Raw genomic sequence first — 72,089 nt, 5'->3', positions numbered from 1 at the left:
GTAGCATAGGATTTGGATTTTAAAAATCTATAATCTGTGATTTTGACTGTATGATTTTGGTTCACAGACATCTCTGTCAGAAATAATTGGTTAGAAGGAGATGAACTTGAAATTGTAGTAATAATATTTCAACATGAATTGAGAGGGAATTTATTAATATGTATAAATAACTGAAACAGAGTTTGCATTAAATAAAATTCTCTCCACATGCCAGGTTAACTAAATTCAATTATCAACAGGACTGTGGAAATAATTCAAAAAGGAGCAAGAATGCAAATTATAAAGCTAAGTAAGTACTGGCAAAACAGACAGAAAAAAAAGAGAAGGATTATCACTAATGAAAAAAACCTCTGTAAAGCTTTAACAGAAGAAATACAGCTGAAATAAAAAACACCTAGAGGAGCCAAAGTCTATGTGCACATTTAAATATTTTTGCTTTATGTACAATGGTTCTGCATTGATTCACTATTATGAATCTGATTAAAAACTTTGATATGCAGAAAGTATTGCACTCAACATGAGATAACTCTGGAGATAAATAAATCATCTGGATTTTCGTGATTGCCTAGAGACTAAATTTTATGACCTGATTTCTTACAGTGCTAATGAGCAGGGGAAAGAGCCAATCAGTGTACATATGTATATGAATAAATATATATGTCTAAATAGCAAATTGATTCAAAATCAGAAGAGCGTGACAGATTATTACTGGCAAAAAAAGGAGACAGAATGGGAATTAAAAGGGGAAACTCTTTTCAAAAAATTCATATATCTGAACATTTATACAACTACAGCGAAAAAGAGGACAGCTTTTGTTAAATGTCTGTCATGGTTTGAACAGCCTCAAAATTCGATTCTTGATTCCTAGCCCTCCTCCCACATCTCAACCCCATGTGAGATGGGTTTTCCAGACAAAAACACAAGACTCAATATGGGGGGAAAGGACTATATTACAATGACTGTACACACAAATAAATAGTATAATACATTGCATACAATCTTAACTCTATTTCTACCATGACAATAATATTTACAATGGGCCAAATCTCTTCTCCCTCCAAATAAAAGTCCAGGAGAGAAGAAGAAGAAAAGACCCCTTCCAGTCTCTAAGCAGCAGGTCTCTCTAGGCAGCAGGCTCTCTGTGTCTTTCATGAAGCAGCAGTTGCAGCTGGATCCTAGCCAATGCACACGAGGAGGCCTCCAAGCCTCTCTCGGCCCCTTGTCTCCAAACGAAAGGGTCTTTCCGTGGGCTGCATTACCCCAGACAAGGTTGCTCCACCACGGTCATATCACGAAGCACAGGGGTCTTCGTGATGGTCTGGTATCTTCAGGGAAGTCAAGCCCCTTCACAGAGCTTCTGTGCTCTGACTCAAGATGGCTGCCAGCTTCTCTGAAGCTGCAGCAAGGGGCCCACGGTCACCCCCTCCACACACATTCCTTTGGCCATCCTGGCGTAGCTCTCAGGACAGTCTGAGCTTCATAGCTCCTCTCTGCAGTGCTTATTGCACTCCAGTACTCCTCTCAGGTGGGAGTCCACCACTCCCTCCTCTTTCTCGGAGGGGTCTCTAAGGAGTTTGGGGGGAAGTTTGGTTTTTCAGTTCTTACCCCCCGAAACTCTGTCTCTGCAGTGGCTCGGTTCTCTTGTCCTGCTTTCTGCTGCTGGCTCTTTTCTCTCTTTCCTTGCAGGAGTTCTCTCTGTGTTGCTGCATGCCGGCTTCTGCTGTTTCTTATCTCTTGGCTCACTGCCACCGTTTCTCCGTCCACTGCTGCTCCGTCGCCGCTCCCAGCGTCTCCCACTGCTGCCTACAGGGGAGAAACTCCCCCAGCTCCTAGCCACAGGCACTCAGCCCAGTTTAACACTGTTCCGAGTCCCTGCAGCCCCCCAACCGGGCGCTGGGGGGGGGGGGGCGGGCAGAGCCCCAAGGGGCTCCGAACCCCTTCCTCGTGGCCTCACCACAACATGGCCACCACTGCTTCTACCAAGTACCACTTATTTTCCGGTCCAGAGAGATATGTTTATATTTTGCAGGAGCACTGATTGGGTCAAACCCCAAGGGTCACCACCCCCTGGGGGTTACCACTTTCTTAGTTTCAGGGAGAAAACCTGGTTCAAACCACTACAACACTCCACCCCCTGCTCCTGCAAAATCTAAACATATCACAACAATTCTAATACTCTGCAATCAACAAATACTCTTCTATAAATCCAAATATAATCAAAATCTCTCCACTACACATTAACACAATTTTACTATGAACTTTACTCCATATCAAGCACTTACATTACTATAGCCTTACTTACTCTACAATGGTACAGTCTGTGTTTTTGTCTGGAAACTTTCCTGTTATCACAAGCATCTCTTATCTTGATGGCAACCATCCTCTACTACCAGGGAAGAGACTCCTCCGAGAAAAGAGAAGGGGGTGGTGGACTCCCACCTGAGAGGAGTCCTGGAGTGCAGTAAGCACTGCAGAGAGGAGCTAAGAAGCTCATGGCCTCCTGAGAGCTATGCCAGGACGGCCAAAGGAATGTGTGTGTGGGGTGACCTTGGCCCCCCTTGTGTCTATGCTTGTTTCAGGGACTAATAATGGCAGCAATTAGAAATAAAGAAAACACTAAAAGGTTTTAAGGTAAAATGAAATAAGGTAATGACTGTTACAAATTGAAAGATTCAAAAGAAAAAACCTCCAAACCTAAAGATAGCAGGATAAAATCCATATCTGGTATTTCTGAGATTAATATGAATCAGGTTTTATAGTATATTAGATAAAAAGTTAATCTTAGGCTTGATATAAGCAATGTAATATGTGAAGATAGAAAAATTGTTAGCAGTGATATAGAAAATACAGAAATGCTGAATAAATATTCCTTTATTTACTTCGAAGAATGGGGATAATACACTCATATAAAGTGCTTTCTGGTCCATTAGTAACTGGAAAAAATAAAATGAACAACAGGCCAACCATTTACAATATCCAGATCCCTATAACACACTCTCAAGAGTCCTAAAATACTGTGGCAGATACACAGTAAACTTGTGGCCTACTGGTGATAATTAATAACACAAATTGAATACTGGCTACAGTGTATGATGCAAAGGATTGAGAGTACCGTGCTACTGTTCAAATAAGGCAAGTGAAAAACTGGGCTGCCTAGTCTACACAGGCAACATATGCAAAAAGTGATCCAAGATTTGATTTTTAAAAGTATGAATTGAAGAATGTTTATACAGTCAGCAAGAAGGGACATGGTTTTGTGGAATTCAGGGCCTATCAAACACATCTGATTCTAAATTTTACAGATTTGTGTGTTTTATTGATAAAATTAGCTGTAAAAACTGAGATTTCTATTGCACACGAAAAGCTCCAAGAGAAAGCAAAGAAACACATAGCAAAACCAAGTCTGAAAGATGAGTAAAAATAAAGATAAAATGAGAAGAAATATTTATAGTGGTGATAACAGTTCAGATCTTGAACATGATCAATTGATTTTGGTATGGAGCAGAACCAGATGGTATGTGTTTCCTGAAAAGATACCTTACCCAAGCAAGACTCAGACTGAATAGTGATTTAACTAGATGGATTGAATGGCTTCCAACTCTAAGAATTCAGAGTACTGCTTTATTTTAGTTGCCAGCTGTTGAATGTGTCAATAGGTTACTTATTTTTCTGTTTTCCAGCATTACTGTGCAAAAATGATCCTCAGCTTCAAAATGTTGAACCTCAACTCCAAAACTTTTGTGAAATAATTAAACAGAAAAGATATTGGAAAAGATATTTGGAAGAGAATTCAAAATAGTAAAGGAACAAAAATCACAGAAAATACACTAAAAAGGTGGTACAAAATCACAGTTATTTGAAGTACAAAAAAAAGGGATGTGCTGGAAGAATAAAATCATAGAGTGTGATAGGCCTGAAGCCTACTTTATTGCTAAGAACATCCCTGCAAGAAACTAATGTGCTGTATAATGACCATAACTGTATTAAGAGCTAGAAGGAGAGCTAAAAATACCTCTTATCTTTAAATAGCTCTGTAGCATGGGAGATGTCACCTTGAAGGTAGTAAGAAAACAGCTATTTACTTTCTAGAAGATCAGGAAATAAGTCTTTGCTGCAGCTGTGCAAAGTGGACATTTCCCAATTAAACACAATGTAGTTAAGGTATAAGGGTTTTGAATAGTTTTGCTGACAAGAATTCCTAACAATCTTGTTCACTTTTATTTTTAATGGTTTGCCAAACTGAATATCTATTCTCAAGTGGTTGGTGTGTGTAACTAATGCTGATTATAGTACAGGGTGAAGTTCAGGAGAGGCAGTGGAAAAGCAATATAATACTATACATACCAACCTTTTCTTTCCCTACAACATGTACCAACAGCCCTCAGAATGATTTTTCTCCCTTCAAATGTATATATTCACATATCTTAGAGAATCACTGCTGGGTACCAGTTTTGCACCACTAGGATTCAAATTGGGATAAATGATAGGGAATGGCCATTGCTATCTGAATATGGCACTGGAAATGGTTAGACAGACATACCAAAATAATCCCTATGAGAGTTTCATCATCATTGGAACACAGAACTGTCTAAGTATTACAGAAAGTTAAAAAAAAGTGTCACTCAGATAATTGACAATTCACTTTGATCTCGGTTAGTTAATTTCTTTTTTAGAGTCTCAGTATTTTGTGTTTGTCTATTTTCTGGTATTTTAGAATAACAGGACCGTCTCCTATTGAAACAACATTAAGGAATCTGACAATGACAATGAAGCTAAAATATATTTACAGTATATGTAAGTTTGGCTAGCTGTGCTTGAATTAAGTTTTAATAAAAAGTAAATTTAGAAATAGTTTCCGTTTGGATATTATCACCAGTTGGAATAAGATAATTAAATTAAATGACCATGGACTCCCTTAAGGAAACTGCAGTTTCCCTTTCAATCAGTCTCAGATACCATGACTTTACTTTATAACAAAGCAATTATTACAGCATCTAAAAATTGATTCATTTCTAGATATCATTTTAAATAAAACATTTCAAGTCACATTTAAACTAATAGCAAGGACTTGAATTTGAGAAAGCATATTTCTGTTGTGCTTGCATCCACTTTGGCAACCTGAGGTTTTACTTAGAGAAGTCTTTATGTAAGAAGTAATTTGCTCAAGGTGACGTTTTCTTGCTTAGATACATAGGGGCTTTATTCATTTCCTGAAGGCTTATATTACTTACTGCAATAGTCTAATAAGCTAATGACCTTGCCATAAGCTTCCTCACTGAAAACTGACATTTATATTTGTATGATTAAATAAAACATGTAATGAGGGAAAACTCAAAAAAGAACTGATTATAATTCAAAGAAACATCTCATAGATTTTATCATCTTTACTGACAATCAGAACCCATGTGTAATGATGATGTCAACTACAATCTCAGTTAATTTGATCTCCTTTTATATAGGGCTTGGTGATTCAGAACTATTGTAACAAAATGAAATAACAGTGCTACATATTTCAGAGTGGTAGATCAGAAATGTAACTGCACTTGGTTATGTTATCAAACCATCATGTTGACTGTTATAACCATCAGGGAATTCCTCAGTAGTATATAAGTGTCTGAAGTAGATTGTAGGCAATAATAACATAATACTGAAGTAGCATGGCACCCTTGGGCACCAATGTAAACATCTGCTCTTTCAGTTGACTTGACTTTTTAAGATGCTATATTTTGTACTAAAACGTGTTTCTAAAAAGAGTATTGATAGGTTTCCAATCAGGGCATATAAAAAATACTGTCTTTGAAGCATTTTCCATTCCTCTGTTTATTTTTAAATTAGTGTATTCTGTGCAAACAGCTGGTGAGAGGGTACATGGCACAAAGAGAGGGAAATATGTAAGCGGAGGGTACTCAACCTGAGATCAATCTCCACAACACAACAGTCAGATAACAAGATAGAATGTTTTGGTTTTGTCTATCACTCTGGATCATGATCAACATATTTTGAAAGGTTCTGTCAACTTTCCAAGAAGTTTGTTCTTTCTCTTGGGATTTTACTGCACAGGTGTAAGACCTCAGGCTCTCGCTAGGAGCTCATTGAAGGGGTTTTACATTAAAAAAATACAAGGTTCCAAAAATCCTCCTTGATTTATTAAGAGGGTTTTCAGTTCTTTTTATACCTTGACAGAGCATGCAGGCAAATACATTATGTATGTTTCTGAGGAGGTCAAATAACACACTTTTACTGGCAAACTTTAGGAAATAAGGGAACTTGGCAAAAGTTTAAAAGGCAACATTAAACCAAAATAAAACATTTCACAAAGCAACAACTTAGCACATGCTAACCCATACAACTTAGCAAAATCCACCCCATCCAGCTTTAAGTTACCCAAATATCAAGAAAGGAGATTAGGAGAAGAAGAAGTAAAGAAAGAGAGAGAAAAAGAGAGAATTATAGCTACCACCTTGAGTCCTGTGCAATTCCAGCTTCCATGTGTCCAGATGGTCGCGTCCCAACCATGTGGAGGCTTCATATTGTCAGCTATATCTGCTCTGGCACCCTGTGACCACCCCCCCGAGGCAGGAATTATGGCTCGCTGGTCTCTCTGGGGCTGGACTGGGGCTCCAGGGCAGGATGTGGGGCAGTGCTTTGGTGTGCCAGCGACTGACAGCTGCTCTGGGGCTGGCCAAGGAGGCTTCAAGGGGCTGGGGTATGGAGTAGGGCACTATTTCACCTTCATGAAATTTGACCTGTCCTTCCCCCTGCCACACACAGAGCTGAGTTGATCCAAGCCAATAATTAATATAATAATCCAGTGTCTCACAACAGGGTACTGTATTGTGTAATTATAATCTTGTTATTACTGTCAATAGGTCTCAGTCTTTGTACTGACTTTGCAAACCTTCACAGATGGTTTTGTCAGATTTACTCTGTCAAAATTTGGGGTTGAGTTGATTTAACTGGAACTGCATAATGTCTATGCTTGGTTTGTTTTACTTTTGATTTTTTTTTTAAATTATATTGGTAGCAGTCATAACTACTTATGATATGCAGAACTAATTATTTAGGAATCCAACCTAATAATAGGTAGGGTAACAGGGGGATGGGATACCAGCAGAGGTTGTGAAAGTGGAGTGCATTATAGGGTGCAGTGTACAGGAATGAGATGATAAGAGAGTAAAATGGACACAAGCTAAAAACAGAATATTCTGAGTTGGAAGGGACCCACAAGGATCATCAAGTCCAACTCTTAAGTGAATGGCCCATATAGGGATCAAATCCACACCCTTGTTAGTATGAGCACCATGCTCTAAGCAACTGAGCTAATCTCAGGGTTTATACTGCCAGGGATCTGCAAACATCTCACCAGGAGACAGTTTAAGAAATTTGGATGTGGGAACTGAGGAAAATTGGTTTTAGAGTAACAAAGATAAAAACCCACTAATGCCTAAAGTTGTGGAGTTTTCCTCACTGAAGATATCAAGAACTGTCTGGACATAATCCCATGCAATATGCTTTTGCTGATTTCAGATGGGGTACAGTTAATTTCCTTCACAGTGGGTAGTATGGGGCTGTGTTTTGGATTGATAATGTGGAAGATGTTTTTCTTATTGATGAGCAGTGCTTACACAGAGCCAAGGCTTTTTCTGCTTTCTGTACTGCCACACTGGCGATGAGACTGTGTGCGCATGCATGGGAAGCTGGGAGGAGACACAGATAGAACAGGTGGCCCAAAGTGACCAAAGGCATATTCTACATCATATGACATCACACTCAGTATATAGAGCTAGGGGGAGGAAGGAGGGATATTTGGAGTGATGGCGTTTGTCTTCTCAAGTAACCATTACATGTGATGGGGCCCTGCTCTCCCGGAGATGGCTGAACACCTGCCTACCCATGGGAAGCAGTGAATTAATTCCTTGTTTTACTTTGCTTGTGTATGTGGCTTCTGCTTTTCCTATTAAACTGTCTTTGTCTCAGCCCACAAGTTTTCCAGCTTTTACCCTCCCTATTCTCTGCCTGATCCTGTTGGCGGGGAGTGAGTGAGTGACTGGGTGGTACTCGGCTGCTGGCTGGGGTTAAACTGTGATGGTCCTCTAGGATGACCCTGCTTGACCAGGGTGGTTGGACCAGATGACCCACTGTGGTCCCTTCCAAACTTCCCCGTTCTTTGATTCTGTGATTCTGTGAATGATATATAGCAACTGTGGAAGTAGTCAGAGAAGACTCTAATAGTTACTACAGATAGAGTAACTACAGTTCTGGAGAGCATGTATTATTGATTATTAAGACATTTTCTGTAACAGTGATTTTTTTTTTCTGTGATTTGATCTGAACTAATTATTTTTTTATTAGTAAAGGTTTCTATAATTTTTGCCATTATGTTTAAGGTGTGTTTCCTTTTTTGCTCATTACAAGATTTTGCTCATAACTGTATGTGTGCATGGCACAATGTAGAGATCTTTGAGTAGCAATAGGAATTTGATATATATTTACATAAAAGTCTAATACTTTTAGGTACACCAATGGTGCTAGAGTTAAGTTCTGGAATGGACTTTTGCCCGTTCCAGCATGTACTCTAATGTGTGGGATAGCTAAGTCTATTATCTTTTTACTCCAAATGAAAACATAAAAGTACTTTTAAAATGTGATTATGTTTATTTTTTAAATCTCCTGGCACTCGTACACTGTTTCTAACATCTTATGTCAAGAAACACAGGAGTTTAAATGAGTGGTAAGTGGCAGTGTAGGAGGGCTGAGACTAAGAATCCTACAACTGTCTGGAGGTTTTCTTTTGAAAGGAATCTAGTGATAAACAAGATCCTGGGTAAGGAATAACACAGACTTTTGCCACAAAAGGCACTTATTTTTGACAAGTTTAACAAATTTTGTTATATATCACTTAATGATCATACATTCCTCTCCCCTTCTCATGCTTGCCTGAAATCAGTCAGGGGACTAAAAAGTTGCTGCAATGTAAATAAAGACACATGTACATATAGTTCCACATACATGTGGAAGTAATATTTTCACACAAGCCTTGTTTCTTTAAGAAACTCTTTCTTCCTAAGGACTAAAACTAGTCTGAGCTTGCCATAAGATATACTAGTATAAAAGCTTTAATTAGTCTCTGCTATTTGGTTTATCAATGAAAAGTTTTTTTGTGCAACCAAATATGGCATACATTTAGGGAAGAATGCAGCTCGAAGATCAGTCACATCCCATGTGTATCAAGTGTTAGGAGCAATTTATATTTTCAAGCAGTGGCATTCAGTCTCTCATTTGCAGTAGGACACGTAAGTCAGTAAGTAACGTAGGACTTTCACGTGATTGGTCATGCAAGTACTAACAGTGTATGAGTGCATGCAGATATCCACATCAAAAAGGTAACACAGAGAAAACGGCATGATTTTCTGTGCTGAACTGTAGTTTGGCCACTCTTTTCTACGTTTTTCCTTTTATTGATGCCTGATTTAAACCTTCTGTATCTTTACTAAGATTTTCTCTCAAGGTTTCACATCTTAACCATTATCCTTCTTACTTTATTTTTATTGGTGTATATCATTCTGTCAAGTATCAGTATCTAGTATCTAGTACACAGATTCTTTACTTGCAAGTGACAAGTCTTTTATTTGTATTGTTTCCATCAGGAGAGGAATAACTTGACTCTTTTATTGCTGTTTCTCTGACCATAATATTTTCCTTTTTCCACAAATTTGCTCAAAGTCAGAAGCCTCCTACAGCTTAGCATACACTGATAGATGTCCAGAACTTAAATGTTCCTGTGCATATTGGAGCAATATGCAATTTATAATTACTGTTCTGTTTAGTGATTAAAGTTTTCATTCACAAGAAAAGCTTTTAGCTCTCATGGTTGTGTGGATAACCTTCATGGGTGGACTGAACTGAACCTGTGCCTAAACCTGAGAAGATACTGTAGAAGAGACATATACATGTGCACAGATGTATTTCCATTGCCATTACTTTACGTGGATTGAGAAACAGGGAAAATTGTGACCACCAGGAATCTCCTAAATTCTGGTGACCTGAATCTTCTAAATCCTCATAGATTTATAAAGTTCTGAAAGGAGACTGAAATCTATCTCTCTATTCAGTCTGTTCTAAGTGTGAGGTGATAAAAAAACACCTCCTTATCTTAAAAAGCCTGTTGAACCCTGTGTGTAGGAAGATATGCAAACTAATGCGGTTAAGCTCCAGTAGAAGAGGAGCAGACAGCCACAGCTGCTTGCTCAAAGCATACCACAGAGGGAAAATGGGTGAGGTGCCACCCCAGGGGTTGTTAAAGGCTAGAAACTCCAAATGAAGCCTTCTGTTTGGCTTAATCAAATACAGATCTCTATTCCACCCTCCTCTCAAAGCAATGTAAAGGCTAAGCTCTTCTGAAGAGTTAGTCAGAAGAGGAAGGATATTCTTAGAGAGCCTTCATCATTTCTCCCGACTCTGAGGAGATTTCTTTTATCTGTTGAAGCTGTGGAAGGAAAGCATGACTTTTTAAAACTATGCATCTAAGTTCCTGATTATTACACGGGTTTCTAAAAACTGTGATAAATCTAGATGTCTATCACCAACAGTTCTGCTACAAGTTCTTTTTAACTGGAGTATAAGCAGTTAACTCTTGAAGAAATGCCTTCAGCTGTAGCTAATTTTTAAAAGCTGCCTATATGTAAAGATATATTTATTGCATAAATTGGTCTGTCCACCAGTGGCTTGTCATTTATGCCTAGCTCTGTCCTGTCCTATATATCTAGATAAACTAAACAAAAGTGTGTAATATTACAAAGGGACTTTCAGTCTTTTAAAGTATTTCCCACAATGACCTTAAATCTTTTCGTTGGTCTGTGTTCTGCTTTTAGCTGAGTCTCTGTGATAATATTCTGTTTCCAATCTCATCATTATCATATACTTTGTGTAATAAACTGAGATAATTTATCAGTCCGTAAACTAAAACTATTAAAAATTAATTAATTTTTTCTGCTTCTCAGTATTTTCTCAGCACTATTGGCATTAACTTTACACAGCTTTTAAATCACACAAGAACCCACTCTTAAATTTGCAATGTATACAAAAGCAATGAGTGGTTGTCACATTTCTTCAATCTCTGTTACGTAGTATAATCAAACCAGGAAGTGGTTTCGTGTCAAGGTCCTGGTCTTTCTCCTTCCAAACAAATTGTACTTTCTGGAAGCAACATTTGGTTTCAGTGCCCTGAATTCAGTTTCCCCTGGTGTCTAAGCTGATGTCCTTCAGTCTCTGGTTGCGCAAAGTTATATGAACATTCTGTAAAGTTTAGAACATCCTGCCCCCATTTTAGTAGATTAAACAGGCTCTGAATTAGATGAGGGGCCCATGATCCAGGTGCACCTAATGGCTGTTTCTAGAAAATTGCAATCCAAGTTCTTGGCCCATAGGCTTGCCCACTGTTGCAGACAGAAACAGTAAGGAAAAAATGGAAATATTGTTTCTGTTTATAGTGACAGAACTTAAGCACAGATAATTTCACTTTGTTTCAACAGAGTGCTAAGTTAGGTAGACATTTAAGTAAACACCTGATATAATTCCTGTTCAGTAACTTGTATAAATATAGACATCTAAACGAATGAAGTAATTCACAAGCTCTAATGCTTTTCAGAATTCTGTTCTTTTCAGTAGTAAACCTTATTTATAAAAAAAAAAATAAAATATTGGTGAGCTTAACATATGCTTACAACTGCACAGCTAAGCTTGGCCCCAACTAGTTTAGTATCCATATTTGAGACACGAACTCCCCAATGATGAATTTACATATGTGAAAACTCATAACTGAAAGAAATTCATGTGTGAAAATTCTAAGGTTTTTGTATTGAAAAGTAATATTGCAAGAAGAAAGGGTCCTATAGAGACTGAAATCACAGTGTAAAGTATGTCGGTAATTTAAGCTCTTCTGAGGCACAAAAACATATGTAATATTTTAATATGAAGCTTCATATTTAATATATTGCTTTTGTTTATGAATCCAGCTAGGAACTTTGGTATATGAAACCATTTTGACTGCTACTGACTAGCTTGCACATTTCTGGTTTTACAAGTGTAGCTTTTTCAGGTTTTCAGGCGTCTTCAAATCTCTGATACCACTCCTGTGGGAATTGAGATTTTTGCATATCTTTTTCATTCCGTTCCTCAACACTGGTGTGGCATTATGTGCTCTCCAGTCCTCCAGTACTCCTTGCCCTTAGTGTGCTATTGAATTTGGCCAATAGTTTTTCCATTTTTCTGCCTGTCTTCTGCAGAACTCTAAAACATAATTCCTTTGAGCCTGGAGCTCTCACTGCATTGTATAGTTCTAATTGTCTATTATCTGTTCAGTGTAAAATGGGGAAGGATTTTAACATTTTCCTTCCTCAATTTGCTTTCTGTCCCCTTTTCACCTTTTTTTTCTTTTTTTTTTTTTTCCAGTCACATTAACTTTCTCAGTCTCCAGCTCCAGAATATCCTATTACTTCCCTTTTCCTGTTTGCTTTCCATAAATGTGTAACTAGGAGAACTTTTTACAGTATGCTTTTTATTTATACGGTTATCTTTATATTATTAGCTGTTTTGCTGCAACCATCATTATTAATTTTCTACAGTCTTTAATGCTTTCTTATACACTAATCATTATTTTTTTGCCCCTGGAATTTTAAGTGTTCAGTAAAGAATATTTTTTTCTCTAGACACTCTTTGTGTTATTTATGTCCATACTCTGCCTTCTATGTGATGTATTTTTACAAAGTAGCATTATTATACATGCATCATTTTTCTTTACTAAGTGTATCTTGCAGCTATCAGGTTGGTTTAAGGAGGTTTCATTTTTATTCTCTTTTTATTTTAATTACAAACACAGCAATATTCCCTCCTTTCACAGATTCTCTTTTACCTTTATGTCTTCAAACATATTCTCTGTGTTACTTCATACCAAAAGTACCACTGCATTGTTATTTATTTGTAGAGTTGGATGTGAATGCTGTTTGGTATTTATATGTGTGCATCTGCCTGTTCTTCCAGTTTCATTACTGCAGTCAATGTACTCCAGGTCTCATCTAGGAAATAAACCCCACCCTTTTCTTATTAGTACTTTGTCCTCTTTATGCTTTTCTTTTGTTTACTCAGTCAGTTTATAGTCTACTTGCCCTTTCTTTGTTGAGGAATTATAGTAGGTTTTTGTAATTATAATAGTTTGCAATTTGTAACACAGTCCCAGTCCATAAAGAAAAATATATGTCTTCTACCATTGCACATGGCATTACACATTTATGCCAGGTGATACGTAGTGATATAAATGCTGTGGTAACCTTAGATGAAGTTGCTTCACAATTCACTGAAACTCAACAACTCCCATACTGCAATACATCCTGATGCCAAGGAGATAGGTACTGACTCACTACCCATTATTCTTTGGAAAATGCTATTCTAATCACTTTAAACCTCTGCAATCTGCCCTGGGTGAACATGCTTTAGCAAGGTCGCTGGACTAGGTGGTCTCTAGAGGTCCCTTCTAACCCCCAACATTCTGTGATTCTGTATGGTTCTGTGAAAAGATTATTTGGAGTTTGGTACAGTCTCATTCAATGACAAAAATAAAAGCTATCTAAAGAAGCAGCAGTCCTGTGTTTGAAAAACTATCGTATTTTATAGAGCACTAAAAAAATATGTAGATATTCAATATCACTCTTTAGTATTACACAGCTGAAGATCACTATATGAGTCTTTCATGTGAGCACAGTTATTAATTCCAATACATGTTCAGTATTGCTGCTGAAAAACTACTTTGTCTCATATTTCTCCATGTCTCTGGGAGGCGTATTCCATTGAGTTTTTGTGTTAATTTCGCTGCAGAAAATGTTTTTCTATGAGATTTACTGATTATTTCAAAATAACTTCTGCCAAAAATTCAAAACATTGAGTTTCAACAGCATTTTCTATTTATTTGCAGGTGAAGTTTCACAAAACATGAAACAAATGCAATTAAAACATTTAATAAAAGCATACGTAATTTTCTTTTTCTGAAAAACAAATTAAGAAAAATGTAGGTGTAAGAAATAACCAGACCCATTTTCTTCAAAATGCATGACACAGAGACCTTTTCCTGCCCTATGTGGGAATGTACGTTAGGAAACATTTAGTTGTTTGTTTTCTCTCTATTCAGCATTAGTTGTTAGACTAACCACTAAAGGCAATCATCACTTGCTGCTTTCCAAATGGAACATAAAGCTCTGTCACGTTAGAGATAAAGATTCACTTTTTTGAGTTTGAAACTGTCCTGTTTCCATTTCACCCCTTTCAAAGTACGTATATGTAAATTGCTGATGCTTTCTTTGGTGTGGATCACTGTTCACACATAATTTATTTATGTCTCTAATATATTCCTAGCAGCAGTATTTTCCTCCCCATGCTGTTTATCTTCCTTTTTTTAAAACAATGATAATCTTAATATGCTGACAATCCTGGTTTTAACACCCTGTGAAAAATGCAATTTCTCTTAAGGGCATCAATTTTGCGCCGTGGTTTGACATCTCACTGATTTAAAGCTAGTTGAAGATTTTAATTCCTTTTCTATGCAGCCTGTGACTGCCCAGTGTATTCTCTTTTACTTTAGTAACCCCCACTATATTATTTAAAGTATTTTTTATACTTATTTTCTTGTGGACATGTTTGCTAGACTATAAATATTAGGATCATTTGCTCTACTACTTTTTAGATTTTATGAGCACATAGTTGCAGTGAACTAAAAACAACTTTTAAGATGTTAACTGCTATTTGCAAGGTGTGCTTTTTGGTATTAGTTGAGTTTGTAATGGTAGGGCTCACCTTGCTTGCTGAAATGTTTCCTGATGTAGCAGACCATGCATAGCACAGATGGTGGAATGAGGGAAATAGTAAACTCAAGAGACACTAGAGTATGTCCATAAAGTGCAGTGTACTGCTGTGAAGAAATCCCAGAGCTCTGAATAAGATGGTTTTGGATCTGGAAACATAATGTCATGTGTAAGGTAATTGAGGACCCAGGCTTGACAGTATTGGTTATCCTGTGGATATATTAGAACTCTTGGCACTAATTCAGTCATCTCTAGCACAGCACTGCTATGAAACATCTGTTCTTAATTTCCTATCCCTTTCTAATCTCTGGGATTAATGCTGTATGCTCAAAGAACTACTGTGCAGGCTATGTTCCATATAATTGGGAGCGTGATCTGGATGTGTGCAAGTGGATATGTGTTTTAAAAGGGTTGAAATGACACTTATGGGAAACACATTTTTCCTCAGGACAAGCTGCCAAGTATAGATGACATGCCCCTGTCCCACTGCAGCCCCTTTCAGCTTCTAGACAAGCCAAACCCAAAACCTTCACCTACAGGAGGCCTTCTTTGGGTTGGTGGAACTTTGCACAACATCCAAGGCTGTTGTCCAAAATTTCCAAAATTTTCTTTTTTTTTTTCTTTGCTTTTACACAATTGCCATTACTAAATTCCTGGATTTGGAGAGCAGCTGGCAACACTGTTGTATAGCATGGGGCAATGGAGTAATTGCAAACACATTACCCAAGTAATTCTCTACTTCTTCTTTCCACAAATTGAGGAATCAATTGCAGTATCTCTGAATGTAAATGATTATTAGTTAAGCATTTGTCAGATGATTTGTGTAAATACGTTTTAGCCTGTGGCTCTGCAGAAAACACATTGCTCCATTTTCTAGTACAGTGTGTAGTCAATTAATCAAGCCAATAATGTTGATTTGTGTTCTAATATTTTCAAAACAATGGGATAATGATTAGTATGAGCATGCAATGACATTTTGATTATATTTGGTGATATTTTGACATGGACAAGAGTTAGATGCCAGAAAAAAAAGCGAAGTAAGCATTCTTTTCACTATACTGTTAATGATTTCCTATATCTATATTTTCTGAAGTGGAGTGTCTTCATTGTACACTAGAGGAGGTTCTATGCTATAAACTCTTTCTTCAGTTTCTTCCTTTGAGATCAGCCATCTGCTTCAGATAGAAGATGTCAGAAACAATTACTATGCTGCAGTGAAGTGTTTTCTTAAGTACTACAGATTTATCTTTTCTTACAGCTAATCGTAAAAAGAAATGTGCAGAAGGTAAATCAAAAAAAGAGGAATTCAGAGGCAATAAGTATTTTAAATTGTGAGATAATATTGTGAAGATGACATTCAGGTTGTATGTGTTTGTTGATGCCCAACATTGTACACCATTACAATTTATACAAACACAAACTGAACAAGGTATAAAAGCATAACAATATTTTTCTTTCATGGTGGTACTGACATGAGAAATATACTTCAGATTCACTATCAAGGTCTACAGTGTCATCCACCATTATTCTTATTAAACATGCTTTTGTGCAGAGCAATGGAATGGAATTTAGTTTATGCTCTGACTTACACTTTTTTTTCAGTATAAAGAAATAGATGTTCTTAAGTGATAGATAAGCAAAAAAAAAAAAAAGCATCTCTTAACAGATCCTTGACTTTAGATTCAGTGGCATGTATGCTGCCAGTTGTATAGTGTTGTCCTTGGGCTCAGTTGCTGACTGAAGGGAAAAAAAGCTGGCATTTGCTGGAAATTGTTTTGTCCTGTAATATACAGAGTATTTAGTAGTCAGTATAACAGACAAAGGTACAGCACAAACCAAAGGAGAAGGGTGCTATTATTTTACTTTTTTATACTTTTATCCCTCCCTCATGTGTTCACCTTTAACAACGCAAACCAGATGAAAGTGTACCATGAGTATCAGTCTCTGAAATTTCTGCTGTTTGTACCACTCTAAGTAGCAGACTGTAATGATACTTTTTTAAATGAGTGCATCTGTCTCATTTGATTAGGTGGGATAACTGTTGCTGACCTATAGTTTAGTAGTAAAAAGTGATCTTGGCAACAACAATAGCCTCCCATGGTGTGCTAACTATATTTTTTTTCATTCTGGCACTTCAGCATTGATCAAAATGATATTTTATACAGAAAAGAAACTGTAAAGCTGAGCTGGTTTGTATGACTCATGGGAAAATGATGCAGTGTTTAATTTTTAACTGCTAATCTTCATTGAACTGGTCAGACACAATTCTCTACATCATCAAAGTTTTGTTTCACAGAGTATTATTTATTTTCCTGAGTGATTTGTCTGCCTTCTCTTGCTGCCTCCCTCCTTCTTCTTCCTTCTCTTTTTATCTTTATTGAGTTGATATCTCAAAACAGTTTTAGTTCCTGATAAGATAAATCATCATGGAATTTTTGAAAGGTAGTCTCACTCTCAGGATGATTCCTTTAGAAATAGTAATATGTTTATTTTTTTCCAAGTAAATCTCAAGTAAATCATCAGGGTCTAATAGCAATAAATGACTAGCTGACAGGTGGAAAAGATCTGATCAACAATCAGTGGTTCTCAAATATTTTACAAAAGGCTTCTGCATCTGTTTGGTCACATTCCAGATCTGCTTCAGTAAATTCAGAAGTCAGTTGTATCCTTGCCTATCTCTCTCAGAAGCTTTCTGGAGCTGTCTGCTCAAGCAGTACATACTGAACTTTTAGATGAATTGTCTTTTTCTTAGCATCTTTATTCACCTCTTCAATCATTTGATCTTCCTAAGTTGTCTAGAGATCTATTCTGAGCCTCCATTTTCAAGATGGATGTTGTTATCTGGGAAATACATCATTTGTACATTTAGAAGACAGCTAAATAGCATCCATAGTTCAGCCTATATACACTAAAGTCCAGGGAGCCATAGCATGGTTGAAATTCAGGTGTAGTATCGTAACCCTTTCCCTTGATGCCCATATTAATTCCTCAACAACTTCCATCATGACAATTTAAGCATTTCAAAATGCCATTAGGTTTCCATTATTGCTATCTCTAAGGAAAGTAAGGCACAGTTTGAGTCTATGTGTGTTTCATGAAAATGAGTAATTACAAAAGGCTGCATCAAAATGACCTTGGCAGATGTCAACACCAGCATTGCTGATGCATTAAAGTGCATTTTCTAAGTAGGATGCAATTATTCAGTAGTCAAGGAAGACATTTTTTTTCATGCTAAGTGAATGATATAGGACTTGCAGAGGTTGTCTATTTGGTTACAAGGATATCTTGCCATTACTACTCAGATCTCTGATGCAAAATTCTGTTGTTTTTTTTTTTTTCAAAAGTTCATTATGGAATTTTTATCAAAAGTGAACACAGGGTGAAAGATAGACATTCTGTCACCCTGACAATAATATTTAGAAATACACTGGAAAGAGCATATAGTAGGAAAAACCTTTATAACAGAAGTATTTATTTTGATGGAACATGCATTAAAGAAAATTTTGGAAGACGGATTCAAAGTTCTGCTGTCGTATTTAGGAGTGCCTCTCATTTATCTCAAGAAAGGAAATCAGTTTTTTGTTTCCCAGTTAGAGATGGGTTAACATAAAAATACTTTGAAATTGAGCAAGGCATGAAAAATTGTACATTCATCCTAATACATGCAGGCCAATTTCATCCATAAATCATGATTAGAATTCTCACAGTATTTAGGCTTGCTTATGTTTACAATATATCTTGATTCATCTATGATGAAGTTATTTTATGACCTTTCACTGCCTTGACTGGCACCCTACCTGTATAAAATATCAAAGCTGGAAACTTGATTTTTATTATTTTCCTTTATCCTACCTTTAATAACCAGAGCTCAAGCAGTTATTGCTTTTTTTCATACATACATGATTTACTTAAATCATGCATGTTGTCCATTATTAACATTACCACAGAGATATAAGGCTAGACTTGTCTGAGATTGTTCATTCTTGTTATAAACAGAGCAGTCAGTGAGCGTACTCTGCTCATCCTTAGCTTATTTTTGGTCACAAAGCTGTAAAATGAGCCTTGTAGCTGCAGCTTAATTTCAGCTATCAGAGATATCTGTTGCACGGATCAGCACGCAGTTTGTCACAAATCTTTTTACCCCAGGACCAGAACAGGTGTGGGCCATGAGTCAGGTGAATTGGCAAGCCTGTGTGGTATTCCACTCAGCATGTGCCTGCAGTCCAAGTAGTTTCCTCTCCTGAACAAGAACATCAATTAATTAGATATGCTACCAGAAAATCACCCCCTAAACTGTTATTTCTGGATGTCTTAATATCCCCACGCAATTATGTCAGAAGCCATGGCAACAACATCACTAAACATATGGGAGGCTTATTGATGGTGTTCAGTGAAATTTAGGAGCTTTTAACAAGCTGACTAAAAATAATTGCTTGGAGTCTAAACGCTTACTTTAAATGCTGTGTTTGATGCCTGCCAGGATAAAGGGACAGACTTCATATGCTGTTGCTGGCCAGAATATACATGGACTAGATGTGGACTAGAGTTGAGCAAAAAGTACAAAATAGCACTATTCTTTGATTTCAGAGGTAGGCTGGGTTTTCTTGTTTGTTGTTGGTTTTGTGGCTTTTTTTTTTTTGGTAAAGAGTGTGCTGATAACTTTTCTGTGCTTGTATTTCAAACCATTTTTATCTTAGGGACCAAAAATGGCTCAGTAACAAACTGCACCTTTTTACCACTCAATTTTGCAAAATTGGCACTGTTATGGTTATGTGGCTAATAATAATTATATTCAGAAAATACCATGTGATTTACTTAAAACTATTTTAGTCAGTAGTTTTCAAAAGAAGATTTTAAGGATATAAAATGAAAGAAATCACACAAATCAAATTAGTCTGATTCACAAATTTTAGGTTCAATCAACTGCAGTCAGAGAACAAATGTCTTTGATGTCTAAAGTGAGATTAAGTTGGCATGCACATATTATTACTCAGCATTGAAAAGTCCTTGAATAACTCCAAGAAAATTATCATAATCAATTAAAAAAGAGTAAATTTAGTAAACATGCACATACAGTTACATAAATTAATATAACCTACGTATATGTACAATTGCATAAATAAATACAACTTATTTGAAGTGAGTCAATGTGAAGGGAAAATTTGCTTATTGCAGGTTTTGAAGGTGTCTGTAAAAGTGATCTTGTTGATAAAGCATACTGGATTTCTCCTATGCTTCCAGAAACATCCCTTATCAAAGACGTTTAAGGAACTTAGACAGTGATTTCAGGAGTTTCCCTGCAAAGGTTAATCATTATTTAAACTGTCTGTTCCAATTGTTTTAAAATTCACTAAGTGACAGCAATATACCTTTCTGGCAAGGAGGGAGACCACTGTGCAGCTTTGCAAGGGGTCAGTGTTGGAACCTGTGCTGTTCAAAACAGTTATAATGACGGGGAAAGGAAGATGAGCAGTGAAGTGGGAATATTTATTAATGATACAAATTAATTCACAGCAGGGATGGTGAGACAACACAATAATTGCAGGAGGACACTATGAAACTGAGTGGCTGGCTAACAAAATGGCATATAAAACCCGTTTCAGGTAAGTAGCAAGTGATGTCCATGGGAAAAAAGCATCTTAACTTCATAAAAGAAACAATAAACTCTGAAGTGACTGTTACTACTCAAGACTGAGGTCTTGTGGTAACACTAGATTTTCTCATGAAAATATCAGTTCTGTGCTCAATAGGAGTCCAAAAGCACACCAAATACTATTAATTACTGAAAAACAAATAGAAAAATCAATGAAAGATTTTATTATCCTCTTGGCCGTGCTCTGAATATCGCAGTTTGTAGTGGTCCCCACTTCTCAGACTATTCTGCAGTTTGAAAGTCAGAAAAGTAAGGGCAGGAGATCAGTGGTGAAAAATATAGACTATCTTCTCTTTTAAGAACAACTGAGTAGGGTAGGACTCTTCATTGAGGTTAAAAAAAAAAAAAAGGTGATTTAGAGGGAACATGTTAGAAATATATTAAATTTTGAGTGTCAAAGGGAAGGTGAACATGGATAGTTTATTCACCTTCCATTCTAAAACAAGAATAAAGGGCCTCTGAAAGACAGATTAGATATAATAATACTAATACTTATACTGTAAAGTACAATATACTATAAACAGTTATTTATTTCTACTTGGCAATATGCTAACTACTGATATGTCAATTTAATTTCTTCCTTGCAGTTATGGAGAATTTTGTCATGACTCCTGAGTATTCTTTAAGCAAGACTACATATTCTTCACAGAATTATAACATTTATTTTTGGAGCAAAGAACTGTCATTAATTAACTTGTATTAATTACACACTGGTTCCTTTAGGAAATTTCACATCTATGTCCATCCTTTCTGTGGCACTACAGATAACAGCAAAGAATAGAGTCCTTCTCTGTGTCTATAGAGTTAAAATGGATTGAAATCTCATCTAAATTCTGCCTACAAGGGCTATCATGACAGCAGAAGTAAGGCGAACAATCACCTGAGTGCTTCGCAGAAGAGAGACTGTCCCCCAGGTGGGGTGTTCCCTGGAGAAGATTAATCACATACCCTCTGTGTGGGTTCCGTGTGGCTCTGATGCCCTGCACCACTCACTGACTACAGCAGTGCAATGAGGGATGTGGAAAGGGAGTCCAGCAAGTCCAGGGCTTGGGTTGTTTGTGCTTTCAGCTTTAAATGGGTATAGAGAGCCTGACAAGTTAAGGATCAGGTTGACTTTTCTGCTTTCTGGTTCAACAGCACAGTTCATGTGTCAGAGTAAACTACCTGCTTTCCACTGGGCAGCTGCACCTCTGAATCTGCACTTAAAGCACCCAAAGCAAATAGTAATATAAAAAAATACTTATTTTTAATAATTTGCATTTTCACTTGGCTAGGGATAGCGCATAGTAGCATTCATTCTCAATTTCTTTTTAATTCCATAAGGAGAAAAAAAAGAATCTTAAAGCATGAAATATATCCGTAATTTAAAGAAGTAAAACTTTACAGGAATTTTGCAATTACCTCCATAGTAAGGATTCGAGACTTCCAAATTAAAGTTAATTTACCTTTACAAGAATTCTAATAATTTTAAAATTAGAAGTGTGAGATTAAGGCCACCACACAATCTTAATTTGGTCCAACAGTAATATCTAGTGAGAAAAAATTTATCTTTATAATAAAAAATATGCCATTAAAAACCAGCTAAATCTAACCTCAAGTTTCAAGCTTTAAAATGTATTTTTCATAACCATATGGTTATTACCTCATGTCACTATAAAGCTGAGATAAGGTTATTGCATGTAGCATCTTAATATATATTTTATCTGGGAGTTATATACATAATTCATATTTATTAAAATAGTTTATTAATATGTCCAAGGTGAGTCAGTTGACCCTGAAAACCACCATTTTAGGCTTTCTAACTGAAGCTAATAGGACTGTTCATCTAGTGCTCTTAATGCAAGCAGTGTTACAGAGATCAGAGTTAGCAGATCAAGTATGCACTGGGATTTTCTTTCTGCCTCTCCATCTTGCAGTCTCTCTTTCTCTAGCAGTGCAGACCTGGTACGGATAGGACAGTGAGCCCTGCTACGGCAAGAACACAATCTACTGTTGAGAAATATAATCTGCTTCTGTAACTTTGAATATTCATTTCTTTTACTTGTAAATATCTCTGGAAAACTGTTTGATTTTTCATCAAAGTTTAGAGTTTCCATAGAGAGTCTATTGACATGGATAAGTCACATTTTACAATATATTAAAAGAACAAGCTTACATATTCTTGAGTGTAATTCTGTAGATCTGTGACCAGATCCTTTGTCTATCAGCAAACGAAAACATATTGAGAAAAAATAAAGCTGGGAAGTCACAAAATAGATACTCACTTAATGAATATCACTTAATGAATATCATCATCCTATAGTAATAATTATTCAGAAGGTATCCTTGCATTTGGGTGGGCAATGGCTGGAAAGAGGAAGATGGAAGACAGAGCTTTGGTCAGTGCTCCTCCTATAAGAACTAATGCAATCTGCTCAGTATGAAAGCAAATGTGGCAGATGCAGCTGTGACAAACCTGTCATCATCCATCTTAGGCCAACTCACAGAAAAGATTCTTCTTTCTATTAAAACTTATTTTTTCCTACTTGCTCTTTTGTTTCTGAACTTTGGAGGGCATCCTAGAGTTCAGAGTTGATATTAATCTAATCTTGGCATTATTATGAGGATAGAATATTTGACTGCTCTCATTCATAATTAATGACAAAGGTGTCTAAGAGGGCACTATGCTTAATTAATGATTCCTGTACTTCAAAAGCAAAGAAACTGCCTTTGAAAGGAAATGAAGCATCAAAATTTCTAAAACCCACTATTGATAAACCAATAAGAACAGGTAGAAAGGCATCAAACACTGGATGCACATCTAAGTGGGGAATGGTGTGGATAGGCTCTGGCTTCTGGCATCCACTGAATGACCAGATTTGATACTGGCAACAGACCTGTCCCTGTGGATGGCTTTGTGAGGCTGCTTAGCTACTCTTTCCCCTGTTCCCACATGAATCCAGTCTTGCAGTCTCTGGCCTCCCAGTAATAAATAGTATTGGAAGTGTGGAGGATTTAACAGATGTTATGAAAAATAAGAAGGACGTGTATCTGTTGGAATCCAGAGGAGGGCCACAAAGGTGAGGACTAGAGCACCTCTCTTATGCAAACAGGCTGAGAGAGCTGGGGCTGTTCACCGGGGAGAAGAGAAGGCTCCAGAGAAACCTTATAGCAGCGCTCCAGTACCTGAATGGGGCCAACAAGAGATCTGGAGAGGGACTTAAGACAATGACAGGTAGTGATAGAACAGGGGGAAATAGCCTTAAACTGAAAGGGAGTGGATTTAGAATAGATATTAGGGCAGAAATTCTTTACTGTGAGCATTGTGAAACACTGGAACAGGTTGCCCAGAGAAGTTGTGGGTGCCCCATTTTTGGAAGTGTTTAAGGCTAGGTAGGATGGGCCTTTGAGAAATCTGGTCTAGTGGAAGGTGTCCCTGCCCATGGCAGGGAGTTGGAACTAGCTGATCTTCAAGGCCCCTTCTAACCCATAATCCATTCTGTGTTTCTACGTTTCCATGAAAATGAGCAACAAAGTCTCCTACATTTTTTCCCAGCTGGCAGTGGATGCACCTGCTCATAAAAGATGAAAATCCAGAAAAGATAATGGAGAAAGTGATCAGGATTACTTGCCAATAACCGTATAAAGTAAAAAGAAGACATATTTGGTCTACCCTAGTTTTGCTTTCTCAGCAACTTTGGTTTTTTCCCAGTTACTTTCTGATGCAGTGAGGCCAATAAAGCCCTAGAAGAGTTGTAGATATACTAAGTCTTGACACTTTAGCATATATTGTTCATTGAAATAAGAGATACCAGCAGAAGCACTTATTTGCGAATATAGTAAAAATCAGTAAGAGAGTTTTAGTGGCAGAGCTATGGCAGTAAAATTAAATCAACTAAGCACTTAAATTCCAACAAGTTTAAGTGCAGAGAATCCACCAGGAAAAATATGTAGACGGGAAGTTAGAATTTCGAGAAGATGCAAGAAAATCAGGAAAGCAGGATAGATTGTTTCACATGATCTTTATTGTTGATTTTTTTTTCCTCACAGCAGCTCTTTCTTCTATTTAGAATGGCATGTAGCAGTGGAACTGATAGAAAAAACTAAACATGCAAAAACTAAACATGCAAAAACTAAAACATGTGAAAAAGTGTCTGCTAAATGTGAAGAGACAAAGTAAACTTCACTTTAGGAGATAAAAGACCTGGGGAAGTAGTCTTTGAGCAGAACAGTAAATTTTGCTTTTGTGCTGTGAATACAACAAAGGTTGGGAGCAAGAGTTTGGGAGGTTATAGGTATAGCACTTTTTTCTATATGTCTGTTCTGTATAAATTTACCTCCTGAGCTGACATCGTTCAGTCCATTCATAATTCTTACCTGAAAAAGATGTTACTATTTAGTGTTAAAAAGTTAATGGAATTTTTATCAAAATTAAAGTTTTTCACTTAAAAAATCTTAAAAACAAATGTAAGTCCCTTCAGAGTGACCCTTGGTCATATAGTAAGGTCCTCTGCAACTTCTCCCATGAATTAACCATCTCATATTTTTTAATGTGAAGTAATTTTGGCTAGGACCCACTAAAATTGAATCTTGTGAATTTGCATGGAGTCCTGGAGGAAATCTATCATTCTCACATACCAGAAGCAGAAAAAGGAGGCTGAGGGGTTATTGCTGTCAGAAAGTACCCATATGGTCTGGGAAAAATTGAGTGATGAACAAAAGAGGTGGTGAAACAAGTCTGAGACGGTATGTGAAGATTTTACTCATCCTATAGACTTCGACTGTTCCAGGTCTAAAGAGTGATGAGAGACATGTAACAGGTCAGTATTTCATCACTGCGTAAGGTGGGTATTAGATTATGTGACTTAGTAGCTCTTGACGCTTTGGCCTCACATCTTTCTTTTCAGTTCTTCTGTCCATGCCAGATATAGCTATTGTTCACTGCTTTTACTAATAAGGATAGGGCAGACAATCAGGACTTGCAGTTTGAAAACTCATTTGTTTTCATCTCAAAAAGGCACTTTCATCTCTCTCAATCCAGAAAACCACTACATAGCATTTGTTATAGTGGTTTTGTCTTTCATATATCTCCAGGAACAGCAATAAGATGAGATCATCAAACTGCTTACTACTTGGGAAGAATGCATCTTTGTAGAAAAAACCTACCAAAAATGCTCTTTATAGACCCACTCCATACAAAAAATGTTGTATGAATGAACAAGCAGAATTTCCTTCAGGTAGGATAGCTCTGGATAATTGAGATCTGACACATACTGCATATCTCTAAAAATAATTTAATTAGTCTGATCAAAGTTTCATAAATCAGATAGTGCTATACATTGCTCAAGACTTATGACAGTTAATTATAATTTTGATTATGTCACCATGCTTTAGGCTTACTCCTGTTATTAGAAAGAAGTATACTGTAGTTTACTTTTATGTTACTTTGATGAATTGCCCCTAGAGGTGTGCCTGGTGCCTACTTGTTTGGGTGTGTATGTTCAGTAATGACTTTGAATGACAAACATGACATGAATAATTTTTTTTATTATAACTGCACCACATCATTTACAGACTGATTATGTGCACTTAGTCAAAATATAAACAAATAAGACAGCTGTGCTCTACTTTTGTTTTACCAAACCTAGTAAGTATTTTATTTGCAATAAAGAAACTGAAGGACCATCAAAGTTCTATACAACCATCTGCTTCTGGAATTAGTTTCATATGAGGGATTTAAGTCTTGGAGATGTTTTTCTGTGCAGGAAACTGAGCTTTTTTTTTTTTTTTTTAATATGCTGTTGAGTATTAAATATATTGTTAACAATACATAGCTTACTCCCATCTCTCCTCATCTCAATTAGTGAGTACTGCTCTTCTATACCACACAGGTATACCTACATTGAAGGTTTTGCATGAGAAATAAGTTGTTTCACTAGTGCTTAGAAAAGTGCTGATTTCCTGATTAAATAATAAGCTCACTGCTGAATATGATACATAACATGTGATCATAACAGCATAAAACATAATGTTGTTGAAGACTGGTAGATGAGAGATCAGGCCAGTGGAGCCAACTGTGGGATCTGCTATACTGAAATGTTACTGCTGTGATGCCAGTTCCAACTTGTTAGACCAGCAGGAAAACCCATTAAAGCCCCATATATTAAAGCATTTAAGATAGTCCTGTGAAAGTAAAATGGGACTTACCACAGGGCTGTTGAAGGTTCACTATGGAGACTTAGATTCTTAAAATGGCAATTAGGTTACTAAGTCCAAATTAAGCATCACTGGCATTCAAAAAATCCCCTTTGAGCTGCTGCATTTCCTTTGTGATGCCTAAAATCCCTCAACACTGAATTTTCTGCCAGGACATGTATAGAGATGCCTAAATCTTTAATTACCTACCTTTTGCTGTATCCTTAGTCTACAGGGGATGTAAAAATAAGGCATTTTCTCATTTTATCTATCTTGGACTGCCTGAGCCAGGAGATGTGATCAGAGTGTACTGTGTGTGCACTTGTGATTTCATACCTTAGAAGGTAATGACTAAGAAATAGAGAAAAAACTGGGAAATCTTGTGAGGGAAAAGGAAGAATTTCATGAGGACAGATAGCCTTCTCTCCAAAGGCCACAATTAGATGAGTTGTCTGGACGATAGGAGAGCCAGACTCAAACTCCTGCTTTGAAGCAAGGGCTTCAGCTTCATCATACCACCTTCTAGTACACCCTAAAAATAGACAAACAGATATCCTGACAAAAACCTCTCAATTTTTTTATTGACGTTGCTTAATATTGTATAACTAGCATACATGAATTTTTGTTTGGATTTGAAAAACTGTTACAATTCATTAGACTGAGAAGTGAGCCAATGCTGTAATGCAAGGTAACTAGTTGTTACCCAAGGTATTGAATGGGTTATCCTAAATTTAAGTCCTTTTTCCAGTGACTGCAGTACATAAACAGGAACAGCTTCAACAAAAGTGACTGAACAGGACTCTGCTGTTTGGGATGTGATCCATTAGTGCTGGTCACTTTTTAAGCTTTTTAAGCATCACCTCCTAAGGGCACAGGAGCAGGAAATCCCCAAATATCAGAAGTCAAATAGGCAAGGCAGAAGGCCAGCTTGGCTGAACAGGGATCTTTTCTTGGAAGTAAGGTGAAAAAGGAAGGTGTATGCCCAGTGCAAGCAAGGTCAGGTGACATGGGAAGAATTCAGAGACGCTGCTTGCCACTGTAGGGAGAAAATTCATGTGGCCAAAGCTCAACTGGAGGTGAACCTGCCAGAAATGTGGGAGATAATAAAAAGAATTTTTTCAAATATATTAATGGCAATAGGCAGTATAGAAATATCACTGGCCCTTACAGGATGAGGATGGTCGCCTTAGAAACAGGGACAGAGACAAGGCAGAGGTGTTCAGCACTTTCTTTACCTCTGTCTTTTACAGGGATGATGGGTCAGAGGGTTCTCAATGCCCTGAGGTGGATGACTGTGAGAATGATGAACTCCCAGTCGACTCTTTAATTATGCAGGACCTGCTGCTCCAGCTGCAGATCTATAAGGCAGTCTTTTTGAGTGGTCTTGGGAATCCAGAGAGGTCCCAGGCTGACTGTATGCTGATGAATATTGTCCTAGTTTTCAAGAAGGGCAAGAAGGAGGAACCCAGAAGCTCTAGACTTGTCAGTCTGAATTCAGTGACTGGTAAAGTTATGAAGAAATTTATTTTGAGAAGTATTGAAAAACACCTGTAAAACAACTCAGTCATTGGTCACAGCCAGCATGGCTTCCCGAGAGGGAAGTCCTGCTTATCCAATCGGATTTCCTTTTATGACAAGGTAACCCACCAAGTTAATCAGGGGAAGCCAGTTGATGTAATCTTTTTGGATTTCAGTAAAGCTTTCAATACTGTCTCTCACAGGATCTTTCTGGACAAAATGTCCAGCACACAGCTGGATAAACACATCATGATGTTGATTAACAATTGGCTCACCGGTTGAGCACAGAGGATAATAGTGATGACATCAGACTGGTGGCCTGTCACTAGTGGGGTTCCACAGGGCTCCATCTTGGGCCCTGTGTTCTTCAACATCTTCTTAAATGACTTGGACGCAGGACTGGAAGGGATACTAAACAAGTTTGCAAATGACACAAAACTGAGAGGAGCTGCAACGCTCTTTGACATCTCAGATTTGGTGTTGTTCTGGGAGTTTCTGTTCCATTGGATATAAGCATCTGTTTATCTCTCCAGCCTCTCTGTTTTAGGTTGTAGGAACCTACTTGTGAATCACTGTTGAAGTGTTTCCAAAACCCCCAATTATTTGTTTAGATGACTTTTATTTTAATAAAATGACAGTTTATGCTGTATAGCAGGTATCTTTGTCAGTAAATCCAATTACAGTAAGACTAATTGCGTCTGGGGCTTTGGGGCTTGGCCATATATCCTGTGCTCTGGACTGACAAGTTTGCTACCATCTGTCTTTATTACAGCATGTTCTCGGAGAGTATCCTTTTTCTGGACAGCCATAAAACTCTCAGTTTCTCTTCTCAGTCCTCCTCTGACAGTCCACTCATAATTAGCCACAATGTCTTTGTAATTTTTTTCAAAATCCCGTGTAGTTCTTTTTTCTATCAATTTATGTCCATGTGTATCTTCTTGCTATCTGTCTAATGACTTGTTTACAGTAGGACTATATTCCTCATTTAGTTTTGGAACCAGGTCCAAGATCTTCTCTCTCATATACTTTTCTACTCTTACACTTCTGTTCCGCAGTATCCTTGATAGTTATTAGGCCTTTTCTTCAGACAATACCTGTTCCCAGCCTGCTTTCCATATTACTGGATATTACTGTAATTACTGGAATTGGATGGGATAGTGGGAAACTGGGTTCAAACCTACATTGATTGACTGAAATGTATTTTCTTAGTTCATCTTTGCTTCTAACAGACTCTATAACTCCTAAAGCAGTCTTTCTGGAGTCTTTGACTTTTACAAAATCTGGAAGCCTCCTGCTTCTCAAAAACTCCTAAAAGCTTTCAGTTCCTAAAGTGATGATCTATTATACCTTTTCGTGCTTCTACTACTGTAACTTTTCTACAGTTCCTTTGACCATGACAAGATAAGCATGTGGCTCAACCTGAAGGTTACTCCTTTCTCTTTCAAAAATGGATACAAATGTGACTATTGCACTAACATAAATTTCATTGTGATGTCATATTTTCTGACTATCTACACCAAAAAAAAGTGTGATATTAGTTTCCCATTTAGCAGTCACTTAGCCGTCACTTTAGCAGGTAGCTTTCTTTTGAATGCCTCAAAACACCTGAAAAAATGAGGCAAGAACAAACAAGAATGACAAGGAATCAGCTCGGGAAATTCATACTCTTATCTTCCTTCATCTGAAATTTTACTGTTAAACTTAAAGCTATCTCTTAACTGTTACATATAATATCACAACCATTCCACAAATCTTCATAATTTCAGGCACTTTTAAAGGTCACTCAAGACACACTAATATATAGCTTCATATAATATACCCAACATAAATGAAAAGTTTTTCATTTTCTTCAATACATCTTTATAATTATAAAATAATTATTCACTGTTTCCCACTCTCTGACAACCCTTAACCTTCCTTCTCATAATTTCTAGTATTGAATAAACACCATTATATTAAAAAAAATTTATTGATGAGGCTCAGAAAGTTCTTTCAGATCATACACAAATAATTTACATGTTTTAAGCCTTTAGCTTCCACCATGTTCCTTTCTGTGTTCATTCTAATGTGCATTCCTTCTTTCCTCTTCACTTTCTGAAGCGCTATAGAAGCTCTACTTTTACTTTAGTACTATAAAAAAATATTTCATCATATTCCCAGTCTTCTTTATCAAATGAGTAGAAATATATCCAAAGATCATTTTCAAATATTGCTGATTCTTTGTCTTTCTTAGCTTTTCTGATCATCTCAATAGCTTCAGTTTCCTAACTATTATAGTAGGAAGTTTCAATTCTTTTCTTGTTCAGATATAATATTACTGACCTGCCACTTCATCCTTTATTCTCTATCTTTTACTTCAGCCACTGGATCTTTTTGATGACTGATTTATTTATTTCCCGTAACATTTTCTAATACTGCTTTGTAGTCATGACTACATCCTAGGGTGAATCTTGCTAAACTATTACTTCTTAGCAGTCATCCTTTCAGATAATATATTAACAGTTTAACAGCCTAAGTAGTTCACAACACAGAAAATGTCCTTCTGCTATATAGCTTAGCACAGAAATATTAAAAAAAAATTTGAAATATGTGTGTACCAGATTTACTGCTAGAGAACCCTTTCATGTTGTGCATCTTCAGAACAACACCAGTTAATATTTAATCTTTAATGTGCTTGCTCTTCCACCACCATTTAATTTTTTTCTAAGTTCAAAAAGGCTTCCTCTTACCTTCTTATTACGTGTGAGGCATCATAGTTCATACCTGGACTAATGATAGGACTCATTGTAAAATGATGTTGTAATAACATAGAAGAGCTTTGGGTACCTCTGTTGAAAAAGATGACTTGCAGCTAGATATTTATAGAAATAAGAGTGTTGGTCAATAAGTGTGTTTTTATGCCAAAGCTATGTGGAAGACCACTACTTTTTCTTGTCAGCTGATACAGTCAAGAATGAGATAGCAAGATCAGATATTTTCAGGGCTGGATTTAAAAATCTCTATTTTTTGGCTACTCCTGTCCAATTTAAGCAGAGTGTGGGGAATAAGTAACCAATTAGCAAAGGTCTAAGGACTCTTAGCCAGACATATACACTAATGAAATTTTTTAAACTTCTCTTTCTGAGAAGTTTATTTGCACATGAGCTGAGGCAGTAGGTCTTGACTTGACAGCGTCATTTGCAAAATTTTAGGAGCTTTAGGTTAATCCAGGTGATTGACACTTCCACCTCTGAGCATCTTAGTCCATTATGATGAGCCAGATGCTAAAGTTCTGTGTAAGCTAGTAGCTGCGCTCTAGTCATAGAATCATAGAATGGCTTGGGTTGGAAGGGACCTTAGAGATTATCTAATTCCAACCCCCCTGCTGTGGACAGGGATACCTGATGTGATGTTACACTGCTCTATGAAAACTTTGGGTGCATGATTGGCATTTCAATTTGCTTCTGTAAGATGAGCTGTTCCTTTGATTTTTTTGTTTTGTGAAAAATAAAAGCCCCTGTGTGTTACTGACAGAGCAGAAGATATGTGAAAAGACCAAGTGCTACCAACTGTGGAGGGATGTAGCTGCAGCTCTCAATTAAGCAAAGCTACAGTTCTAAATGAATGTGAAGACTAGGTTCAAACTTTATTAGACTTGGTCTCTTTACTGTCTCCATCAGCTTTATAATAATTTCTGACAGCTCTTTTGTAAACTCCTGCAAATGTTTGACTGGACAGCTTTTGAAAAAACTATGTCAACATACTAGTTGAATGTAGGTTAGATTAAAATAAAAAGTTTATAAACATTAGAGAAGGCAAAAGAAAGAAAGGAAAGCCCACTCCATTTCCCTAACATTGTGAAAATAGTGTTTATTTCAAAATACAAGTATTTTTTGGATGTTTGTATTCTGTGAAAAGTTGTCAGAAATTTAGATTTTAAAATCCATGTCACCATCCTCTTTTTGGCTTTTAATATGTATAATTTAAGAAGAAACAGTATTATTTCTGGGAACAGTGTTGTTTCAGTATCACCTGTGGTTGTTTTAAGGAAAAAGGAATTAGATTTTTTAAATACAGGAACCCTTACAATTACTCTGTTAAAAGATATTGTCTTTCTTGTCTAGTCTTGTAACTATCAAAATATTGAAGTCATTCTTCCTCTTCCACTTGTTAATCCACATCCAGAAGAGTATCCAAGTCATAACCTAGAGATTCCACCTTAGCTGAACAGTAATGAATTTTTATTTGAATTATAGTACTGTTGATGGGAGTCTCTCTAAACGAGCCTTAGCACCAGGTTAATAGTTAATTAAGTGAATTGATTGTTCCTCAAAAGAAACAGCATTTTCTTAAAACAAAATTATGTTAAAGGAGAAGGTTTATGTAGACAATTTGAACAAATTGTAATTATCTACTGCTATGTACCTCTGTGTATAAGGGAATGATTATTTTTAATGACTTCTCTCCTTTTCAATGATTATTTAGATATTATGTAGTCATGTTTCCTCACAGCATACTGCAAATTATATCCTTCCACAACGATGACATTTTAATTAAGAAAAGAAGTCACATTCGTATTATCCCTTGTATATTTTGACAAAGCACAATTAAAAAACTTTCTGTGGGGAACAATAAAATAAATGAAAGAAAATGTCCTACCAAATATTTCCCTTTTGGTATCCCCTGCTAACATTTTTATGAGTCTCTTAAGCTTATCTAAGAGATTTTTAATGCAGCACGGTATGTTATTAGGTTTGTATTTTTTTCCACAATATCATACATTTCAGTCTTTATCACAGTGGGAACAATAAAATAACAGACCACAATGCATTAGCATCATAAAGAAAATGTAATAAATGGCTTTATAACTGTAGTAAAAGTTGCATGAGCACCAGCAGCTGTAACAGAGATGTGCTACAGCAGCATTTTATGACCTAATAGCACTCAGTGGGCTGATAATATTATGTGTGTGTGTGTAATGCCAGCAATTTCCAAGGCCTAGATTTCAATTCAGATAAATAATTGAAAGCACTGTTAGACTTTTCCATAAAATGTTTAATAAGAGATCAAATCCTCCCTCCCTGTAGTGGAAAATTAAATAGTTTTTACAGGGATGTTTTATGATGAAATTCTAACTATTATCTGTAGAAAGAGAGAGTATTGTTTTGCTGGCTTTTTTTATTTAATGTGGTTGTTAAAACTAAAATATGATTGAAGGAGCTCTTGTTTGCTTTGTTTCATATTACTGGCAGTAGAGAATGATACTTGTTTTTACCCTCAGTTTCCATATACTGATGTTTGGAGACAAGGACTATAATAACAAGAATTACTGAATTACTTTGAGTATGATAGTAATCATGACAATGTGTCTGCATTTCTAGAATGAGAAAAGAACAAGAGGGCCATAGAAGAAAGTCTTTGGAAAATGATGGCACTGATAATAATATGGTATAAATATGGAATTCACCTAGGGTTCTCTAAAAAAAAAAAAAAAGAAAGCGATAACTATTTTCCTACCTCCTTTTCAGAAGAGATTAAATGCAAAAGGACCACTGGATAAGTGAATAAAAAGAGCATACAATGTACATCTGCAAGATCATGTTACCATTCAAAGCACACAAAATACATAATATTCTCTGGTTATTTTTTTTAAGAGGATTTTGGAATTGCTTATTTTTCTCTGTTTCACATGGGAATTACTTGTTTTAAAAAAGGTGAATGAAAGAGTGGGAGGAATATATATTACATTAATTACTGTATTGAATAGTTTTGTTAGGTACATTAACCTGCTCCTTCTGTTCTCACTGTTCTGAATGCTTACATAACAGATAATATAAGATTACTTGTTTGTTAATGTGCTCTTTCTTAGACTTTCTTGCTTCCTTTCCATGTAACTTAAATAATTCTTCAAACTGACAGAACTGGAGCAATTTTGAAAGTGTGGGTATTCCAAGTTCCCACTTATTTCTCACTTTGAAACTGTCTTCATCCTTTGACTTTAGCAAAAGTTAAAAGAAGATGGTAAAAATAAATTCTCCAAATATTATTGCTTTTTCTTTTCTTTCATCTTCCCCAAAAGAAAAAAATCTTATGGTTTATAACAATTAACTTCATTGTCATAAAATTATTAAGTCACTTTAAAATAATTTTATATTTGGACTCTGGAAAGGCTGAAAATGACGATGCTCATGAAGCAGAGAGTACAGAGAAGGAAGAACAAAAGAATATTCAGAGGTAAAAGAGAATGGAGTTCAAATATACATATTGAATTCTTTTTGGAAGTATTGCTTTAATGTACTTCTGAATTTTTATATTATGAATGTTATAATAGATCATCTAAATCCTCTGAAAGGAATTCTTTTTTATTTTAAATCTTAATGAATTAATATAGTAATAAAAAGGAATGGAAATATAACTTTTTTAAAAATTCATCTACATGTAATGAAAAATCCACAGAATTATTTTGGATGGGTCTAATACAATTTTTGGGTGGGACAATGTAATTCCCTCCTGGTAATCAAATATAAGTAGGTAGGAGTTGATCTTATCACATTCAAGTCAGTTGAAATTTTTTTACTTAGACATTTGACCTTCAAATTGAGACCAAACTTAAGGCATATATTTACCTTTTACTGTTTTCTCTTTGTAAAACGGTAAATCTAATTTGGTGAGAAAAAGTGGATGTTATGGCAGTTTGATTACTATGTTTAATAGCAACATTAAACGAACAGTTAAGCTGTGATTTAGTTTGAGTCACTTTTAATAGAAAAAGATCAGCTGCTGCTGACAGGCTCTGTGAACTGTACCTGGCAAGAAGGGAGAACCCTATTCCAGTTACTTCTGTTGCAGGGAGTTTATTTCAGGTACATCTCTGCAACAGAATAAACTATAACTTGTTTTGGATTACCTCAAGAATCAGAGGTAAGAAATCTCTACATTTCACAGGCCTTCCACAAGAAGTGTAACTATGTTCAAGATCATTTGTTTCTTATGTGATATGGAAAGTAACACAGATTACCAGCTTATTACCTTATTACCCTCTCCTGAGACAGAAAACCCCTTATGCAACTATTGCTTTTTAAAATAATCTAAATGTTACTTTATAGAGAAATGCGATATAATATATTTAATTTTGCTATCAAAAAGTGGAAGGTCGTGCTACAAAACAGAATTAATAAAATGTGAAAAACTGGAACATGTAAAAGATTTCTAATGATAAGCTCAGAGACATTTCATTGTTCTGTGGAAAGAAATATAAAATGTATCTGTAAAATGGATAAGCAGACTCAGGTACACCCCCAATTTGTTATTTAAGACAATTAAATTATTAATTGGTACAGAGTACACAATAGGTACAGGAAGAAGAAGCAAATGGTTTTCTGATTTCTCAGGCAAGAAGCAAGCACTGGACTTACAAAGGTACTGTTGTGTCATGAGATAATTTGTGTGCAACAGGTAACACAAACCTCTAATTCTGTTGATTGAAAAATAAAAACTGATCACCAAATATTTATATTTCTCCAGCTAATTAAATTGGATGAACATAGGTTTCACAATTGAAAGCAGGTACCTACATTAAATTTTAGAACATTTTAATTATAATGGTTGAAAGGATTTACAAGGAACGTGGTAAGAGATCTGTCATCTAGATTAGGGCTCTCAAGTTTTGTAATAAGGACTGTATCCTCATAAGAAGTTTATTGTGTTTTAATGCTAAAATATGTAAATACTACCAACTCACTTTGCTTACTTATCATTAAATAAATATTCTTTTCTCTTGTCAGAGAGATAAAAGACCTAACATAGCTAAAATCATAAACTGAAAAACATAAAATAATCTGGTCAAAACTCCACATAATTAGTAGCTTACTCATATCTATTTTTTTTTCACACTTTCTGGTTTATTTTCAGTCTGACCCAGAGCATGATATATGAAGACAATGCTCTTAGGATATTTCTTTTTTTTTAAGGATGCTGTCAAGGTTCAATTTTCTTGGGCTGTGCTCCGCATTTCATGTTGTTGACCATTGCTAGCTTTATACAGGTAACTTCCTTGTAAGAGTTATCTTAATGAAGTAGAAATGAATGGTCTTCTGCAATTTTGAATTTCCTTTGTAAGCTCTCAGTCAGTAGGCTTGGACAAGTGATCTTTCTGTCCCTTGAAAACTACTCCATTAGTATAAAATTAATACTTGGTTTCACCTTTTTTCCTTTTGAAACTTGGTTTCTCGCTTCTTTTTCAGAGTTTGATTGTAAACCAAGGTGTGCCTGCAGCAGCTCACACCTGCTGGGACTGGAGGCAGAGAAAGAGGTTGGGAGGTCTCAGAAGAGATGCTTTTAAAGCTAGTTGACTGTATGACAGAAAATAAACAGATCCTGGGGAGAGAATGAAGTGTCCACAGAAAGCATTTTACATACCAAACAAAGTAATTAATGCACATGTCTCTCAGTCTTAGTCCCTGCTAACACAGGCAAATGCACCTTTAACTGTCAACAAGGTATGAAGGAATACATACATTCACCATTTCACAGAATCACAGAATGTGCCGAGTTGGAAGGAATCCGCAAGGATCATCAAGTCTAACTCCTAGCCCTGCACAGGACCTTTGCCAGGAGTCACACCATGTGCCTGAGAGTATCGTCCGAATGCCTCTTGAACTCCGTCAGGCTTGATGCTGTGACCAATTCCCTGGGGAGCCTGTTTCAGCACCCAACCACCCTCTGGGTGAAGAATCTTTTACTTATTTCACTCGGTCTATCCTCCAAACCCTGATTTTCCTTCCGGGTGCAGATTTTGATTTATAAAGACCTTTATGGTTACTAACTTGGTCTCCTTAGAAACCACCTATGACTCATTCTCCACTTATGATTTATTGAAAAAAAGGTCAAATCACCTGAGTTTTTTTTGGTTAAAAGAGTCTGGATGAAGTCTCTGAATGTACTGGTGACAGAGCTGTTTTGACGGTTAGCCCTTACATCAGGTAATTTTTTATAATTTTTTCTTCTATTTGCATTTTTCTTAATGATGGTTTGAGCATGATTTACCATAAAGCTGTCTCTATAATTGAGTTTTATCTAATCAGTCTGATGATAGAACAGATGAAGTGGCTAGCACATTGTATATATATTTTATTGGTATATGTATATAAATATATATATATGTCCATCGTCTTAGAGTAACTAAAGTACTTAGCAATTAATCTCTTTCAGTTTGAATCTTGATCAGTGTTCATATTTTGTTGCTGTTTTGTTGCTTTTTTTAATATAAAAAAAGAGTATTTTTTATTTTTCTGTTGAAATTTTCTTATTCATAATACATATGCGTATTATCAGGCTGATCCCAAAGTAAATAATATAACTAAAACCAGAAAATATTTTCTCAAATAAAGAACTGAAGTTTTAAATGATTTTATGTATGTACATATGTATACAATATGTTTACATTAAGAAAATGTTCCACTGTAATTTCTACACACAAAGTACAGAATTAGGTTTCTACATTAAAATTTTGTTTTATCATCTTATAATTTTTGTTTGACACTCTGTACAACTTGTATTCTTTACTTTTCTGCTAAATGGCAGTTTGGGTTGGTTTGTTGTTTTGTTTTTTTTAATTTGAGGCTCACTCAAGCTAAATATTTGACCGTATGCTTATTGTTGTAGTCCAAAGTTAAAATATGTGCATGCACATCTTTTTATTTTATGAAATCAGAATTGATTATGTGTTATGTATTTCTCTACTGAAGCTGTATTTCATGCTTGATTCCAAATGCAACTATATATGTTGTTTATTCCTCCAAGCAGAGACGTTCAAGGTGGCTAGGTGGGAATACTTCAACTTTCCTTCCTTGCTACCTTTATTTCATCTGAGACCCAGCTAGCAACCCCAGTGTTGTGTGTCCGTATATACCCGCTACATCTGGAAGGCCTTTAAATTTCACCTGTTAGCCTGAGAAAGAAAGCACCTCAAAGAACATACAGTTATAGCTGACCCATTGTTTGCTCTGTTCCATGCCCAAGCTTACAACCAACCACCAGGTAAGTAGTTCAGAGTATCCATCCTTATCATGTATATTGCATATAGGAATTTAGTATATGGTATTATGTGTTAATGAAGAGTTAGGAAAGCTTTTGTAAAGGGAAGTTGTGCCTCAGCATTGGAATAGAACACTTGTTATAGTGTACACTTGATATAATGTACCTGAATTTGAAAAAGGCATTTCACAAGGTCAGCCACCAAAAGGTCTGAAAGATGCTAAGCTGGGCCAAGAAGAAGTGTTGTTATTGAATAACTGGTTAAAGGGTAACAAAAGGCAGGAAATAAATTCTTTCAAGGCAGATGGATTGCGACTGGAAAATGACTGGGTTCAGTGTCAGGGCCTACAATGTCTGGCATATTTGTAAATAATCTGGGAAAAAAGGGAAGAGGTAACCAACTGTACCAATGTTATTAAACTGAAACATAGGACCCTGTGGAACTGTTGATGGATTCATGATACTGAGAGACTAGACAATAAAATGGCAGGTGACATTCAATGTCCAGAGATAAAAATGAAATCTGTGGAAACACTGCTCGAATGAAGGGCTGTGCACTCAGAAAAGATATTTGGTGTTTATACTTTTCTATTCTATGGCAAGATCAATTTGGCAGTGGGTAATATTTAGCAAAGCAAAAGTAGCATTTACTAGGAGTGGAATAGAAAACATTATTATGGTCATAATACTTTGCATTACTCCATGCTTTCTGCCCATCTTGGACCCATAAGAGTCCTACTCCTGCACCATCATGAAATAATAGAACTAGAAAAGATACAGAGGGAAGTAATTGAGATGAAGGAAAGACGCAGAAAAGTTACTTACTGAAGAGAAATTTCCAGGGATCTTCAATCTGAAAAACAAATGACTGAAGGGAGGTATGCTCAAAGTCTGTAAAATCATGAACAATATAGAGAGAATGATTATAAATAATTGTTTATTTTAATTTGAGAAAGGGAGGTACAAACTGACACTATCAGACAGCAGAATCAAAACCAACATAAGGAAGTACTCCACAATGATAAACTGCAGTGACAGCCAATTGCAAAGAGATGCAACTCTGATACATGACATCACAGATGTTAAATAAATGTGTGTTTAAAAAAACCAACAACGTGAAGTTGCTGAAGGAAAATAAACTAAGATTCTAAAAACACAAGAGAGCTAGATCCACCCTAGGAAATGCAGACTGCTGAAAGCTGGAAGGACATACTGGGAAGTATCTCTAAATGTGTTCCTTATTTGTATATTTTCCTTAGGTGTCTGTATCAGAGAAAGAACGTTGAATCTCCTGAACCTTTTATCTAAACACAATGTTCAATCTGATGGTCTCACACTCACATTCATATTACACTCTGATATGTGTGACTTTAAAGCTATTTATTGTTCCTTCCTTCTTTAAAAATAACCAGTCTGTGTGAAATTCCATAACACCTTTTTTACAGAGAATGGGGTGATTCCAGTTTATTTTGTCTGTGTGTTTCTCTTTCTTACATCAAAGATTTTGGTTTTACTCTAAAATTACATTTTTCTCTATGATTACTATTCAGACAGATACTAGTTTACTCTGGAAGGAAAAAAAAAAGACACATTAAAGTGTCATCTATTTTGTCTAAAACCTGCTAAATTAATTGAGAACTACCACCACTGAAGCAGAAAATAAGGTTGGATTTGAGTAATGAATGATGCCTGGCTAATGATACCAAACACTATTAGAGTAAGGGAGACACTTTTTTTCTCAACACAGCTGATTGAGGAGGGGGTTAGAGTTGGCAGGAGGATGAAAGACTAGGTGAGAAGAATATGTTATTCACTGCAGAGAGCAAACACTGAAATTTGAGAAAGAAGTTAGAAAGTAAGAGAATCAAAGAAGGTCAAAGAGATAGAAAATAAAGAAGAAGAACAAAACTAGGTGAAAATTGAGAATTTGACACAAATCTTTGGCAGTGTAAAAAAGAGTATTATGCTAGCTATATTTTCTGCCTCTCAGTTTGCCTGTGTTTAGGATGTTGACCACATGAACCTGGTCAGAATCCCAGTCTACATAGTGGGGCAACATCTGAAAGCCAATGCTAAGCATCCTTATTTTTCCTTCTTATCACTATCATTAACATTATCATTCTCATTATCGTTGTCATCCTTTCCATCATTATCATGGATGGCAGGATAATCTTGCATATGGTTCCTACCAAAAGTTTTGGAATAAATGTAAAAGGACTGAGTTTCTGAAGTATCTTGTTTACCTACAGTAGACTCTTCAGTTGGAGAAAACTATTATTTGCTCTGATGAGGTACAAACTTTTTTAACTGTCCTGTGGTGCAACTGAAGTGACAAAAACGAAGTACTGTGGCTTGCTTAACTTCTGTACAGCACCCTCTCAATTTTTATATTTTTATGTCACTCATTTAAATGATCTTCTAAATCTAAAAGGGTGATGAAAAGATCAAGTACAGGTTTGACATTTAAACTCCCTTTAGGGCATTATTTTTCCTTTTTTTTTGTCTTAAAAGACTAGACTCTGCAATTATTCTGAATAGTCTCATATTTTTAGAAAGCAGACGAATTGTCAGATCGAGAATAACATGGTGTAGAAGATGATATGAGATAAAAAATTTTTTTCTTCCTAATTAATGTCAGAAAAATGATCCAGACTTTAAGAAGTAATACTGTTACATATCAGTGAATTCTTCCTGACCTCCTCCCAACAAACAAGTACTGAAAACTGTGTGGGCTGTCATCATGTAGGACCAATATTTTTTTCAGTACCTTGTGCATAAAGTGAGTTAGCACCACAAACGTCCTTCATTTCAAACTTAATGCAGTCACAACACAGCTTGAGTATTTACTCCCTCTTTGGCTTAAAATTAGGTGTCTGTTTTTCAGTCTCAGTTAGTTTAGCTTTACAGAAACCAACAACACTGTAAAATGCTACTTGGATGGCTGTAACCGAGCTGACCTTGCTCTCGCTCATGTAGCACTGTGTGTTCTGGAGACTGAATGATCCCATGCACTGCAGCAGAGAGAGCTTCACGGGACTCATTCCCTCTGGTCTGTTGATAAACTTGTCTGTTCATTTGGGTACAACATGGAGATTGTGGAATGGTAAACTGCAGATCTGTTAAGACAGCAGTTTGTGACTTGTGTTGACCTGATTTAAATCATGCTCATATTAATAGGCCAGCTGCAGCACTGTTATGTTAAATTTGGAACTGATGTTATATTTGTGCGTAGGACCTGACTTAGTATACTAATTCTTCTTAGCTTTTGTGTGTTCCTGCTTTCAGTTAGCTAAATATTTTAAATATTGAAAAGATCCCAAAAATGTAAACTTTTTTTTGACATTAGAGGTGTTTCTTCTCACTTCTATGGATTTTATTCTAGAATTATTAATGAAACCACTACAGAAATTACTTCTATTTTATATCTGTAAGAATAATAAGACAACTACCAGACCTTTGTCTGATATAAGGTCTAAGTGCTTGATCCACAGTCCATATAGTTTTTTTCCCTTCTCTGTAAAAGAGAAAAAGAATATATAACAGCCTAATAACTAATATGCTGCTTTTTAGACCTGCTAGAAAGCAAATAAAAGGAATGTACATTTAATGTTTTGCTGAAGCAGAAAGCACTGATGTCAAAATTACATAAAGTTTGAAAACCATTAGACTTATACATAAGGATTGATAGGAACTTAACTACTCGAAAGAAATGAAACATGGCTTAACACGTAGAGAGTACCTTGACTTTCCAGGGTAATGAAACTAATTTTTTTTCTTGTGGATATTTTCACTTTATGATGACCTTCCAGCTTTCGTTCCTTTCCCTTGCTGGACAGTACCACAAAATTTTTAGGTATGCTTCTGTCTAATAACACCTTACTACTTTCTTTTAGCACCAGAGAATGAGAAAGCATTCTTGTGTATTTCTCACTTTAGTTGATCATATTTTATTGTGAACAGGACAGGAGGTGTTGAAAAACACTGGTATGATACTGAGTTATCATTCAGAAGTTATCATTCAGAACACGAGTGTATTACTGGCTTTGGAAAGCAGTCTTGGATGGCAGGATGTCTTTTCTCTTTAGGTCCAAAATTAAAGTGTTATCAAAAAGTTAATAAAACCCCAAAGAATCTGTGAAGCAGAATTGTTTATGCTTTGTAAAGTCCTAATTATACCAAATGCTCATTAAGATAAAATGATAGCACCTGGAACTAGCTGAGCATAATTTACATTTTTACTTCATGGATTTCTTGTTTAGTTTCAGTTTTATCCTAATTAAAATGTGGGCCAATATCCATTAGTATAGGCTAGAGGGGTAGTGATACAGAGCAATGAGCTGGAGGGCACTGATGCATGGCATGAAGCTGGGGGCACCAGTGTGAGACATAAGTAAGACAGTTTTACGGAGTAGACTAAGAGGCTCCAGGGAGAAATTATATGCTAGAAAATGTTACTGAAGTCCTGTAGTCTGAAAATTACTGGAAGAAGACAGATGGATGGGATGACCGATAAAGGATAGAAATCTGTAAAATGGTTTATTTGAGAGAACTGGTAGGCTGAGTCTATGAGGAAAAAAAAATCAAAACATGGAAGACCACTGGAACAAAAAGCAAGTGCTAGGAATCACTGCAGTATGCTACAGGCAAGCTTTCCAAAAGCTCAATTAGCAGAGCACAGCTGTTGCTTTGACAGAGTGGGTCAGCCAAAGTAAACTTTGAAACCTAAGTATCACTCAAGGTAGCCAAGACATCAAAACAGGTGTTCTGTGTCAGGTCAGAAAGGACAGACCAGAAAGAAAGAATTGTACTCTTATTTTCGTACATGGATGTGGTGTGCTGCGCCATGGTTATCCTCGTCCTGCAAGCGGCAGACCTCACTCTGCCATACACAAGTGATGGTGAACTGGGTGGCCTTGGAAAGTACTTGGTACGGATATATTGAACCTCATTGTCTGAGCAGATTTGTATGTTGTACAGAGCCCTACTCTTTTGGAGGTCACAGTGCTGCAGAGTACACTGTGCCAAATACCCTTCTGCATTCAGCTCAGCATCCATGCCAAGACACTGAATAAATTAGCCTGTAAGGAGATGTATGCTGCTGCAACTACTCTGCAGTGACTGCCTGAACTATTCCATTTGCATATAGCTTCACTTACATGTAGTTAAGGTACAACCACCTTGCACTGAAAGCTATGATGTATATTTAATTATGGAAGAAAAATAATGGATTTTAGTTATATTCTATATTTTTTATACCATCCAAAACTATATTCAGAACTCAGAAAACTGATAAGAGGTTAATATTCATTCCAGCATATTGGTACAGGTAGGTTCTTAACTGAGCAGCTGCATGAGGCTTTTCTATTATCCTACCAATTTTCCTGTGCTTGTCCCATTATTAGAGTTTATGCTTGGAATTAGATTGTTATGCCTTGGGAAAATAGTCCCCTGTATTTGTAAAGCACTTCTCAGTTTTGTGGATGTTTCCCTGATGCAATTTTTAAATTCTGTAACGTCAGAAAATAACCATGTGAAAAAAACTCCCAAACCCCTGATTAAATAATGGTGAAAATAATTTGGATCATATACTCTAAATCAATATTTGTCTCTAATTTCCTGATTCTATTCTCATAAACACATCCATTAAAAGATTTTATAAAATTTACTTCCTGTCAAATTTTAAATTTTGGGGTTTGATTATGGTATATATTAATAATTTCTGCTTAGGCAGACAAAATTTCTAAAAGGACTCAGAAAGCCAAAGGTTTCGTCATCTGAAAAAGAATGAATAAAAGTTAGTGAGGAACTTAATATTTTTTTATATGTTACTTCTCTTTCCCTCTAATATGTATATGCATATCTTCTTTAATGCTTGTATTTATGGTATGTTGGGAAATAAACCAGGGGTTAGAGCTTTTCCTTGATTGACAGTGTTCTGGAAGAGGCTTTGAGAAAGGCCAAAATTGGACTAGGATCTAAAATTATAATTCAATGTTATGATAATCTATAAAATAAGAAACACTATTAAATCAACGGGAGATGAAAAAGACTGCAGTTAGCCAAGCAACCATCACTCAGCACAGAAGCCAAGTGATCCTTGAACTGGATGAATCTAGACTGCCAAGGTCAATGATTGCCATACTCGAGGAAATATGAACATATGTAGTAGGAACCTTGCAATAAAATGAACCATGCTGCCATCTTTTGTTAATAGGAGTTTTATCTGATTAAAGGGCTGAAGGCAGCCCTCGTATCAGCAAATTTGCATTAGTATTTGGAGCAAACTGACTGACAAGAGATGATCCAAGGAAGAGTTATGAAGTAGCAATGCTGCAGTACAGTCATACACTATTAAGCTGAGCACAGAGGTACTGCAGACAGTAGATTTTAGTATCTCCCTACAGCTGAAAAGGGTTTAAATAGCTGTGTTTAATATAAAAGGGTTTTGTATTCTATTTTATTTTCAGACAAGTTAGGCACAAAGCTGAGAAACAAAAACATAAACTTGGACTTTTAAATACTTTTCCAGCAACACCTGAATAGAAATATTCTTCGTTTCACCCTTGTGCATTTTTCTCTCTCATAACTTACAGCCTCTATTGCCTTTCAGCCTCAATCAGTTCTACCACTCTCATATCTATTTCACAAAATAGGATTTGCATAATGAACAATTTTGCAGAGATTCAAAATATAAATTAGGTTTTTCTGACACTGGAGTGAAAGAAATTTGAAAAGATTTGATCTTTGTGACTGCCAGAGTCAGCAGGGGTGAAAGTTAAGTTGTGTAGAAAGCATAGCAATCATACTTTTCATTAAGACATGCATATTTTCTCATTGATCATTCTCAGTGCATCATGCAGATGGAAGACCAATCTCAAACATGACCCATTATAATATTTCCCATAGAAGAGCATAATAATTCACTACCTTTTCAGTTACAGTAACTGAACTTAACACTGGCTGCACTCATTTCTGTAGTCAAATAAACTTAGTTACTGAAACACCTAGTAGTGATAATAAGCACTGGAGGGAATTACATTAGTGCCTTTAATCACTAAGAACTATCCGACTCGACTGGATGCTGGCATGATTATGTGAAAGAGGATGGAAGAGAGACTGCTTTAAGGACAGCGATAAGAAATTGCAAGGCTCAATGTTAGGCAGAGAAGCAGATGAAATGGAAATTGTTCCATCCTGAATGCCAGCACATGCCATTGGTAAAAATAAAAGCACTTGAAGCACACTTCTAAATGCCTTTTCTGAAGTGTTTTCATATGTGAATGTGTGCATCTCTGAGGGCTGGGAAAAGAAGATGAGACTTGCAAGAGACTAGTGAGTTAGTGAGTTGCAGTGTGGCTCTGAGAAGAGAGGGAACATTTGAAATCAGGAGAGTGTTTCAGGTTCCCTACAAGTAAATAGAAATGTGAAACAAACACATTCAATATTGTTTTTCCCTTTGCAAAAATACAGCTTGCAAGGTTCAGAGCCACAGAATCACAAAATATACTGAGTTGGAAGGACCCACAAACATCATTCAGTCCAACTCCTGGGCCTGAACAAGACCATCCCCAAGAGTCACACCATGTGTCTGAGAATATTACCCAAAGTCTTCTTGAACTCTGTCAGGCTTGGTGCTGTGACCACTTCCCTGGGGAGCTTGTTGCAGCACCCAACCACCCTCTGAGTGAAGAACCTTCTTCTAATATCCAAACTAAACCTCCCCTGACACAACTTCAGGCCATTCCCTCAGGTTCTGTCACTGGTCACCACAGAGAAGAGTTCAGTGTCTACCCCTCCTCTTCTCCTCACAAGGAAGTTGTAGACTGTAGTGAGGTCTCCCCTCAGTTTCCTCTTCTTCAGATGAACAGACCAAGGGCCCTCAGATGCTCCTCATACAGCTTCAACTCAAGGCCCTTCACCGTCTTCGTTGCCCTCGTTTGGATGCTCTCTAACAGTTTAATATCTTTCTTACATTGCAGTGCCCAAAACTGCACACAATATTCAAGGTGAGGCCACACCAGTGTAGAGCAGAGCAGGACAATCACCTCCCACGACTGGCTGGTGATGCTGTGCCTGGTGCCCCCCAGGACACAGTTGGTCCTCCTGGCTCAAGCAGCCACGAGTGAAGTCCGGGGGTGGAGAGCAAGCTGCACAGGGGGGTTCCTGAGTCCAGGAACACCCAAGTAGCAGCCCCATGACCCAGAAGCCCTCAGCAGCCAACCAGGTGAGGAGGGGGTGGTGCCGGGAGTGACCGAGGGGCATTTAAACGGCATCAGGGAACGTGAGCAACCCAGACCGCAGTGAACAGAACTTCAGATAATTCCTTATGTAAAAAAGGGATATGTTAATCGAGGAACTTTACATTAATAAGCAATTTCTCCAAAAAAACCCAAGAGAACATGAAACAATATCTGTTCTGAAGCAGTTTCAGTGGTCCTAAACATCATGAGACCTGTGATCCAGAGAAGCTTCTATAACCTCTGAAAACCACTGCTCTATAATATACAGTATAGACATAAGTTATAAGATGATGTGTTCAAGAATTGGCAGAATAAACATCCTCATGGAACTCAGTTATCAACACTAGTTATGGCAGGTTAGACTTGCTGTAGTAAGTTAGCTTGCAAAAACAGATGATTTGCTTGTCCAACTAGTAGGCATAACGGGTAGCTTTTCAAATGCAAACTCAGGACTACATGTGCAAAAAAATGGGCAAACTTGGGTTTTTTTTCTGCTTTTTTAAGTGTTTATTTGAAACATGTAGGCTTTAGATACCATCAGAGATTAAATGTTATCTATTTAGCAATGACTGAGAGAGTCTAGGAAGCTACTTATTCCAGAAGAAACATTTGTCTCAACCAAATTCTTTTACGAGCCCTAAATCAGAAAAGGAGCAAATCTCTACTTCAACCAAAGGTTAAACTACAGTATAATTAGAGCCACCCATTAATCTACCTTGCATGAGTAGTAATATAAATGAAGATACGATACATGAACTCCGGTTCAGGCTGCCACTGGATAGAACTTTGTCAGCCTGTCAGGTTCATGGTGACCTTCTGTTGCTAGTGTACAGGTGCTATGTGTCACTTGTGTAAGCCCTGTGACTGCAGTGAAGGCACATGCAGAAAGGGTTTCCTAAGTAAAGGGCTTTAGTGTACATCGAGACTGGGAGCTCTTGGCGAAAAAAAGCTATGTCTTCTCACTCCTTACGAAAACAGAAAAGTGGTTCATGAAGTATCATTTTAGCTGCAATAATAGCTTTGACAGAGGGTGTTTCTTATGTTGGTTGGACTGGAATCTCCCTAGCTATTCACTGATTTCTGGGTGTTGTGGTTTTAGTTAAATGAGAAAGATTTTTAGTGAATTTTTTCATACCACCATGTGAGTGGGAGTCCCGCCCCCTGCCCCACACTGTCCAAGCTGAATCGGGGAAAGACTGTCCCCAGCATCTTGGGACCTGCCGGAAAGGTGGGTCCCTGAAGGGAAGCATCCTGGGAACTCAGGGGACAGGACTTAAAAAAAAAAAGCATGCACCAGAACTCTTTCTCTCTTGGTACCTGGGTATCTGCTTGCTGGAGCACTGTGGACCTTTGGAGCTTCTTTCACGGGAACTGATCTGCCTCAGCTGCTGTTTTCTGTCTCAGCAGCAGCCATTTGCTCATCAGATTGGAACTGCCCCAGCCCCCAGCTGAGCTGTCCAGGTGTGACTAGTCACTGCTGATAGCCTGGGGATCCCCCTTTCAGGAACTGCATGGAGCACTGTCACTGCATGGCCCAAGACCACTGGATGGGGTAGATAGGTAATATTTTCTGCTGTTGTTGGGATTTTTTTGTTTTTATTTCTTTCTGTGATGGCAAAAAGGCACAAAAAAGAGTTAACAATGGTTCAGCTGGTATACCTTGTCCTGTTTCTCTACCTGTTTTGCTAGAAGAATATTTTAGGAGCACTGGCTAATATCATATTCTGTTCTGCTCGCTGGACCAAAGGCCTTATTATAAAAAGAATTACACAAGGTAATAAATTAGGTAAACTAGATGTTTGAATAAGATACAGAAGGCCCAGAGCCAGGATTTTGCAAGCTTGAAGAATTCAGTTCACCTAACTTGAAGAGGTCAAATTGAGGAAGACATCCGTGGCGACCACCAGAGGGATGAAGGCTTGAGGAGAAGATCCCCACGGTAGAAGACTGTGCATGTCCAAAAGGACCATAGAAAGACTTTGCCCAGAGATTAGCCTACTTATTAATATGTATGTTAGATGATGTAGCCATGTATCAAAAGTGTATAAAATGACTTGCTTTTGCACTTTCAAGCTGAGCAAGTTTGTCCAGTGAGAGCTAGCTTGCTCCCAACGTTGAATAAACAAATACCTTGCTGCTTATAGATGCAAAAGTCTCTGAGCAGTTAATTATTCCGAGGCTTTTCGGCATCACTGGTTTTAGTCAAATTGTTATTTTTCCTTCTTCATTCAGACTCCTCGTAATTTCTACCTTGTCAGTATTAGAGGGAGAGAAATAAAAGAAAAGGAGGGTTCATCTCATTAGCAGTCTTACCTCCCAAACATACTGTCATTAAATCACGACACTGGGCAATACAAATTACTGTGTATCCCTATAACTACCCTCTTTATGTTTTAAGATCTTTGTCTAAGCTGTGGTCTTCAATGACGTACTTTTACATACTTCTTCAGTCTAATACTGGTGTGGCAGCTTTGGATCTACAGACTTCCTAACGATATGCAGATGGTTCTCAGGAGGATTAACACATCTATGTTGCCTCTGTAGCTCAAGTAGCAGGTGACAACATTCATTGAGAATATAAGCTCCAAAGGTTGGTGATGGCCTTCTTTTGGGGCAGTTTTCTTTGTAATGAGTATGCAAAGATGAACAAAACCAACCTCATCTCTTCACATTTGTCATTGAATACATATTTAATAGTGGCAGCTTTCTTCATTATTATCAGAGAATTGTCCTTATTTATTACCTGAAAATGTGTAGCTAAAAACCCATGTTTCTGCTCCAGTGCAAAGCTTCATATTTATATAAATAATAATGGCCAGTCTTCGCGAACGAAGATTTGGGGAAAGGTCTTTCACCTTTCCAGCCTGCGCAATGGATTTTTTAGGTGAGACACAGCATGCGCTGAACTGAGCCCACCCTTTAATCCTAAGGTTCATCTGCCGGGGCCAAGCAAGCTTGGACAATGGCAGTGAGGTCCTCAGGACGTAGGTTTGTTTAGAGTGACCTTCTCATAGATGGATGGCCTCACAGGGCTAACGAGCTCCATCTGCCCGGGGGACCAGGAATCGAACCTGGGTCGCAGCGGTGAGAGTGCCGCATGCTAACCACTAGGCCACCATTTAATGTATTTCAATAACAACGTGGAGAGCTTATCTTTTGAAGATTCTGTGGAACAAGAAGGATTTCCCAGTTACTTGCTTTTATGTCTCTGATAGTCATGGAGTGTCTGTCACCCCATCTGCCAAGCCCCCAGAATCCAAGAAAAAACACAAGTTTTAGACATAGATCTTCTCTAATGAAAATTATTCAAGATAACATAATCTTAAATGATATGTTGCATAACAGGACTAAGAAAACTCAGCAAAAGTGAGAAAGGTGCTGAATTAACCACACACACACACACGAAGGCTATATACATCACACACGCTAAACAAGATGTGGATAGGTGAACTGAAATAAAATTATCAAGAAATTATTTCTATTGTGCAAAATTCCTATTTCTCTCTTGCTAACAAATTCAGAACCGAAATCTTCATATTATATGCAACAGTCATATATTTGTGATGCTAGCCAAGCTCTTCTCCCATCTTTCAGCCAGTATCTTATCTGAGTTTATTGTACATCCTTAGTTCAAAAAGACAGTGTGAAAGTAGAAGAAACATATTTACATATTAAATTTATGGATTATACTTAAAATTGTGGCTTATTCCAAATAGCCTTATTATAAAGTTCTTTGAAAGTGATCAGCACAGAGAGATTTTAGGGACAATGATTGCAAATTTAAGCAGTGAAGGAAACATAATGCTTGAAAAACAGTTGTGGAGAGGATAGAAGTCACTGTGACCTAGATTGAAAAATGAAATTTGTACACAGCAGATGTTTCATGTGAAAGAATACCCAGTTAACACTTTAAAATGCACAAATCCTCCCTGTCCCTGGAAAGAATTGAGCTAACCTACTGACTATTTTCTGTTATTTAAATAAATGTCAGATATATTACATTCAAGCAAAAAGATCTGCCTACAGTCAGCAGAAATTTCCTTTTCACTCTGAAAAGATGGATATGCTTGATTATGGATGGGTATGGGCAATTAAGGTAGTTATACAGTCCAAAGCTGTTCAAACTATCAGTATTTTAAGTACTTTAATAAAATCTGAAATTTGAAGTACTACATAAAGTTATTTGGAATGAAAATATCTTTACATCACAACTGATGTTTACAATAAGGTTATTAAAAGGACATGCAAGTGATAATGAATCTTAACAGACCAACATAACACATTGAAATTTCTTATGCTGTTTTGGAAGATGTTCATTGTTGCTCTTTTTATTAATAGAAACAGTAACAAAAAAAAGTTACACTGACAATTTTTTTGAACTTAGGCCAAGTAAGTTTAAAATTACCCTAAAGAAAACAAGGCTTAGCAAAAATAAAATAATTAAGCATGCTCATTACTGACTTAGGACTCATAATTAAGCTTATTTGTATCTGGCTTAAGGCTTGTAGTTAAGCATACTCATAGCTGCCTTTTATGCCAAAGGAAATAGGACTTCTAGAAAACCTTAATGGTTCTGTCACACCAGGGTGCTTAAGGGCTGGCTCCTAATTTAAAATTGGCTGTTTTTTAAAAGAGGCTGAGCTGTCTTTGGCCTTACTGACCTGCATGGAGCTGTGAGAAAGCTCTCTGTCTGTGCATGGACTGGGACAGACCCCACCACAGGCCAGTCCAGGTGCAGGAGCTGCCATTCTGACTTCTCTCTGAATCTTCCTTCTTGCTTGTCTCAGAGCTTTCTCATGCCCCTTCAGACAAAACCTGGAAAGCTGGAGTAAGTCACAAATCAGGCATCAATCTGGCCCCAAAAATAAAGCACCAAGACCAACATTTTCCAGAGAAACTGGCCAAGAGATTCACATAGATTGCCTAACTCCTCAAAACACTGACACATCCCACATTTGGGTATTTGGCGGAATACCGAACTGCTTGTAAATGTGCTGTACACTATTTAAGTATCAGCATTAGAGACTGTCATCTCTGTTTCCCAAAAGCTGGTTTTCAAATGTCTGGCACTCGGATGCCCTTAGCTATCATGGCAGTGAGTGTTCTGTAAGCACAGTTAAAGAAGAAGTTATCAGTTGTATTTCCATCTTTAACTGCTGTATTCTCAGTTCTTCTATTTTGCCTCTATGTGTTACTTCATAATCAGATTTGTTTATATTAATTTTTACAGCTATTTTAATAAATATAGGAAAACCCCCACTATAACTGTCACTAATATTGTCCTGTACGTAGAATAATAGTTATTTGTCTAGTAAAAAAGCACTGCCATATTTTAAAGAACCCTCCAGAGCATATTTGTGCCAAATATTTATTTCTGAAAAACGTAAATGTGTCATCCATGCTGTTTAGTCTTGTAACTTTACAGCCTGCTTCATTTTGTATGTATCCCCACTGATCACTCCTACTGCATCTGCTTTACTGAACTAATATAATAAAAAAATATTATCCAAACTATTCATCTGGTCTTCTTTTCTTTACTCCTTCCCTCTTCAGCAGAATTGATAGCTCTAACCAGTAAATTCAAATGTACATTCTACAGCTTATTGCTGTGAGAACAGGGACGCTATTGAAAACACTCCAAGGTGTTTAACATGTGTCTTGGAATTAAGATTTCAATCACTGAGGGGGTATACAAGAAGCATGGATTTACAAAATGTTAGAGGCCTAATTAGATGGAGGGGTATTTTGAAACCCCTTTTCAAATGCATCAAAGTCTTAGATGGTTTTTGACAGGGTGACTTTTATATTGCATCTTCCATGAAATGCCAAACCTCATTCTCCATGCCCATGCACAGAATCTTCAAATATTCATGGAGGTAAGACATTCTTTGGGGTGAGAAATAAGTGTAAATTCTGTAGTGCAAGTGTTAAGATGTAGGATCACACAGGATTGCACTGGGGAAGGGCCTTTTAACCCCCCCCAGCAAACTTCCTCAGGAAAAAGGTGAAATCCTGCTCTTTTTCCCCCTCCACCCTTTTTCAGGGGGATACTTCTTTGAAATCTCTGTATGAACAGCAGAGCAAAAAAAAAAAAAAAGAGACAAGAAGCCTTATCTTAAACATAAGAAAAATTGTATTGACTTTGAAAATGGAGAAGAGCATAATCCAGAGGAGCAAACAGCAGACTTGAGAAAGTAGCAAATGCTCTCTCCCCTAATGCATATACAGATGCAAAGCAATCAAACAAAAATGAGATTGTGCAGCTAATAAAATCAAACAGACCGGGCTATCTAGAGCCGTTTCCAGATGGCAGCTGAGAGTTCCCCATCACTTCTGAATGGCTACTGGTGAATATGTACCAATACTTGAACTCTTGTGGGAAGCTATTTAATTTATCTCCAAATCATCTAACTCCCTGGTGGCTGTTTACCTTGTATCAGTATGTTTCTCTTGTCATTACAGGATTCCTCTCTTTTTTGAGTATTTTTCCTATGTTTCCTCTTTCTTTGCAGATTGTTTATCTCCAGTTTTCTCAGTCTAGGGGAGCATGTATATAATTTGTTTGTCAATAGTAAAAAATGAACACATTTTATTATGTGTTACTAATGTTTCTGTGTAAAAGAGAAGTAAAAATCTTATAGAATTGCAAATGCTCTGAATGTGTATAAATACCAGTGGCACCTAGCATATATATTTTTATTCACTTTATTTTTTCATTTTATACTTCCATATTTATATCTTTTTCTTTCTCCACTTATAAGTAAATAGTGCATATATATATATATATATATAATTCAGTTCATAAATTGGTTGGGTGGTTTGAACTTTTTCTGGGCAGAGACAAGACATTTATGGTTACTTCAAAACATCAAGGAATGGCTATGACTTTTGCCTTTAACATCAGATCTCAGTCATTTTATATATTTTAGCATTTTACTCTGTCCCTAACTCTCAACCTGAAAAAAATAATCTTGGTTCCTCTCTTCAAGGGTGCACTGAATAACTTCTGCTTTCTTCCTTTTGAAGTCTGCCTTCAGTGATGGCTTGAACTTTCCTGATCTGTCTGTATTAAGTAGTCTTATGGGATCAACCTGTTACTTTTGCTCACTTATGATAGTGCCTTGCTTTCACTTATGATATCCTTGAGGTAGTTGAACAGATTATACTGTAAGTCTGTGAGTAATTCACAGCTCTCTTTCTGCCAAGGTCCTGTGACACACACAGATCAGACAGGAGTATATGAGGGCTTCTTCTGGTTGGTCAGATAGCAGTGCAGCAAAATTTATAAAAGAAGTGAGACTGACACATTGTCAAACAAAAGCAAAGATACCAGACACTGTCCCATGCGCTTTAGCATGAAGGTTGTAATGGTGTAAAATACCAGAGTCATCAGTTACATGATTCTGTACTAAGGACAGGAGAATCCTTCTGAAAATGTGCCAAGCACAGTCTTTTGATGTCTTACTCTTTGACTACCCAGTTGCTTTGCAGGTTAAAAACCTGTTCGGATTTATGATATGTGTATGCACAGGAATTTTATCTCCATTTGCCCTTGTTTCAGCACTGACCTTGTCTTTAATGCTAGTATTTGATGGTCTCTTCTTGATGCACAAAGACAAATCTGTCATCTCCTTTTTGTTCTACATTTTGGGCTACTGGACAAGCACAGTCTCATAGCATGCCTTAGTGATACAGGCCCTACAGTCCCTTAATCATTCTTATGTGTCTGTACTGATTCCAATTCTAATACATCTTTTGTGGTAATGGCTCTGCACAGTGTTCCACTGAACTCTTACTGGCTTTCTGCACAATAGACTGAAGATTTCCTAGGTTTACCTGAAAACAGCTTGATGGCTGCATTTTAAACTTTCATTGCCTTTTCACAGGCACTGCACTGATGAATTATATACATAATGAGATCAAAACAAGGACCAATTTATTTTATTCAGTCATCCCAGTTCTCTATCTCCAGGCACATTGCAGAAATCAGCATTATTTTATCCTCCCAGTGTGAAGCCTTACATTCTGACTATTTCTGTACTATTCTATTGTCCTATCCTGTACCTTTCACCCCAGTTTTATTTCAGCTTTAAGGTGATGTTTATGTTCTTTCTGTACAGTCTATCCTCTGTTCATAATACATCTCTGCTTCATTCTGTCAACAGATTGTTTTAGGACACATCTATATTTTGCCAGAAAAATCTGACTTCTTTCCTAGCTCTGTGATTTCAGTAGGATCTTTTCAGATTATTTACTTACATATTTTGCATTATCTCTGGATAGAAATTCATTGCTTGTCAGTGACCTGTCTGGCATAAAATGGTTGTTCTACTCAAAGGGAACTTTGCATTGAAGGACTGCATTAATGACACACCACAGGCAATGATAAACCCATTTCAGGTTTGTTGGGAATTTCCTTAGGTCCAAGTTATATGGCAGGTGTCTGCTTCATCCAGCATCTACTTTCCAAGTCATTCATTACTTGAGTCTGTGCCAATATGACAGCTAGGTCTCGCTGGTTTTCAAGCACCTCTGAAAGGGACAGCTCTCCATGATATGCCAACAGCCATTCTCTCATGTGACCCTAGCACTTAAACCAGCAGCTGTGGTTCATTTGTGTGGGTGAAGAATTAAGATCTGGTTCAGTCATTTCCTTCTGTCTCATGGAGGGTTCTGGCTAGGATATTGCTTCTCTAGGGCTCTGAGTTCTTGCTTGTGTTTTTTCTCATCCATGTTAGAGAGTGGCATAAGGAAGTTATTTTGGATCAACTTTTATTTTTGGATCACAACTCTTTTGTGATCTTAGGCAGGCTTACAATGGAAATAAAACCATTTTACTTTATGTATTAGGGATAATGTAACAATAACTTCACTCCTGTGCATATGAGGAAGTAGGAAAAAATAAACTGTCACGTATTTTATCATTTTCAATCTTCAGTCTTTGTGTAGTCACAGAGAGTAGAAGTGTATTTTGATTGGTTGTTCCAAGTCCAAATTCTGTAGGGCTTCAAAAATTTTGGGTTGGACAGAGGCCTGGAGTGGTTGGTATGGATGCTGTCATGACTGACACAAAGAATGACTTAAAAAGGCTGCAATTTGTAACAGAGAGCTAGAACTTGTTTCAGTTAGAAAACCTGCAAAGTGCCTGTTCAACGAGGTTAGATGTTTTCCTCCTTCTGCATTTCAGAGAAAGTTGCACGGAGAAGTGGTAAACAGCTCTCTCTCTCTGTGGTATGCAGAAAGATAACACGTTTGCAGAATATACAAGGCCTCCTTGGGTCAGAGAGGGTGGGGGAGGAGAGAGAAAAGATAAAAGAAACCTTGGAGAAGGCGGGGCATTGCCATTTACCCCTGAAAGGTCTGATGTGCTACATTGTAAAAGAAGTCATCCTCGCATCTGAAATAAACCTTTTTTTAAATTCTTCTACTGCCTTGGCATTCTTGGGAAGAATATCTGTGTATGTTTACCTTACATATTCATTTGGAACCTCTCTAATCTGAGCCTTCTTGTGGCTGTAAGAAGAATGTGTAATGGGTTTAGCTGTCTTTAAAGGCAACTGTATCTGGAAATTAACCTCTTATTTCTGAGATGCCCTGTTTAAGTTTGCATCTGTATTAGATTTTTTTACAAGCAAGCAAACAAAAAAAGAGATTACTCTTAAAAATAAATCCATATATTGGTGCAAAAGCAGTATCAAAAGTCAAACTAAGAGCTTGAATATGAACACCACAGAGCCTGCTGCTTAACAGGGTGTGACAGCTAATCATATTTGTAAGAATTAAACAACAGAATGCAAATGAAAGTAACAGGAATCTGTCAGGCTTTCACAAATTAAAATCTGGTTCACACAGAAATGTTTTTCAAAGCCTGCTTTAGAAATTCCTGTTTTCTGGTGTACTAAATTAAACCCTGAGCTAATTCTCTGGCATTAACACTTTTCCATTTTCTTCCATCAGATCTTCGCTGGTTAGGACAAGAGGTGAATTACAGTGTTACTGGACATCATGCACAACAGGAGTTGGATCATGGCCACAACCTTTTACATTTTTAAGCAGTTGCATATCTAGCTGCAGGATTGAAAATGCATCTTTAGGCATGAATTGTTCTTTGCTCAAAATCCAACACATTACAGTTTCTTAGTGGTGGTTTGTTTTCCTGCTCTGACAGCACAAGCTCTATTAATAATCTGTGTTCATACAGCCACTGGCAAGTCAGGAAAGTAAGTGATGTGGTGGCACAGTAGAAACAAGAGCTTTTAATCACAGAAACAGTGTTGTCTGGAGGGAAAAAGAGAAATTCAGTGCTAGATGTGCAGAGGAAGTAGAGAGAGACCAGAGCAAGCTCATGGAGAGTTTTATAATCAAGAAGTTCATTTCGCACTGGGTTCTGAAATTAATGAGCAACCAGTGGAGTTGTCTAACAATGGGGGTGATATGACTTAGTGTCCGGGGATCATAGAAGTTATTCTGAGCCCAGACATATTGAATCGTTCATTGTTTTCTCCCACTGAACAGTCTTATAATTCAAGTACTTAGTCATAAAGAATAATCAAGTTCTCTCTCACTGACTTTGGCTTTTCCACCTTTCTCAGCTGGCTGATCATGACTCAAATAATCAGACTCATCTCATCTCTCAGACGTATATATCTGATGGTTCCCCTCTCCCTCTGTGCCTACCTTCTCTTTTGTACTATAGTTCTATTTTCTCCTTCATATTCCATAGCTGTTATTTGCTGACTTTTTTCACAGATTTCTCATAGTGATGGCATTGCTCACAGCAATAAAAGCAGGAAGACAGTATCCTTATTTCTACCCCATCCCATGCTGTTGCTGTCTTACACTGTTCTATCCTCATTCCTCTTTTGCATCTTGAGATGCTTTTTCATTTGTAACATTTTAGCTAGAGACAACATCTGAAGTTCACATATCAGGACATTACAGATTTCACTAATCACACTTATGTTTATGACCTTGTGTCTTTTACAGAATTCATTTCCCAGCCACATCCCTTGTCATGGCATCCTATTGACTTGACTGAAATTCTACCTTATGCAATCAAATCAGATTTCCATGCAGGATAACTAAGAGTTTTGGTCTCCTTCACTTAATCTGAGTTGTAACATTAAAAATAGAGTGTATAACAACATCGAATTGTACTTATCAGCTGGTAGTGCTAGCTGATTGTGAGACTCTGATACATAAAAGCATTTAACACTGACTGTGGCAAGCTGAGATATAAGTGGGTAATAGTCATGATAGAGAACAACTAAAAGTATCTTGGAACAAGTGACATCAAATTTCACTTTTTAAAGTCTAATTATTTTTCACAGTAGCCAATCAAATGCAAGATATTGAGATATTCGAATAATTGTTTTCCTAAAGACAAAAGAAAACCGAGATAATCAAAAACATTTCAGAAGGCTTAGCAACATATCAGTTAAATGGATATATCAATAGAAGCAGAAGGACATCTCTTTGGAGTTAAGGCGAAAAAAAAGTATTCTGGCCCCACTGGGCTTTAAAAATGATAAATCTTTGGCACAAGGAAGGGGTTTTTAAATTGAATTTTCTTTTCAACCTAAGGCTTTTTTCATTTATACTATCTAGCCCCAAGAAAGGGTCTTAATTATTTTTTATTTATTTCCTTCATTCCTGAGAAACATCTTTCAGCTTTCCTTTATTATTATTATTTCAGTTTTTCTTCTTCTTCTGTAAGCATATCTATGTTTTCTAGCTCTTATTTTTACTGCTAAGTTTTCATGTTTTCTTTTCCTCTGAGGTGAAATACTCTGGCGAAAGCCTTCAGGTCTTAAACAAAACAGTTTACTTTCACAAATGTAATGCAAGGTTTGACTGTTTCACTTTTAATTTCAATTTGTTCATTTGTTTCCCCATAAATTCTGCTATGGGATTATAAATCAGATATCCTGTCCCATCTTTTAAAGTAAAAAATTTCCTGTGCATCCATATGACCTCTTTTTCCTCTCAGTTGATATTTTTAGGTAAAACATTCTATACAAGCTTAGTAACTTTTTAGTGATAAAATGGGTTTTAATCAACTGTTTTCTCTTCTGTATAAGAAATAGTTGTGTTTTCCTTTCATTATGTATATAAATGGAAAAAAATGCCCTGGAACACTTTCAAGATAATTATAGGAAAATGTACCTGCCCAGCACAGCTCAGCAATTAAACCATTCTCCAGGACTGCAAAATCCTCAGTCAGAGTAAGAAGTTGAACCTTTCTCTATTCAGATCCAGTAAACTGTGGCTGTTGGTATATAACAGAGAAAGGCTGCTGTTTTCCAGAAGTTCTGTTGATTTTTCTGGGGGCCCTGCCAGGCTGGAGATGCCCTGCCTGGCAGGGAGATCCTCTTGGGCTGTGGGGTGAACAGTACATGGGGCTACCCTACCTGAGCCAGACCAGGCAGTTCTACCAAAATGCAGAATTTTGATTCTGAGTGCCTTGCAAGATAAAAGAAAGCACTGAGAGAATTTAGGGACTCTCAGAGTTTATAGAGTGGGACCTTTTAGGCTTCTCTTCTGCAGTGCTTCTCTTCTACCTAAGTCCTGCTGAAAATGCCCAGATACATTTTTTTTTATTGAGCTGCCGGTCCCGTGCTAGTAAGATGAAGGAAGTGACAACTTTCTAGTAAATGAATTTAAATATGTGTAGAAGTCAAACATATTAAAGATTATTTAGATATTACAGTGACAAGAGCTCTATAAATACCTGAATAAATACCTGGATGGATTTTTCACTTGCTTTGTATCCACGTACTTTCCCTGTGAGTAACATTTCTGGTGAGGTGAGTTGTATTTCTCACGCTGCCAGTGCCAGTACCTCATGCTGAAAGTTACTGCAGTCAGGAGTGATATTGCATTTTGGAAAATCTTTTCCAAAACCTTTGTGCTTCCTTCAGATTTTTATGTGGAAATGAGCACCAGATAGTCATGAAAGCAAAAAATATCTGTTTGTGCCTGTCATTAAACAGCACATTGAAAACAATTCTGCTCAGTTCTGAGTTAGTTAGAAGCTTGATTAGGGACTCTGTATCCAGAAATGAAGCTGCAGATTAAAAAAAAAAACCCAAAAAGTAAACAACAAAAAACCCAAAAAAACCAAGAAAGCATTTGCAATTGTTTTGTGGAGTTACACTTGAAGGCTGGGACCATCAACACACTGATTCACTCTTTGATAAAATATCAACAATAGTTTGGCTCCCCACTGTACCGCCCATGCTAGCTGCAGCTCACATTCAAACACTCAGCAGTTACTTTCCTCCCAAACCATCAGGTACACAAGCTTACCTACAAAGGAGCTTGAGAAATTCATGTTTAAATTAGAATGTGTAAAGTTTGCAGGCCAAAACTAACCACAGAATTCAACCTAGCAGTAACAGTAGGAACATATACATTTCATGAAATTTTTTTTTTTGTTTCAATGAAAATCAATTCACTCTATCTATAGAAACCTGTGGTCATAGCCAGTTAAATACTTTGTGTGTATCAAACACTGAAATGTGACTTTCTTCCAATGGTGGCATTTTTTAATTGGAACAAATGCAAAATGGAAATAATGGCTTTGCTACACGTCTTTGCAAGATCAAGAGAAGGTTTTCTTTGATGCAACTGAACATTTAGTTTCTATATTAAAATTCTAAATGCTATAAGATGTATTTTTATATAAAATATGAATTTAATAGAGAAAAATTACCCAGAAAGGAAAATATAATTCCTTTCATATATTTCAGTGCTATAAAATAAATGCTAACCATTGAAGCTGTATTTTTCCTAGAGAAGTTTATTTGTTTATGTCTGCTTATTTTAAAGCAAAAATTTAAGTTTAAAATCTAAAATTATTTAAATCTATGCAATTATTTTATGGTTCATGAATATGAGAAAAGTTTTTGAAGTAGAAGCCTGGTAAAGCAATGCTGCACATTTTGATTCCCATTGCATATCAAAGATCTCAGTTAAGGCAAAATATATATTGCCTTTGCTGAAAAGAGCTGTAATCTAGAAGAAGGTTATGCAGAAGATAAACTCAGCTGCAGAACTGATATGGGAAAGGTCAGTATCCAGTTACTGGTCTTCACAGGAAATCAGAAAACATTTTGCAGCACTGTTAATGCCTAAAAAAGAAAAGGAGCAAAAAAGTCAAAATTAAACATAGGAGAGCAACTTTTTGCCATGTTTTCAAAATTCCTGAAAATAGATTGAAAATTTCAAATCCAAGGCCTGAAGTTGACTTCAAGTCTTATGAAGTTGTGTTTAAGAATGTTTCAATGAATGTTGTTCAAGACAAAAGGTCATAACTATGTATGCTTTAATATTACTGTAACAATAGTGAGAAGTAAAGACACAAAATAAAATGATAACACACCCGAGACTGCTATAAAAATTTAATCATTGTTGTAACTGGACAGATTTATATCAAGGTGGGATTGGGAGTTTGAATTTTAGTACAAGGAGGGGACTTGGGGGAGGGGGGCTGTTTGTTTTTTTTTCTTTCTCTGAAAAATGTTTAATAAAGTGGGTTTCGTACTAGGATAATTTACAATTTACACATCTGTTGTGACACAAAGCAAGGAAAAACCAGAGAGGAGTATGTAATCTTCTGTGTAGGATGTACGGACCATGAATTCCAGCAGTCTTTGTCGATAGTCTTGGTACTTCCGTATCCATTCTTATCTCTGTAACAGGATTTATAAATTCACCAATTGCTAATTCACCCCTTACCAGTGCAGCTGAGTTGTCAAAGGTGATTTGCATTGTGGAATAGTTGCATTTCTGTAATAAATTTAGAAAAAAGGTAAAAGCTATGAAATTGTATATGTTCTGCAAGCCAAGGCAAAGCAAGTGAAATCATTCTTTTGTGTGAAAACAGGGTTAATTCAGGAAATACTTTTGCCAATTTTATAGGCATTTTTTTCACTCTGATATATTAATCTTTAGTGATCCAAGGAGGAAGAGGAGAAACACATTGCCAGGATAACCTTTCTTGCTTTCTGTTCAACCTTCTGCATATTTCCAGTGTAACTCTTTAAATTTCCATGTAGAGGAAGGACTAAATTCAGAGCTCAGAGTTTCCAGGGCAAGAACCCCCATGCCTCTACCTAGAAAAAAGGGTGTGGATAGGTTGAGGCTTGTAAAATCTTTGCATGAAAATAAATGATCACGAGGAACTGAAGTAAAAACTTTTCAGTTTAGTAGGGCAAGACTCTGTTTTTACATAAGTAAAAGGGATTATGTTAATGAGACGTGTATCTACACCCATTTTAAATTTCACACCAGTCTAACTGTCAATGTAAACCTGGTATAGTTTGCTCTTAGGATCTAGTGACACAAATGCTGCTATTTGTCTGATGCCTGCTCAGCTGGTGCTAAGAAAAAACTCAGAAGCAGTTAATTGAGGGTGAGATAAGGAAAGGGTTTAATTGTGCCTAGGCAAAAGATGTTACACGACGCGCAGGCTGTGCCTGAGATGTTACATTTTATAACCCCCTCTGTCCAATCCCAAGTGTGTCCACCCTGTTACTTTTGCCCTGATCCACCCCCTGGCCCACCCCCTGGGAATCGAGTCTGGGGGCTTTTCTTCATCATCTTCACCATCTTCAGAGCACAAAGGGTAGGTGGTCACCGAGTTCTTGACTCTGTTCTGCGGTTTAGGCCAAGATACAAGCGTTCTCCAAACAGAACAGGCCTTGCCTTGACAAGAGACTAAACATTTCTATTGGATTCGGGAGTAGGATTGATATAGGGTACATGGAATGGGGTAAGAGGGTTAAGGAATTTGTAAACTAAGGGTGCTACAGGGTAGAGGGATAAGGGCTGCTGCTTTTAAAATCTACTTCCACTACTTATAAAACTTATAAGGCTTACAAATATTAGAAAAATAAAAAACCATTAGGGGCTTAAGGCATCATGTCAAAAACAGACATAAAAATGGGAGGTAATATATCAGAGAAGAGGGCTTTGAATGGTCTGAATGCTCTTATCTCTCTTTCATCTCAGAATACCATATAAGCAGTGTAAACACAGCATCCAGAACTGTTGTGTAACAGGCAGCAAATAACATAGTGTAATGGTTTGAAAGCCCCAAAATCCAATTCTCGAGTCCAAGCCCCCCTCCCACATCTCAACCCAGTGTGAGATGGGTTTTCCAGACACCACACAAGACTCAGAATGGGGGCAAGGCGGTTATATTACAAATACTGTACAAATAGATATTACAATACATCATATACAATCATAACTATCTTTTCTATGATAAAGCAGTATTTACAATGGATCAAATCTCTTTTCCCTCCAAATAAAAGTCCAGGAGGGAAGAAGGAAGAGATCCTTTCCACTCTCAGAGCAGCAGTCTCTCTAAGGCAGCAGTCTCTCTAGGGCAGCAGTCTCTCTCCTTCCATGCAGCAGCTGTAGCTGGATCTCTGCCAGTACACACGAGGGGGTCTCCAAGCCCCTCTCGGCCCTTCGACTCCAAGCGAGGGTCTTTCTCTTCCATGGGCTGTGTTCACTGGGACAAAGGTCACTTCACCACGTCATATCACGAAGTGCAGAAGTCTTCATGATGGTCCCTATCCTCAGGGGATTCAATGTCCCTTACAGAGCTCCTGTGCTCTGTCTCAGCTCTGCTAGCTTAGCAGCAGCGGGGGTGCGAAGCCCTCCTTTACATTCCATTTAGCCGTCCCCGTCCAGCTCTGGGACGCCTGAGCTTCTCAGCTCTCTCTTTGCAGTGCATGCTGCATTTTAGGACTTCCATCCAGTAGGAGTCCATGTCCTCCACTTAGGAGGGATCTTAAAAGGAGTTCGGGGGTTTTGGTTTTCAGTTCTTACCTCAAACTCTGTCTCTGTAGGACTTAGTTCTGCTCTCTCTCTCTCTCCATCAGAGATCTCTGTGTCTTCCTGCTCAGCTGCATGTTTGTTTTGCTGCTCCTTCAGTTCTTATCTTCTTCTGGTTCTTTGCCACTGTTCTCCGGTCAGTTCTGAGGATTTCTATCGGGGAAAGAACAAAGCACCTAAGTTTCCTTTGATTGCTCTTTAGTCTGTGTTTTAAGCCATCTATTATGTACTCTTGGAAAATAGCACTTGTCATAGCAGTGTGTTCGTGTTATATTGCCTTGCTGATTTTGTGTTTTCTTGCTTTGGCAACTCCTGAAGTGTCTGTCCACCCTAAACCAACCATAGAAACATCTTGTTAAACTTGTATGGGGAGTGGGTCTGAAGAATTGACTGTGAATACACCACATAGCTTAAAACCTAGAATTAAGATCTGTCCATTTTGCAATTGTTCATTATATGTGCGTGCTTTATGTAATAACTGTTTTAAGTATATTTTAGGACCCAGATCTTCCCAAGAGATAAGGTTAGGTTGGACTTTAAATTTGTATTGTGTTAGATGTGGAAATAATCAAACTCTGGAGGAAACTAGGTGCTTTGTTCTTTCCCCGATATAAACACTATTAGGCCAAATACAGATAAAACCAGAACATACCAGACCAGAGGGGATATTCCTCAGGAAGAGCGTCCTCTCCCGTATCCCGTTATAGATGGCATCCCATCTTTTGATTTACGGGTATCCAGAACCAGAATAACCAGAATCCAGAATAAACAAAACCAAAAAAAACAAATATAAATACTTTTTATCAATAAGCAGTGTTCTTGTCCAGCCCCCGCAAGAAGCCACTGAAGAAGGGAGCCGCTTCGGGTAAAAAGACTTACCCAAGGGCGCCCAGGGGGTCCCGTTCTCTGAGGGATTCCGCAGCCGGGTGGAAAAGGTGTCCTGCCGCGGTCACCAAATGAATCCGAAAAATCGGTCTGAGAAACTGCTCAGAGACTTTTTATCTTTAAGCAGCAAATGTATTTATTAGCAGCGCTGGGAGCAAGCCAACTATTGCTGGAAAAACTTGCTCAAAGGCTTCACACAAAATCAGCAGTTTTATACAATCTTTCAGGTGTGATTAAATGCATATTCAAGTGATTACAGCATCTATTCATACATGTTGATAACAGGCGGAGTATGGGTGGAGCTCAGGCGGAGCTTGAGGGTGCTCTTCTCTCTATTCCCAATTCTAGGGGGAGATCCCATCTTCATCCCATGGGCAGGGGGTGTATTCTCATCTTCCTCAGTCCGACCTTTCTTCCTTTCCATTGTTCTTGACCCACTCGCTCAAGCTTGGAGAAAGCCCTGGCTCCTGGCCTATTTCTCCTATTCAAATGTCTACTTTAGCTTACTGAATCTTAATTTATTACCTCTAGGCCCATTACATGTACCTTAGCACTCTGTTAAGCTTCGGTCCAGTTAGCAGTACAGAACAAATCGTTTTGAATGTAACTAACTTGTTAGTAGGCCCAAGTTTCTTAGTTAACTCTTTTGGGCTTACCCTCCTGTTTCAAGTGCTGTTCTGCCACTGCTCCATCTGCTGTTGAAGAAAAAAAACTCTCAGCTCTTAGCTACAGATACTTAGCCCAGTCTAACACTGTCCCAAGTCCCTGTAGCTCCCCAGCTGGGGGCTGTGGGGGGCCATAGTCCCCAACGGGACTCCAGGCCCCTTCCTCATGGCTCAGAACATGGCCACCTCTTCTCCAACTACAACTACAACTACCTTCTTTTCTGGTCTGGGTGATATGTTTATATTTTGCAGAAGCGCTCAGTGGCTTGACCCCAAAGGTCACCACCCCCTGGGGGGTTACCATTTATAACTCTAGGGGAAAACTGTTTTTTTCCCCCACCACACATAGTAAAATTTTTTAATAATGAGATTGAAAGAGGAAGAGAAATATACACAGAAAGTAAAGTTTATATACTTGCAGATGCTGGAACCTGACTTTTGTGCAGCATTGGATGGAATCCAGTTGGACAGCCACAGTGTGATGTGTAGGTCCTTTCTATGGAAAGGTTCACCCTCCCCCCCATACTGTTGCTCTTTATAGCTAATGTAGCAAGCACAACTGTATATCTTGTCTGGAGATGTAGGGATTTTGTTTCTTAATGCCCACCAGAGGATATCCATCTGCAAGCATCTAGCAACTGTTTCCAGGAATGGCACTGTCATGGTTTGAAGCCCCAAAATCCAATTCCTGATTCCTAGCCCCCCTCCCACATCTCAACCCAGGGTGAGATGAGTTTCCAGACACCACACGAGACTCAAAATGGGGGGAAAGGGATATATATATATTATAATACACTGTACAAATAAATAAATAGTATAATACATTACATACAATCTTAACTCTATCTCTACCATGACACACAGTATTTACAATGGATCAAATCTCTTCTCCCCTCCAAATAAAAGTCCAGGAGGGAAGAAGAAAAAAGACCCCTTCCTGCCACGGTCCGAGGGGGAAAGGGAATTGGGACGCGGCACTGCAATGAGGGTCCGGACACAGGTGAAGGTTGATGGAGCAATGCCAGTTTATTGAGGGAGAACAGGGACTTAAATAGGGTGAGTCTGAGGGGAGGATTCAGAACCGGGGAGGAGCTTGGGACTGACAACCCAGGGAGAATCAGGATTGGGGGATAAGGGAGAGGTAGGTGTAACTCTGGGGTATCTAGGGGAAAGGGCCAATGGGAGCTCACTCTGCACTGCGGCAAATTCCAGCCAATCAGTGTCAGAGGAGCGGGAATACAGCGGAGTAAACAACTTTAGGCGGGAAAGTCTGAGGGAGAAGAAGGGCTAGTATGGGAGTACATCAAAATTTCATAAAAAACCAGCAGCAAACAGGGGTACAACAGTAAAAACACACAACACAATAAAAACTGGGGAATAACAGTCTGTCTGTGGTGAAAAGTCTATCCGGTATATTCAGAGTCCATAGTCCATTTAATTTCCGTAGAGTTCTCTCCATGCCTTGTACCTTTCCCAGTCAGACTCTTGTTTCTGCACACCTTCCAGTCTCTGAGCAGCAGTTCACTAGGGCAGCAGGCTCTCTGTGTCTTTCATGAAGCAGCAGTTGTTGGATCTTTGCCAATACACACGAGGGAGGCCTCCAAGCCTCTCTCGGCCCCCTGACACAAACGAAGGGTCTTTCCGTGGGCTGCGTTACCCCAGACAAAGGTTGCTCCACCACAGTCATGTCGACGAAGTGCAGAAGCCTTCGTGATGGTCTGGTATCTTCAGGGGATTCAAGCCCCTTTGCAGAGCTTCTGTGCTCTGCCTCAAGATGGCTGCCAGCTTCTCTGAAGCTGCAGCAAGGGAGGGCCCAAAGTCCTCTTTCACACATTTAGTCCTGGCTGAGCTCTCAGGACCACTACATTTAGGACTTCCAATTAATAGGAGTCCACCCCCTCCATTTTTGGAGGGATCTCAAAGAAAGTTTGGGGGGAATTTTGCAGTTCTTACCCCAACAAACTCTATAGTACTTTAGTTCTCTCTGCTGCTTTTCTCTCTCTCTCTCTCTCGGCTAGCAGAAGTTTTTCTGTCTGCTTTGCTGCATGTTTGTTTTGGTGCTTCTCTTATCTCTTGGCTCTGTGCCACCGCTTTTCCTCTGGTCAGTGATGTTCTGCCACTTCTTCTGCCGCTGCCCACTCACGGTGGAGAAAACTCCTTCAGCTTTCAACTACAGGTACTTAGCCCAGTTTAACACTGTTCCAAGTCCCTGCAGCCCCAGCCAAGGGGCTGGGGGGGGGGCCAGAGGCCCCAAGGGGCTCCTGCCCCTGCTTCCTCGTGGCTTACAACATGGCTTCTTCTCTTCTTCAACAACCACAACTACTTTCTTTTCCGGTCTACTTGTGGTATGTTTATATTTTGCAGGAGCGCAGATTGGGTCAAATCTCAAGTGTCACCACCCCCTGGGGGTTACCACTTTCTTAGCTCCAGGGGGGAAAACCTGGTTCAAACCACTACAGGCATATATCCAGAGTATTTCAGCACGTTCCCTCACATTGGTGTATATATATATGGTATATAACAGTATACATATATGTATGGGATTATACTGTGGTCATTCATGCTAACACATGGGCTCGTTAAGTGCCTAGTAGAGCAGACATGGGTTGCTCAAGATCACTAACTCCTCGAATGCAAATGCAATGTTTCCCGCCTGTCTGCCAATACAGAGGATCAGATCTATGAAATAGAAAAATTCATAGACAAATCAAATACAGCTGACAGGTAGGTAAGCTCATGTTATGACAGCTGGATATTGATCAAAATGGCATGGAAAAGGCTGGACAGAAGTCAGGAAAATACCAGGGTAATCAAAAGGCAGATATTTAGTATTCTGCTCTGAGCTCACCCTTAGGTTATACAGCCAAACATACATAATTCATCCCATGTGGACAGATTTAACCTAAAGTAAGAAAGTATCATAAGACATTAAGGCTAGTGGATAAAGAAGATAAGAACCAGCTACAGGTAAGCAAGTTCTTGTTTTAGAAGAAAATATATAAACAGAATCCCTGCCGCATTTTAGCATTTGAACTTCAACCAAAGACACAGACCTGTTGAACCTATAAAGCTATCTGTATTGAATTACCTTTGGCCTCATCTGATTACAATTTGAAATGGCAAATCTTGCCTTGATATAACTGGTAGTTAAAATATGATAGTAAATTTCCCTCAAACCTAAACTGTACTTTTGGTTCCTGAGGACATTTTGTAAGCCTTAAACTTGGCCATGTTGTCAAGATGATACTTTCTTAATTCAGGAGAACTAGATGGACTCAGAAAGGTCAAAAGTAGTATCACCACTTCTTCAGTATGTAATATTAAGGAGCTAAACATGATTCAAGATTTTGATTTGGGGCCTCTTTACTTACTCCCATGGAAGACATAAGGAATTAAGCCTAAATACAAAATTAAGAAATATAGTGTGCAGCATGAAAAGAAGGGAGGGAAAAGAAAATATAGGGATTATGCAAAGCAAATGCAATCAAAGCCTGTTTACCATAGAGGAGTTAGTTGATAAATTTCTATCTTTCCTAAACAGGACATATGAGCAAGAAAGAAGTAGTTAATTTTAACCCTGAAACAATCTCTGAGCACAGCAGTTACTTTTCTAATTTTCACAACATGGACAGCCAGAAAGACAAGTGTAGGCAGTATAATAAATTGTGAGAAAAATGTACCTGTAAACATCAGAATTTAAGATGGTTTATCAGTCACAGGGGTATAATTAGAACTGGCAATCTGCCTCCCACAATTATTCCCCCAGGACCTGATGTACTTCTGTTATCTAACGCGGGTTTTTTTGCTGGCTTGGTTAGTCCTTCTTCAACTCATCATTGTCAGGCATTGCAGAGGTAGACTGTCTTTCTGTGCATATGCAGGAGTAATTCAGAAGACAAAAGTAAAAATGTAAAAATGGCAGACAGAGGAAAATAAGTACAGAGGGGAGTCACAGAATAGGGGATCAAGTGAGAGGGAATCCTCACTGGTTTGGTAGAAAAGGTGAAAAGCATTCCACTGCTCTATACATCCTGATAGCCAAAAAATACCTATACAGGTGTTTATTTGCAAACAAAGTAACAGCAAATTAACTTTCTCCATGAGATTTTCCAGGACCATTTCACTTGGTTTGGCCTCAAAAGGATAGATGGGGAGAATGCATCATTTTCTCATTCTCTGCTCACTAAGCTTAATTTTTAAAATAGGGTTCTGGTCTATTACTTTCTACTGTACCTAAGATGATCTCAATCTACGTGGTAACAGTAAGTCACACACTTGGCATCAAATTGTCTTGTATTTTTGATATTTGTGCCAATATTAATTTCTTTGCAAGCTACTGTAAAATTTATAAAAGTTTTATCTGCTTCCTAGAGGCAGGTTTAGCATTACTAACTTTTCAATTCTGATAACTAGAAGAGTAGTAGGATATTAGAGTATAATTACTTGAATAGGCATTTGATTGGGTAGGTTGTGGTATCACTATTGAAGCATCATGTATAAGAACTGGATGAAACGAAGTTATACTTAACTTGATGACTTGTATTCAGAAGTCTGAATTACATATCCTCAGGTAAAGAAAGGTGGAAAACAATTCTGCCAATCTATTTTTTGCCACATAGTTATTTTTCCTTATATCCACATTGGGAATCAAGCTAAGAGTTTCTTGAGAGCCAAGAAAAATGTTATGCATCCTCTTGCTCAAGCTCAGAAATTGCTTGGCCTGGTGAGTGACATATTATACAAGTTTCAATCAACATAACATATAAATGAGTACATCTTTCTCTCTTAATATCTGCCTTTTCTGAAAAAAAAATGGATATCTGCTTCAAGTATTATAGTGTTTCTGTCCTTTCTGAAGCCATTTTGGTGGCCTAGCAAACTCTTTTATCAGAACACATAAATTGTGATACATAATTGTGAATTTTGTGTGGTCTTCAGTGAAAAGTGATTTAAAACCTACAAATGTTTTTATGCATTAAAATAAAAGTATAGATTTTTTCCTTATCAAAAGTATAAAAATGTAGGTAATTACTTAATTTTAATTTTGGAGATATTCCTCCTGCCTTTGTGAAATGAAGGAAGGAATCCGAAAGTTTTATATTTTGTTCTTTCATTTAAACTTTAGATATTACATGATTCTTGTCAATATTTATCTAATTTTACTTAAAGCAGATTGAAAATCTAATGTCTTTATCTGCCTTTCTGGATATTTTTTTTCAGCTTACAGCTGTGAGAATTACTCTGCTATCAGGTAGCAGTAGCACATGTTCTTCTGCTAAGGTTATAATTATCTCTGTAATTACTAGCCTGACTTTTGACCTATTTATTCTGCTTAAATTCTGTAAGGAAAAACCCATCTGGCCATGACTCTTACTAAGGGGAATTCTACAGGAGCTAGAAGTTAATTGGGCTAAACTTTTTGGATAAAGAAAAGAAGAAAGGGGAAAGAAGAATAAAAATGCAACAAGCTTATACTAAAAGTCTTCTTTTATATTGTATTATATTCTTTAACATTTGTATGGAAGTGTGAGACAGAGTTCTCACTGCTGAAAGATCCCTTGAAATTTGAAGCAGACATGGTTTTGGAGACCATGTCCTCAAGTGCCAGACAGGGAGCTATGAGGATATTAGTAATATGAGCCTATGGTAGATTATACTATGAGTATTTCATTGAGAAGAAATAACTATATGTAAAAGGAGCATGATGTTTTCTCTGGAATAACAATAAATTTAAATTATATTAAAGATAGAGTAACCTTTGAGATTGCAAACATTGGTAATTTTATGTTAACATCAAAAATCTTATAAAAATTCATGTTAGTTTTATACAAAACAATAAACAATTTATTTGAAATAGAAGGAAAGGACATTGCAGAACTGAGAATACTTCACTCCCCAAATAACTTAGTGCTAACCTCAATTTGTTTCTTTTAATTATTGATCAACACGCCTTTTACACTCAGCTAGTATAATGCTTCTGACTGTCTGCCATGTCTACAAAATCTCAGTTCCTCCAAAATCCATATATATTATCTGCTAGGAACTAATTTGATGTGGAACAGCAATAGAAGATCTCTTTTAACAACTCCAAATCAATCCGTCAAATATTAATCACTGAAAAATTACTGACACCTCTTTTTTTTCTTTCTCTCACCTTCCAGACACAGCCCTGTCTCTACCATTCAGCCCCTTTTCTCATTCATTCTTCAGAGCAAAAAGCATTTACAATGCCCACTAATACTTACATGATTCATCTGAACCATTTGACATGGCTCAGAAAGCTTACCAAAGAATTCAGCCTATGACTGCATGAACTCTTGAAGGAATCAGAAACTATACTATATAGATAAGCATTATATACAAGTACTTGTTGTCATGGTTACACAGATAGACTCACTTCTGACTTTTCCCTGGTCTTTCTGAAAAGGAAATGGGGATCCAGGGAGACTTTCAAGCCTCACTCAACAGACATTGGTGCAATTTAAAATGGTGTGCATGTCTGAGGAAAAAAAAAGAGTGGATAGACTGTAATCCACCTACTTCACCTTTTAAAATATTTATAGATAGCAGAGTGTAAGTCAACATAAATAAAAGAAGCCTGTACAGGTTGCACTGCATTTTTCAGAGCCAAAATAATGTTTTGCTGTCAGGGAAAATCAAAATGAAGTAGTTAAACAAAGTATTGTAAAGAGAAAATACAACTGAGAACCTGTCAATGCATTATTTCAGCAGACATTTTATGTAACCAGATCTTTTTGAGAAATCTGTGAGAAAAATTTGCATGTATGACTCTATGCAGAAAATAATAAAGGATACATAAAACAGATATGCTGTTTGTCCTCAACAAACATGTGCCCTATGCAAGTCCATAGCTCAATATAACTGTTGAGCACTTTAAGCTTAAAAACATATATAAGTTTAAAAACAGATAATGTAACTTCTGAGTGAAAAATTATACTCTAGTGATTGAGACATGAACCAGGTATTTAATGCACAGTTATCTCCTTGTCAGACCGCCAAGCTGTGATTAAATTGTTTGCCTGACATAAATATTTAAATGATTTTAAATGTTCCCATGTTTGCAGGTTATTAACCTTTAGCAGCCTCTAACCAGATCTCAGAATCTGGGCTAAGAACTCTTCTAAAACCTGGTGTTTTAGAACAGTGCCAGTTGGAAATTATGACTTCTTGCTTATGGGGTGGATTCACACATTTCTGTTAACAATAGACTAGTTACAATAAA

The 72,089-nt window shown here is 37.3% G+C and overlaps 1 long non-coding RNA gene across 1 annotated transcript; it reads left to right on the top strand.

Moving 5' to 3' along the window:
• Window positions 1-37,079: 37,079 nt before the first annotated feature.
• LOC113964487 lies at window positions 37,080-46,211 on the top strand. Its single transcript, XR_003533206.1, has 3 exons — window positions 37,080-37,154; window positions 37,978-38,211; window positions 46,188-46,211. It is a non-coding gene; the product is annotated as an uncharacterized LOC113964487 (long non-coding RNA).
• Window positions 46,212-72,089: the final 25,878 nt, after the last annotated feature.

The sequence above is a fragment of the Neopelma chrysocephalum genome, unplaced genomic scaffold, assembly GCF_003984885.1.
Source record: "Neopelma chrysocephalum unplaced genomic scaffold, ASM398488v2 Primary Assembly neopelma1_42, whole genome shotgun sequence".
Classification (NCBI taxonomy): Eukaryota; Metazoa; Chordata; class Aves; order Passeriformes; family Pipridae; genus Neopelma; species Neopelma chrysocephalum.
The sequence above is the reverse complement of the archived record's forward strand: the minus strand, read 5'-3'. Positions and strand labels throughout refer to the sequence as shown.